The 71124-nt window shown below is 46.8% G+C and overlaps 1 protein-coding gene across 1 annotated transcript; it reads left to right on the forward strand.

The window, feature by feature from the left end:
• The first annotated feature begins 3324 nt into the window (after positions 1 to 3324).
• On the forward strand, positions 3325 to 51474 carry LOC146337900 (uncharacterized). The gene is made up of 11 exons (XM_084816333.1): positions 3325 to 3403; positions 7950 to 7991; positions 10825 to 10926; positions 11017 to 11566; positions 31473 to 31537; positions 36499 to 36537; positions 36890 to 36964; positions 38232 to 38268; positions 42154 to 42203; positions 43156 to 43194; positions 50105 to 51474. Exons 1-10 carry the CDS (start codon positions 3325 to 3327, stop codon positions 43176 to 43178), a joined length of 1062 nt encoding a protein of 353 aa, XP_084672459.1. The 3' UTR covers positions 43179 to 43194; positions 50105 to 51474.
• Positions 51475 to 71124: the final 19650 nt, after the last annotated feature.

Below are 71124 nucleotides of genomic sequence, written 5' to 3' on the forward strand. Positions count from 1 at the left end.
ACATGCCCAGTTCTTTCAGTCTCTCCTCATAGGGCTTTGTTTCCAGTCCCCTGATCATCTTTGTTGCCCTCCTCTGAACCCTCTCCAGTTTGTCTGCATCCTTCTTCAAGTGTGGTGCCCAGAACTGGACACAGTACTCCAAATGAGGCCTAACCAGTGCTGAGTAGAGGGGAACTAGTACTTCCCAGGATTTGGAAGTGATGCTTCGATGAATGCAGCCCAAAATAGCATTTGCCTTTTTTGCAGCCACATCACATGGCTGGCTCTTATTCAGCTTATGATCGACAACAATTCCAAGATCCTTCTCACTTGTTGTGTTGTTGAGCCACGTATCCCCCATCTTGTAACTGTGCATTTGGTTAGCATTACTCTGTATGTCAAAGAGGATACAGAATTCAGTAAATCAGAGAATTTAAGAGGAACAAACCCCTCCACAGAATTACTCCAGAAACCATAGAATCATAGGGAAGGGCTAAAAACTATGCAAAGCACTGAAACCTCACTCCCTTACCTCTGTCTGCTCCCACCTTCTCTGGCTTCTGAAATTTCCCCAGCCTTTGTCAACATATATTGAACCCTAAGGACAGGTGATCACAGAATATTTAGAGGCACTGGTAGCACATCACTGTTTGTGCCATCTTTCTCTTTTCCACATGGCAAAGTCTCTCTCTCTCTCTCTCTGTCTCAATTGCTCTCTCCCTCTCAGTGTGCCAGTGTGCCAGCCGGCCCAAGTAAATGCTTTTGCTGGAGCAAGGAGGCCCTCTGCTGGAGGTGCTTTCTCACCAGGATGGATCTCTGTCAGTTCCTCAGAACAGAACTCATGGCCAGATCTGCACAACTCTACACAGGGATTCCAGGAAGTACTTAAAGGGCCAGCTCTATCATTTAAGCCAGTCTTCCCCAACCTCAGCACCCTCAAGATGTTATGGACTACAACTCCCATTGTTCCCAGCCAGCACGGCCAATAAGGAATGATGGGAGTTGCAGTCCAGCCCTCCTGCGGGGCACCAAGTTGGGGAAGGCTGATACAAGGCTACCACATGCTGTGGCATGGTGCAAAAGGTGTCCGTACACTCCTGAAGGCAGCATACAGGTCTGGGCTCTCCTGTGGCTTCCAGCAAGTTGGGAGGGACTGTAGTTCTGTGCTAGAGCTCATGCTTGGCAGGTTCAACCCGGGTCGCAAATGATGAGATCCTGCACAGCTCCCAGTCACCAGAGTAGGCAAGGCCTGGCTTGGCAGACAAACAGTCTGGCCAGGGGGTGGGCTGGTGGCTCCGATGTCAGTGGGGCATTTCAATGGATGTACCCTCAGTAGAATTTATGTTGGATTTTACCAAATCTCAGCAAGAGGAATTGTGCTGCAGCCCCTGGCAGTGTCTGTACTGTGTGACCTCTGCCCATACATTAGGCTGTTTCACACATGCCTCTTCATATGTGGAGCAAACATTCACATCTTGTGGTGATGTATCCTCTCTTCTGAACAGGGCCATTTCCATGCAAAAGCCGTTCTGTAACCAATTGATTTCTAAATGTACATCATTATGTATAAATTAGCATACATAACATTCATGCAAATGTGTGTCCTCTTTTTTGGCCATTTGCAAGTGGCCACTATATCCTAGTCTGGTGCTCTAACCATCACGCCACACTGGGTCTCAGTGAGAGAGCCTTGTGGTGATTCCAGGCGAGACTTTTATCATGCAATCACCCTGCCCCATTCACAGAATATTATGGTGGGGGCGGAGGTCCGGTCCAGGGTGTGTGTGCGCGTGTGTGCGCGTATGTCCAGATGATGCTCTCTTCCACTTGTAACCCTCCTGTGTTTTCCTGTTGCATCTTTCATTGTTCTTCTTTCCATAGACAAAGGGAGGAAAAGATGAAATGGCTGCACAATGCCTTTTGATTGGAAGCGCTAGGGACCCTCTGTCTGGAAACACTGTTGGACGTGTACTTCTTGTTGTTTTCTCCATGAATTTCTTTTTATTTACTGATTTACAGAAGAAATGTGGAAGAAGTGGCAGCTGCTGGCAAAGATCCCCAAAACAAAATGTCTCCAGATATCTGTGTCCAAACAGTTTTCTGCACCCCAGGCTTAATTTATCTGTTTCCTTTTGCCACATTTCCCATGTTCTGGCAGGTCCTCAGGTTTTATCCAAACTTAAGGGGCTCTGTAGGTAAGATATTTAATTAGTGGAGCTTCATAGAACTCATATCCAAAGCGGCGGCTGGATGTGTAACCCCAACTTGCTGGCTCTGTAGTTTTGGCATCTGAGGACGGGCCAGGATATTTTTCAATAGGCTTTTTGTATATGGGAATTGCTTGTTGAAAAACCTGGCAACTCCTGTGGGTTGATGCCCTCTCTCCATCTCCAGGGAGTCTCCAGCAAGCTTCAACAAGCTCTAATAGTTTCCACTCTCCTTGACACCCTGGCCATTTGGCCCTCTCAACTCCCCTCAACTCCCCCCCCCCACAACAAATGCCAAGCTATAAAGCACAGTGTGGAGCAAAGACCCAGCCGCCAGCTCCCGACTGCACAATGGGCCCAGCTGTTTGGCCAAGAGCCCTAAGAGCTGGGATTCCCGCCCAGGCCTCGGCATTTCCCTCCAAACAGCACAGCTTTGTTCTGTGGAAGCCTTTGGGGATGGAGGGGGGCAGAGCAGAAGACCTGAACTTAAAGAGCAGCTGTTTAAAATAAGAACAGCCCTGGGCAGAAGCACAGAGAGAGAGAGAGAGAGAGAGAGAGAGTAACAGAGGCTGCTGTGGGGTGGGGGGTGAGTTTGGGGTGTGGGTGATTGCCCAGGAAATCTTTACAAGGCAGCAGAGAAGAATCTGAGTCCCTGATGATATATGGGAGAACTTTTCCAGGAGCCCATCTGGGCTGCCCTCAGTGTATTCTAGATGAGGGGTTGGCAACTGGCATCCCTTGTGCCAAATCTGCCCTTTTTGCAATTGTCATCCCCAGAGGAGTATGGATGAGCTGCATTGTTGTCAATGGGACTTGGCAAGAGCCCACTGGGAGTGCAGTGAGGTGCAGCATGAGACCTTAGCCTTCCTCCACACAGTCCCTTCTTAAGTGCCCCTCATCAAAAGCAGTTGCTGACCAGTGAAATAGCTATTTCTTTGGCATGTTTGGCATGCCTGCGTTTGTGGGTAGGTACCGCTTCCCACTCTGCGCCCAGACTGACTACTAGCGCCCACAAGGCTTGCATTGTGAAATTGCTGTCTAAGGGGGTGGAATTGAGAGAGGGAGAGGGAGAGGGAAGATTACAATTTTTTAATGACCTTAGAACATCGCTGAGCTGGTAAGACCTACACACCAAACCATGGGGAATAGCAAAGTAAGACAAACGATCGTTCAGCTCTTCCAGCCACACACAGTGCTAGAGATCCTTCCCTTGCTGGGTACCCTTTAGATGTGCTGGACTACAATGGCCATGCTGGCTGGTGGTGATGGGAGTAGTAGTCCAACACATCTGGAGGGCATCAGGTTGGGTAAAGCTGATCCAAAACTTAAGAACATAAGAAGAACAATGCTGGATCAGGCCAAGGGTCCATCTAGTCCAACATTCTGTTCACACAGTGGCCAACCAGCTACCCACAGGAAACCCACAAGCAGGACATGAGTGCAATAGCACTCTCCCACCCATGTTCCCCAGCAACTGGTGTACATAGGCATACTGCCTCTGATACTGGAGGCAGCATACAGCCATCAGGACTAGTAGCCATTGATAGCCTTCTCCTCCAGGAATTTGTCTGACCCCCTTGTGAAGCCATCCAAACTGGTGGCCATCACTACATCTTGTGGTAGCGAATTCCATAGTTTAACTATGTGCTGTGTGAAGAAGTACTCCCTTTTAAACTGAATCTCCCACCAATCAGTTTAATGGCATGACCCCAGTTCTAGTATTGTGAGAGAGGGAGAAAAATGTCTCCCTATCCACTTTCTCCACACCATGCATAATTCTGTACACCTCTGTCTTATCTCCCCTTACTCACCCTTTCTCCAAGCTAAACAATCCCAGCTGTTGAAACCTTCCCTCATATGGGAGTTGCTCCAGCCCCTTGATTGTTTTAGTTGTCCTTTTCTGCACTTTTTCCAGCTCTACAATAACCTTTTTTAGACGTGGTGACCAGAACTGTACACCGTATTCCAGATGTGGCTGCACCATAGATTTGTATAAGGGCAGTATAATCTTGGCAGCTTTATTCTCAATTCCTTTCCTAATTATGCCTAACATGGAATTTCCCTTTTTCACAGCAGCTGCACACTGGGTTGACATCTTCATTGAGCTGTCCACCACAACCTCAAGATCTCTTTCTTGGGCAGTCACCACTAGTTCAGATCCCATCAGGTTATGCTTGAAGTTGGGACTTCCTTGCACCTGGGGCAAACCAAATCCATCCCCTAGTGGTTAAAATAGAATAATACACGCATTTTTGGCTATTTATTTATTTATTTATTTATTCATTCATTCATTCATTTCATTTCTATACCGCCCAATAGCCAAAGCCCTCTGGGCAGTTCACAAAAATTCTGAGTTATTTTGAACCATTTAAAATTAATAGTACCCTCAAATCTGCCACCGCCACCACCACCACTTGCAGCTTGCTTTATCCTACCTGTTTTAGATAGATTATCAGCTCCTCTGGGCAGGCACCCTGTGTTCTTGTCATCTCTCTGTGTTGTGCCACACTGGCACTATATCCATAACAAAGACAGCCCTGTGGCACCTTACAGACGTATCACTTAGGCCATAATAAATGTGATAGTCTTCAAGGTGCTATAGGACTCTTTGTTGTTTTGGTTGCAGCAGAATAACATGGTTAGTCCACCAGAAACTACATAAATAATGGTCCAAAATTAAATGTATCTTAATGGTAGGGCCTGTCTTGCTTTCAGCACTCAGATACATGGCATACAACAGGGCTGGAAACTGGCAGCCAAGGACCAAATCTGGCCGCCATGATTATTTTTATCTGGCCGCTGTGCTGGGCCAGCATCATGGGCTGGTATTGGCAAGTGCTTGCCAAGGTCCGTGCTCCAATAGGGCTCTGGTGGAGATCCCTGAAACATCCTGGTCCTGCTTCTCCTTGTCCTTGCTCTTGCTACTTCTTCACTTGCCGGTGAAGAGCTGGTGTGTTGTAGTGTCTAGAGTGTTGGACTAGGAGTCAGGAGGCCCGGGTTCTAGTCTCCACTCAGTCGTGAAGCTCACTGGGTGACTTTGGGCCAGTCACAGACTCTCAGCCCAACTTACCTCACAGGGTTGTTGTTGTGAGGATAAAATGGAGAGGGGGAGGATTATGTACACTGCCTTGGGTTCCTTAAGGAGGAAAAAAAGGCGGGATATAAATGTAATGAATAAATTGCCCTTTCTGAGTGAGTCAGCAGTGAGGAGGAGAACTAAAGTGATGCAAATGCTGTAGTGTAAAAGTGATGCACATTGGACCAAACAATCCTAACTTCACATATATGTTAATGGGGTCTGAGCTGGTGGTGACTGATCAGGAAAGGGATCACTGGATTGTGGTGGGTAGCTCAGTAAAATGTCAAGCCAGTGTGCAGTTGCTGTGAAAATGCCAAATTCTGTGTTGGGCATCATAATAGCTTTATACAAGGGACTGGAGCAACTCCCTTACGGGAAAAGGTTACAACACTTGGAGCTCTTTAGCTTATAAAAAGGGTGAGTAACATGAAAGAGGTGTATATACAATTACACATGGTGTGGACAAACTGGAAAGGGAGACATTTTTATTCTTTCTTAACTATTAGGGTTGGATCCAGATTTAGTCAAAATTATTGAAATACATGTGACTTGTTAGTTATGACTTACTTGTCCCATTAGTTCTAGCTGGTCTGCCTGTACATATGACTAGATCTCCATCCAATTTCTAGGTTCCTCTTGAAAGGAGGAAAAATAACTTGGCAAGGACATCCTAATCAATATTTTACATTGATCTTGTGCAAGCCCTCATTTCCCAAAACCTGGAATGTCATTCTGAAGTTGCCAGCTTTTGAACCAGCCTTTGTAGCTTTAGCAGTACTTACATGGAACTTGTGCATGAACATCGAGCAACAAAAATAAATAAGCATATGCTGTATGGCTGCTTAGATCAAGTCTCTCTGCACAATGGGTGAAGAGGAGGCGGTTTCTCCCACAAATTTCACGTCAGAGCAAAACAAACAAATAAACAAACAAACAGTTAGGGTTGCCAACTTTTCTACTGGCCCCACTCTTGTGCCTTAAACTGCATCCCAACCTACAGAAATTTGGCAGGTGATGCTTTTCTCATGAATTCAAGGCCATGCTCTGAAAAGCTCCATTTAATATTAAATTTCTGCATGCTAGGCTTCTAATAATGACACAGAAGCATAGCTTTTTCTTTTCTTTTCAAAAAAGCATTGGCAACTCTAGAAATATCTCCAGCAGTTCTAGTATTTCCATCCCTGAAGAAAACACATCACTGGAAATTCATCTTCCATCTCCAGCACATCTTAGTTTTTGGGCTCCATTGCTGGAAATGGGTTGCCCCCTACTGGGCATTTGCAAAATCATCCAATGGACAATGTGTGAGTGCATACTACACAAAATGAACTAGATTAGATATGATATGTGAGGAACAGGATTAAACCTATTGAATTTTTGTCTGTTATGCAGTTAATAAAAGCACAGAGGCTCTGTCGAGGGAGTGGGATGCGGGAGACCAGCAGCCCTGTTCTGAAGCCACGTCAATTTCCTTTTCCAGGCCCAGTTTTTGTTCCCAGTCTGCCACTACCCAGAGGTTAAAATATTCACCTAATAAGGTTCATAGATTTTTTCCTGCAGAAGTGAATTTGAGCATGTGTCAAAGGGAATGCATGCTCACATTTGATGTGAAAAACTGAAAAGTTTTGGAGTATTTTCTGATAAATGCTTGTTAATAGGTTGGATATTATTGGCCTGATGCACAAGTCATTCTGAAGGTCACTTGTCACATAAGAATTACCCTTTTAACACAACCATCCACTCATGCTGACCAAAAGGGTGGCTAAAGAGCGTCATTAAAGGCACAACCCTTTGCATGTTTAGACAGAGAAAAGGCCTACAACTCCCAGCATGCCCTAGCCTGCACACCTGGCTGGGGCTTGCTGGGAGTTGTAGGACTTTTTTTCCTGTCTAACCATGCATAGGGTTGTGCCCTAAAAGGTTCATCCCCCCCCCCCCCATGTTTCACCATGCTTACGGGTGGAATAATTTTATATGTCTGTGAGTAGGAATTCAGAGTCCATCATTATTCTGGATCAATTAATTAAGAGCATAAGGACCTGAAAGGCACATGGTACAGTTCTACTGGTGAAGCTAACACCATTGGCAGTAAACAGATTTCTGATCTATTGGTAGATCACTGGATGATTGGCAAGAGTTGCTGACTCCCTGTGTCTTGCAGCTGTTTCTAGCTCTGTGGATATCTTTCATTCTTTGTAATATCTGTTGTTTTTGCAGTGCTGGAGGGGGAATGCTGTGGGTTCTAGGACGTTTTCTGTGTAAATATGCATAGGATTATGCCTTAAATTGTGTTTGTGGCTGTTCTTCATTTTTATTGTGTATTTAACTGGATTGTATTGTTTTATTGTGTTTTATTTTATATTTATATATGTTGCTCCCAGAGTTTTGGCTATAGAATGATGTATAAGTCCAATAAACAAATGAAACTCTCGGGGCAGGGAGAATCATAGAATAGTAGGGTTGGAAGGGCCCTATAAGACCATCGAGTCCAACCCTCTGCTCAATGCAGGAAGGGTGGACCAAATCCTGGCACTGGGGTGGGCTGAATCCAGCAGTGGGTGAGGCCAGGAAAAAACAAACAAATAGTGAGTGGGGGCCACCCCTATTCTTTCTCTTTATCTGCTACCCCTTTGTGTCTCTCTTTACCACCCTTACTACTTTCTCTCTCCCCCTTTTCCTCCTAGCCCATCCAGCTGCTGAGAAGGAACAGATCGCTCTTGCCAGAGGTGTGGAGTGATCACTTGCACAGGGCTTTTGAAATTAGGCTGAGGGCTGCAGGATGCCCATCTCTGAACTACAGGAACCAACAAGCAAAAAACAATTCTATCACTTCTCCTTCCCATTCAACCGCTCTGTAGTAACTCAGGTGCAGATTTGTACTTGCATATCTAGGTCATCCCAGCATATGGCTCATAGCATGCAATAGGTCAGGGGTGTTGAACCTCAGGCATATGTGCCAATCCAAACCTTAGGGATTCCCCAGATGGTCACACCCCCTTTCCATGGCCCCACCCCCTTTCCCCCTTATGGTTTGGTGTTTTCTGGCTTTTGTGCAGTTCTTTCCTCATTCTAAAAGGTTGAAATGCCTCTCCTAAGGCTTAGTCACTGACAGTAAGAGATTTAAACTAAAATATGCAGGTCTTTGGGCCCTTTTGCCTTTGGTCCCAGCCTCTGGATCCACTCACCACTGGAATGTGACCCCTAGAGGTTCTCCAAAGCTGAATTCAACCCTTGGACTGAAAGAGATTCCTCACCCCTGCAGAAGGGGTGGTACTAGTACTGCCTCTGGTACTGGTACCTCTGGTACCAGAGGCAGTGAGCGTATGTACACCAGTTGCTGGGGAACATGGGTGGGAGGGTGTTGTTGGGCTCATGCCCTGGCTCTGCCCTACCCTGATATACTATTCTGCAGCTGCCCCCACTTGGTGGACCTCTGGGTCCTTGTAAAAACTAAAGTAGATCCTGCAAGCTTGTTCATACCTGCTTTAAACTGCTTGGGATCCAAGCCATTCTGAGCTTTTGGAGGAATTGCTTGTCCTGAGTATAATAATAGTAAGTCATTAAAGGTGCAATCCTATGCATCTTTAGACAATAAGGTCCTGAATAAGAATAAGGCCATGGCTAGGGAATGCTGAGAGTTTTAGGACCGTTTTCTGTCTAAACATACATAGAATTGCACCCTAAGATATTGCTTAGGTAATGGATCTAGGTGAAATAGGGACATAGACTAGTTAGGTTACCTGGATGTGTTTGTCCCTGGTTATTTTATTATCCTATTGCTCATACGGGGGCTTTGTGTGTGTGTGTATCAATTCAGACTTTGTTCTGTCTAAACATGCATAGAATTTCACCCTAAGGATGTGATCTTCTTTATATTGAGCGAATTAAGCCAAATTGTTGGGTCCTAAACTTAATGTCACTTCTCCTCCTTCAGCTCAGTCCAGTTTGTATGTCTTGTATGAGTGCTATCCCCCTTCCCCAGACTATTTTATTCCCCAAATCTCCCCATTGCAGATCTTTGAGCCACTGTCAACTAAAACAATCAAGGGGCTGGAGCAACTCCCCTATGAAGGAAGGTTACAACAGCTTGTTTAGCTTGGGGAACAAAAGGCACAGAAGGGGAGACAAAAGGTGTACAAAATTATGCATGGTGTGGAGAAAGTGGATAGGGAGACATTTTTCTCCCTCCCTCATAATACTAGAACTGGGGGGCCATCCCATGAAGCTGATTGGTGGGAGATTCAAGACAAATAAAAGGAAGACACACAGCACATAATTAAACTATGGAATTTGCCACCACAAGATGCAGTGATGGCCATCAATTTAGATGGCTTTAAATGGCGGTTAGACAAATTCCTGGAAGAGAAGGCTATCAATGGCTATTAGTCCTGATGGCCACATGCTACCTCCAGTATCAGAGGCAGTATGACTATGCATGCCAGTTGCTGGGGAACATGGGTGGGAGGGTGCTGTTGCACTCATATCCTGCTTGTGGGTTTCCCACGTGCAGCTGGTTGGTTACCGTGTGAACAGAATGCTGGACTACATGGATGCTTGGTCTGATCCAGCGTGGCCCTTCTTATCTTCTTATGTTCTCTATGGGCTTTTATTGTGCAATCTTCTGCCTCATTCACAAAATTTTACAGGCGGTGTGCGTGCGCGCGCAGACAATGTTGCCATCCATTTGTAACCCTCCTGTGTTTTCCCACCGCTGCATCCATCTGACTTCTTACCAGAAAAAAATCTACACCCAAAGTCCATGTTAGGGCAGTACATTTGTTAGGCCAACTTGAAGGTCACAAAATGGTGGGCAAGCTTCCGAGACCTCCAGATCTCTTTGTTGCAAAAAAAGCCAGTTGGGGTGTGTGTGAGATCACTTTTCCTAATGAAACACAATCCTTCTAGGGTACAATCCTATGCATGTTTAGACAGAGGAAGGGCCTACAACTCCCAGCATTCCCCAGCCAGCCTTGGGAGTTGTAGGCCCTTTCTCTGTCTAAACATGCATAGTTTGTAGGCCCTTTCCAATGCTGGGAGTTGTAGGCCCTTTCTCTGTCTAAACATGCATAGGATTGAGCCCTTAATGAAGTTTACACGTTGTTTAGTCCCGCAGGAGAAGGTGTGATCAGTGGAGGCTAGTGCCCCCGATGTCAGCAGGGCAGTGAATCAGCTCTGGGTTTGTCAGAACCAGTCAGAACTCTAATGGAGCTATCCAAGGTGCTTCACAAGGTAGCTCTTTTAGAGTTCTGACTGGTTCTGTCTGATTCACCACCCCACTGACATCGGAGCCACCAGCCTCCACTGGGTGGACTAATTGGTATGGGCGACAGTATTGGCCATGGATGTTGTGGGTTGTAACCCTATAACACTTACCTGGGAGTAAGCCCCATTCAACCAACTAGGACATACTTCTGAGTAGACAGTAGGGTTGCACTGCAAAGTGGCCATCCGCACATTTTTCAGGGTTTAGGGGAGCAACACCGGAGAACTTGCACAGAGAGCAAGGAGTCGTCAGATCCACCTGCTCTCACCGATAACACGACTCCCATCTCTGCTCAGTGGGGAGGGAGGCGGAGCAGGCACCGGGCGGCCAGAAGGGCGGGGACAAGGGGCTGTGCTCGCCGGAGAGGAGCGCAGCGGAGGCTGGCGGCTCCGATTTCGGTGGGGCTGTGCATCCCCTCTGGATCTCAGTCAGAACCAGCCGGAAGGCTAAAGGCGCCATCCTAGATGCCGAACCTATATGAGGGCTAGGGTTCAGCACCCTGGATAGCTCCTTTAGCGTTCCGACTGAAATCCAGAATGGATCTGCGGCCCCGCTGCCGTCGGAGCCACCAGCCTCCGCTGGACGAGCGTCAAAACATGCCTCCGAGCCACATTTTTCAGACGCGCACAAACAACTCCGCGAGGCGGCGCGCTGGGGGAACAGTTCGGATCCTCCCAAGCGGCAGGCGCTCCTCACGACCTGGCTCGCCACACGCGTGTCAGCGCCCGCGGAGGAGCCCTGCGCGCCGCCCTCCCGAGGCGCAACGGCGAGGGCGCTGGTGTCCGCGCTGACGGGGCGGCCGAGCGGCGGCGCCCCTTCCCTCGGGCCGCTGACCCCGGCCGGCCCTCCTGCGCTGCGGGCCCCGCCCAGGCCTCGCCCGTCCTTCCCGGCCCTTCTCCAGCTGCGCTCCCACGCCCGCGCGGGTTCGCGCGGACTCGCCTGCCGCGCCTGCCCGCCGCTGCCCGGGCGTCCCGGCCGAGGCTGGGCGGGGATCGCTGACCACAGGACGGAGCTGCCGCGGGGGGCGCGCACTTCGAGGTGAGCTCCCGGAACCGCGTGGCAGCGGAGGAAGAGTTGCGCGGGAGGGAGGTGGGGGGAGCGCTGGGAGAAAGCAGCCGGGGCCGGGGGTCTGCTTTCGCTCGGTGCGCGGGAGCCGCCGGGACCTCGGAAAGTACTTCGCAGGTGAGTTCGAGGCTTGCTGGCGAATTCCGAAAGGGGCTGCGGGGGTGATCTGGGTTCAGGGTCTTCTTCTGAACGTGGGTGGCCGAACCCGGGAACGTGGGTGGCCGAACTCCGCCATGCCCCCTCTTTCATGAGCTTCCGTCGTGCATTAAAAACGTGGTTGTTCAGGCAGGCATTTGGGGTGGGTTAGGGTATTTTAGAAAATGTTTTTTATTGTAGAATTTTATTGTTTTAAACTGTTTTATTGTATGTTGTACATCGCCCAGAGCGGCTGGGTGACCAGCCAGATGGGCGATTAATAAATTTAATAATAAATAAATAAAATAAATAAAACCAGGGCAGCCCCCTGTCCCCGATTTCACGGACCTGCCCCCATTAGGAAAAGCAAACGCAATTAAAAGACGTTGCCAGAACTGTGCTCTCTCGTCGGCTGGGAGCTTTGCAAAGCGCCGCAGCGGCTTGGCTCGCCGGAAAAAGAGCAATAAACCGTGCAGCAGAGCCGTGATCAGAAGACTTGAATTTTAAGACGGGGGCTATTAGGGCTATTGTCCCTTCTGGCGCTGTTGAGTTTCGCAAAGCTGAGCTGACGGCATTTTGCGAGAAAGCTGAGCTGATTATTGGAGAACCCAATGCGTAGGCGGTGTGAGAGAGGTTCGGGTGTCCTCTTTGCATTTGGTCAGCATAAGGAGGGGGTTGGCTCTCTCGGGAAGGTCATTGGGGTGATTTCGAGACCTGTGGAAGAGATCCGATATTTTGCAGCAACTTCAGAAGGCGGGAGGGCAGCTCGGAAATCTGCCTTGTATGTATGTATGTATGTAAGAAATGTCTTTCCTGCTTTTCCTTATAGAATAATCCCAAACAGAGGTACAGACAAAGCTTGGCAAAGTTTCTGTACCTTGAACAGCTCCGTGACAGGCACAAATCCAACAGGTAAAGTGCCCATCACTCTGTTGATGCCAGGTAAAGACTTCTCCTGTTGAATTTCTGCCTGCTGTGCAGTTGTCAGAAAAAGACAGCTAGGAGCCTAGGTGTGGGTGGTGGTGGTTGGCAACCTTAGGTGGGGAAAGTCCTGGAGTTGTTTCCAGAGGAAGATGGTTAAATGGGAGACTTGTGTGTTAGCAGGGAGGGAGAATGAAAGGCTAAGGTTGACTAGAAACACTTGCTTCTAGAAACACTTGCTTCTAAAGAAACAACGGCCCCCACTTTTTCTACTGCATTATTAGCAACATTCCCAAGAGATGCATTCCAGACTTGGGTTGTTCGTGGGAGTGCTGTGTTAGTTTTTTCATTTGTTGTATAATGTGAAAATGGTGCAGAATTCCTTTATGGAATAAGAACATGAGTAGAGCCATGCTGGATCAGACCAAGGGTCTATCTAGTCCAGCATTCTGTTCTCACAGTGACCAACCAGCTGTCCACGGGAAACCCATAAGCAGGACATGAGTGCAACAGCACCCTCCCACCCATGTTCCCCAGCAACTGGTGTACAGAGGCATGATGGCTTTGATACTGGAGGTAGCACATAGCCACCAGGACTAGTAGCTATCAGTAGCCTTCTCCTCCATGAATTTGTCTAACCCCCTTTTGAAGCCATCCACCCACATTGGCGGCCATCACTACGTTCTGTGATAGCGAATGCCATACTTTGACTCTGCCCTGTGTGAGAAGTCCTTCCTTTTATCTGTCCTGAATCTCTCACCAATCAGCTTCATTGGCGTTCTAGTTCTGGGTTCTAGTATTATGAAAGAGGGAGAAAAATGCCTCCCTGTCCACATTCTTCACATGATGCATAATTTTATACACCCAGTGGGTTGCCATAAGATGGCTACTAGCTTAGATGGCTTTAAAAGGGGAGTAAACAAATTTGTGGAGGGTACTTACCAATGGCTACTAGTCATGATGGCTGTATACTACCTCTGGATCCATAGGCAGTATGCCTGAGTTACAGTTGCTGTGGGAGAGAACTCTTGCCCTCATGTCTTGCTTGTGGGCTCCCCAGACGCATCTCTTAGCCACTGTGGGAAACAGGATGCCGGACTAGTTAGGCCTTGGGTCTAATCCAGCATGGCTGCAATGTCCCCATGGGAAAACCAGAAAGAGTGGACAAACATCCCTGGAAGACTGCCTGTCCTCCGTTACTGATCTTCCCTTAAAACATGCAGTTTTGTGGGGAGTGCTGGAAAGGGCGGGGTGGGGGGTTGCTCTCAGCTCAAGCTCCATCCAGTAATGAGCCCTAGCAAGCAGGACCAGCACTGTGCATGAACTGAGTGTGATCTCTGGATTGCTTCCCAGGATTCTCTGCAACATAGGGCTTCCATGGCAATTGTGTAATGGAAGTCCCTTAGGGGTCCTTTGCCAGACTAACTGGTGTGGGAAGAGATACCCTCAAACTGGAAAGTTTGAAAACTACTGTTTTATACGATCCAGTGTGTAGATCTGGACTGGCTGTGTAGATTTAAGAACAATTTATTTATTTATTTATTTATTTACAATATTTATATATCGCTCCACATCAGAAGATTTTGGAACGGTGAACAGCAAGGATAAAAGAATAAAACACCATGTTAAACTGTTAAAGCATTTAAAAAGAGACAAGTTCCGATAAGGCCAAATTTAATAAACTGCGGCTGGTCACTCAAGCAAGGCCTCTCGAACTAACAATGCCTTCAGGAGGTGCTGGAAGGAACACAATGTTGGCGCCTGCCTGACCTCCAAAGGCAGGGAGTTCCACAGGAACAGAAGAGCCATGTTGGATCAGACCAAGGGTTGTTTGTGGGAGTGCTGTGGTAGCGTTTTTCATTTGTTGCATAATGTGAAAGTGGTGCATAATTACTTGGAATAAGAACACAAGAAGAGCCCTGCTGGATCAGGCCAAGGGTCCATCTAGTCCAGCATTCTGTTCCCACAGCGGCCAACCAGCTGCCCATGGGAAACCCACAAGCAGAACATGAGTGCAATGGCACCTTCCCGTCCACGTTCCCCAGCAACTGGCTTTGGGCAAGCTGCTGTCTCCCTTGCTTAGTTCCTCCACCTGTAAAAGGGGAATAGCAACTTTCTTCACAGGGCTGTTGTTGTGAGGGAGAAATGCGATACAAATGTTAATTCATGTTTTAAAGTGTTGCATGCATGGCAGTGAATCCATCTTTTACCTTAGGATGGCCTCCATAGCCAAATCCAGGCAATCTAGTAGCTTCCTAACCTCTCCAGATTGGAGCAATAAATAGCTTGATCAAGTTTAGTACTTCTCTCCGTGCGTGCGTGTGTGTGTGTGTGTGTGTGTGTGGTGTGTCCGTCTCTGAGTGTGTAACAGTGGAAGCTGGTGGCTCCGATATCAATGGGGCAGTGAATCTGCTCCAGGTTCCAGTCAGAACTCTAAAGGAGCTATGGTTCTGACTGAAACCCGGGGTGGATTCACTGCCCCACTGACATCAGACTCACCAGCCTCCACTGGTGTTTAATATGTAACTGGTTATCTGTTTCCTCTCGGTTACCTGAGGACTGGCTCTTTCTCAGACATTATCGTTGGGCTTTTTTTTTTCTTCACAAGAAGCTGGTGTTTTGTTTTGTTCTTAATAATTCAGTGTTTTCAGTCATATAATCTGAAATACTTCTCTCCAAATGTTTTTTGTAGCGCTTCTGATGTACAAAGTATTCCACAGCCTTTATCCTCACAACTCTGAGTGAGAACACTATGGTTCCCACTTCATAGACTGGAAAAATGAGGCTTAGTGAGAGCAGCTTGCCCTTGGCGGGTCAGTGATGATCTGTGATGGAGAAGGAATTAGAAAGCAGGTCTCTGACTAAATATAGCTTTCAAGTTTCTCTACCCACTAAGCTACATTAGCTGTTGCATTTTTTATTTGCTATTTTTTATTTGCTGTTCCAGGCCATGCCTTCTTTAAATCACATGGAAATAGTCAGTAGCCTTGTCATAAGATGCCACTTCATTGCCCGTGGCCAGTAAATATTGCCTCCAAGTAGCTAGGTAAGTCCTTCAGGATTCATGTGCAGAGTAATTGTTCCACACTCTGCAGGACGCAGCCTGCACCACATTTTTCTCCCAGAGAAAGTTACTCCCCCAACTCTACCCCACCCCAGGATTAAGCCAGTCCTGGGAACTGTTTTCACTGCCAGAATTCAACTCTGCAGCATGTGCAGTGTGTCTGTGCACATGAACAGAGTACATCTATTCCACTACTGAATAAAACATGCCAAAGTGGTGTTTGGCATATTTTAAATCCCATGTTTGTAAACATACGAGAACACGCCCGGTGTTTATTGCAGGAAACACCAGTGCACTCATTAATGTGTGATTAGGGCTCTTTTTAAGTGGGGGAGATGTGTCTGTGCGCTGTGGTTCGCAGGAAATATACTGTGTCAGCGGCCAAGTGAAGCTTGTAATACAGGTGGAAGCTGGAAACAGGTTATGAGCATTAGCACGTCTCTCTTTAAGATATTTACCAGCCTTCTGGAGACACCCTTCCCAGAGAATCTTGCCCGGTGCCAACTTTGTTATCTTTATTTGCCTGGGCTGTTTAGCTGTTGTGTGCATTTTATTTAAAAATCCTACCACCGTGGATTTTTAAGTGGCTTTCGCATCTGCCACTACTGTTAACATTCTGCTGCTTGAATGTGGTGATTCATTTTAAATCAGCCTTTCCCAGCCTGGCACTTTCCAGTTGTGTTGGACAGCAGTTCCCAGCCAGCATGGGCATTGGCCATGCTGGCAGGGAATTTTGGGAGTTGCAGTCCAACACATCTGTAGTGCACCAGGTTGAGGAAGGCTGTCCTAAATGAATAGGGTATATGTGTTAGATGCTCAGGAAAAGCCAGAGCCTTCCAGATGTTTTGGGGACTTCAACTGCCATCACCTTCAGCCAGCATGACCAATGGTCAGGAATGCTGGGGGTTGTGGCGCAAAACATCTGGTGGGCACCAGGTCAGGGACGGCGGCTCTGTAAAAGCCCTTTTGGGGGCTGAAGAACCGGGTACGAGGTGTCAGCATCAGCCGCTGCGTCCCATCTTTGTCGCCAGAGAGTCCAGTCCTGGGCCTTTGCAAATGGTGAACAGGATGTCGTCCTCCTTTAGCTGGTCCTACATATGGACCGTTGCTGCATGCCTTCTTTCTGCAGGGTTTGGTAACTGACATAAACCCCGGTGGACCTGTGGGACTGGATGCCACGGGGGTTGAGTGCAGGGGATATTTATAACTCCAACATCCTGCCAGCCTCAGTATATTTAGATAGTGCTGCCAAACAACATGCCGGGGAGGGGGCTCAGTGAAAGCATTTGCGGCTGAGCTCTTTCTCACTGTGCCCTTGGCTTCCCCAAGAACCTTCCCTTCTCTGTGTGTCTTCATCTCCCCCTCCACCGCCCATTGCCCATCCTCCGCCCAAAAGACATGCAAAAATAAAGTGTAAAAGCTATGGGCTCACAGAGATGAAAGAGTTACAGGGAGGATCTTTCTGGCTTTATCACCTAACATGTCTCTCCTCCTGCAACTCAGCCACCCTCAGCTGTCTTTTCCCTTCAACTGTTTGCCCTTGCTTACCTTTATGCCTGGGACTCCCTCCCAGAATGCCTGTGTGATACCACCTCCGTTCTCTTCCATGAAGACTTTTGGCGCAATCCCTGGGTCCTCCTCACCTCCAACCAAAACAAATCCCCAGTCTATCCATGGGTTTTCCCCTGGATTATCCTCACTTTTTCATTTCCCTCCCTCTGTTTTCTCCCTTGTTGAAATGTAGATTGTAAGCTCCTTTGGGCAGGGATCTATCTGTCTCTTTCTGTTGATGTCAGTACGTAAAGAGCCACAAATATTGGTGGAGTGACAGAACAAAATAATCAGAATTGGATCCCACTTCTGCAGTGCAGCTCAGTTGGTCCTGTGGCCAATTTGGAGGTCTGATAGCCCACCATATCTGTCCCTTTCAGCCCAGTTCAAACTAACGGGCTCATCTGACCCTGTAGATGGAGTAGGCATGTAAATGCTTATGGTAAGCAATGGCCATTATGATAAGCATGTAGATTGCTGGTGTATATGTGTGTCTTCTCTTAAAATTGCAACTGTGGGGAAACATGATCAGGATCATGGGGGAGGAGTTAACCTCCCCCCCCCCCAATGCTGCAGTCCTGACAAAAAAATCACACATAACCAAAGTGCAGTTGGCAGTGCTAGGTTCCCTTCTGAGGCAAAATTGCAGGTGAAGGGGGGCAATTTTTGTGGGGACTGTAGTGCAAGAAGAAAGGGTTAAGCCTCCCCCTCACTGCCCCCCAGTCCCAATTTTAATCCCATCCTCCATCCCAGTGACTGCTATTCTAAAAGTATGCATGTGTGTGTTGCGGCCCTAAGAACCTCCGTGAGGCAAGAACACTTTTTGTCTTTGGGAAGAAAGTTGGCTTGCTTCTCTCTGGTCCCCCACCCTCTAAGTTGGGCCTACCATCCCTGCTAATATGTCAAGAATGAGTGACACAGATGTGTGTGGACAAGCCAGCCGGTTAAAGAAATTGAGGAGTAAGTACCTTTTGTGGAACTCTTTGCAAGTTCCTTATTTTGTGTGCGTGTGTGTGTGTGTGCGCGCACATGGGGGTGTCACAGACCAATGTAAGCCCATTTGTCCCCCCCTCCAAACTCTCCCCCACGGTGTTGACTGCATTGTATGGCACCTTCACGTCCTCGGCACGAGCTACTGTCCCCCTCCCATGTTTGTCCCAGAGCCAAAACAGACTAATTTAGCTCCCTTAATCTCTCTCTGCCATGTGCAAGGCTTTTGCCTTGATAAAAAGTTTGTCCCCTTCCCTGAACTCCCTCCAGCTATCTGTTAAGTTTCCCCAGAAATGTCAGAGAGGTCCGGCGGGGCGAGCTCTTGAGGGTAGGTGCACTGGGAGGATTTGGGGTGGGGAGTGGGGAAAGCTGCCAAGATGGCCCAACAGGCGTTGCTCTTGGGCAGGACAGTGCCCGAGAGGGTGAGTCTCTGGACAAAATAAGATAACATCACTGCATGCCAAAACGTAGCACAATTGGCAGAAGTCTGCGGAATAATGCACAGCTGCAGTAGCAGGGGGGGAGGGGGCTGTACTGGAAATTGGAGCCATCCACAGAGGGGTGGTGTAAGGCAGGGTTGGACCGGAGGTAGGCTTGGATCTACTGGTAGATCCCTGGGTCGTTTGCAACAGATGGGCAAGGATTTCTGACTCCCAATTGCTTAAGAATAGCGGCAACAAATGACTCCCTCCCGCTTCCTCCCCGCCCAGTAAACTTAACTGCTGAAATGAAGAAAACTTGGGAGTAACAAGGAGTGGGTTTTTGCATACAAGGACTGTGAGCTCCATTCAGTTCTGGTATTCAAAACAAATTCCGGGGCTCAGAATTCTTTTAATGCTATGTGTGTGTCTTTTGCGCCAGGCTTCAGTTGGTGGATCTCAGGGGTCTGTCTAAGAAAGAAAAAAAAAAGTAGATCTCACAAGCCTGAAGTCTCGCCCGCCCTTCCACCCCCCAGTGTAAGGTGAATGGAGGGTACAACAGAGGGGTGAGTAGTTTGGGTAAGAACCCTTGGGAAGTTCAGAATTTAAAAGCTAACTGTGTGCATGAGTGGGTGGGATAATGGATACGTTCCCTCTGTTACATTCATTAGTTATATCTTGCCTGCTCTCCACAGAGCTTAGGAGAGTGCATGTAGGATTTCCCCCATCTATTTTTTCCTTGTACCAACCGTGTGACATAGCTTAGACATTTTGAAAGAGAGCGTGTGGAACACAGGATTATAGGAAGCTGCCTTGCACTGGGCCAGTTTGCGCAATCAATCAGCCCACCATGGCTTATTTAAGCCAGCATGGGCTGCAGTGTGGATAGGTGGCCATTTTGAATTTTCAAGCTGTGACCGCAGCTAGTTGTATCATCCAAACCTGACTGGGGTGGGTGGGGGTGGGGGTGTAGTGCAAGGCTTAATCAAACAATGCCTGTTTTAGGGTTATGCAAGGGTTGTTTACGTTCCATGTGATACGTTCCATGGGGTTTTCTTGGCAAGAATACTGGAGTGGGTTGCCATTTCCTTCTCCAGTGGACCACATTTTGTCAGAACTCTCTGCCATGACCTGTCCGTCTTGGGTGGCCCTGCACTCTTACGAGTCCCCTGGACTGCAAGGAGGTCAAATCAGTCCATCCTAAAGGAAATCAACCCTGAGTGCTCATTGGAAGGACAGATAATGAAGCTGAAGCTCCAATATTTTGGCCACCTAATGCGAAGAGAAAACTCCCTGGAAAAGACCCTGATGCTGGGAAAGACTGAAGGCAAAAGGAGAAGAGGACGGCAGAGGATGAGATGGCTAGATAGCATCACGGATGCAATGAATATGAACTTGAGCACGCTCCGGGAGAGAGCGCAAGACAGGAAGGCCTGGCGTGCTATGGTCCATGGGGTCACGAAGAGTCGGACACGACTGAACGACTGAACAACAACAACAACAACAAAGGGTTGTTTAACCCTCACACAGCCCATTCCCGTCAGGTTCGGATGACATGACAAGCTGCGGTTGTGGCTTGAATATTCAAAATCCGCCTGCCACATGCCACAACCCAGCGTGGCTTTTTTAAGTCATGGTGATCATCCAAACCAGGTCACAGTGTCAGACCATTGGTCCATCTAGCCCAGTATTGTTGACAGTGAAGGGAATTGGCTCTCCAGGGTGTCAGGCAGTATTCTTTCCTAGCCCTTCCTGGAGAAGCTGGGGATTCAACCTGGGGCTCTCTACATGCAAAGTGTGTGCTCCACCACTGAGCTGTGTCCCCTTCCTGTGTGTGAGAGAGAGACTGGCCAGCTGGCACAAGGCCACCCGTAGAGCTTAATGGATGAGTGGTGATTTGAACCCAGATCTTCCCAGACCTTGTTTAACACTCCAACTGCTACACTAAACTGGCATTCTATACTCTCTGGTTCCCTTTCTTCTTCTCCTCCTCCTCTGAGTCCTGTGCTAGGATGGGCAGAGGATTGGTGTGGAGACAGAAATGGGATTGGGGCGGACCCAAATAAGCTAATCCTTGGGTGATTGTCAGCCAGGCATTTTGGTGCAAGTGGTTATTGGCAGGGCTGTGCATTCTACAAAATACTACCACTATATGGTTCCGGCCCAGCCTACCTTAAGGAGCGCCTCCAGCAGCACCAGACAGGCCGCTTAACAAGATCAGCCTCGGATGGCCTTCTCTCTGTCCCATCAGCCAGGACAGCTAGACTGGTGGGGATGAGGGAGAGGGCCTTTTCTGTGGTGGCCCCCACTCTGTGGAACTCCCTCCCTAGGGAACTCCGCCATGCCCCCTCTTTAATGAGCTTCTGTCATGCATTACAAATGTGGTTGTTCAGGCAGGCATTTGGGGTGGGTTAGGGTATTTTAGAAAATGTTTTTATTGTAGAATTTTATTGTTTTAAACTGTTTTATTGTACTCTGTACATTGCCCAGAGTGGCTGGGTGACCAGCCAGATGGGCGATTAATAAATTTAATAATAAATAAATAAAAATAAATACTACTACTACTACTACTGAATAATAATAATAATAATAATAATAATAATAATAATTCTGTCCCAAGGTAGTCTAAATTGGCCTTCCCCAACCTGGTGTCCTCCAAATGTGCTGGACTACAACTCCCATGTCTGACTGGGGGATTCTGGGAGTCGTAGTCCAGCCCATTTGGAGAGCACCACGTTGAGGAAGGCTGGTCTAAATTGTGCCCCGAGAAAAACTGAAGATGGCCACTTGTCTGAATTATGCAAAGGTGCCTTATTCTACTTTGCGTAGCTATATAGTCATGGTGACAGGCAAAGACTTCACTGTCTGAAGATTTTGCCCTGTGGCTTTTTAGGTTTGGAGAACATAATGGTGCCACCTGTTTTAATTCTTCCTGCAAAGTGTGCAGGAGAGGGGCCATGCCTCAGTGCCCATGCTTTGCACGCAGAAGGTCCCAGGTTTAGTCCCCGGCACCTCCAGCTAAAGATCAAGTAGCAAGTGAAACCCTGGAGAGATGGAGCCAGTCAAGGGCAGAGAATAGCGAGCTAGATGGGAAAACAGTCTGACCAGAACATAGAAGGGAGCTTCCTATGTTCCTATGCAGCATGAGGCTGGTGCACTTATGCTGCATAGGAACAGCAGTGGACCAGACTGAGCTATAAATCAAGAAATCCCTGATCTCAGCTTGGCCAAGAATTCACTCATTGGTTTTCAGGAAGCCACAATCTCAGCCTCAGCTTTCCTTTCCCCATCTGCAATATGGGGTAATAGTTTTGACTTCCTTATAAGGATTCCAACAAGATCATGTAAGAGAAGTATTTGAAGTCTTGAAAATAAGGTTAAGAGCTTTTCTACACAAGGCATTTACTGGGTGCATGTCATTCCCTACTCTCAGTTGTTTACAGGTTCTTTAGACAATGCTGTGACCCTCCAGTTTTGCTTCTGTTTTTAATCAGCACTTTCAGCAAGTGTTTTTTTAGAGAAGGGAAAATGCAATATTATTTAAAGAGCGTGAAAGAAAATGCTTTTCTCACTTGCATATTGGCACTTTTCTGCTGTATCACAGTGCCACCTACAGGTGATGTAGCAGAAAAGCAAGAAGGGAAATGCTCTTCGTGTAGCGCTCAGAGCTCAATTCTGTGATGAAACCAAAAATAGATAAAGCAGATGAACAGCCTTGCGTACAAAAGCTCTAAACTGTTGTATTATTTATTGTGCATTTAAAACTCTACACCCTGAACCTGAGCATGTTTGCTTGGACAGAAGCCCAGGCAATTTCAATGAGATTTGTTTCTAGAAATACATTCGTGGGATTGCATCCTCCCCCACCCCCCACCCCTCCAGAGGAATGTACCGTCTCGCCTGTGCCTTGTTTGGGGTAGAAAACCCGTACTGCTGGTCCTTTCTGGATGTTCTCAAATAGAGAGGGAATCTTTCCAAACTCAGTGACGAAACCCCTTTGAAAATGGGAAGGGATTGTCAAAGTATGTTTACGTTAGCTTGTGCATGGGACATATCTGAAGTTTCACCCCCTGCCCCCCAATGCAGAGTCAAGGACTTCTGGAATTATGTTACCTTAAGCACGCCATTTTAAAACTGAATTAGGACTGGCTACTTCTATTCCTTAACAAAAAGCAGCCACCGCCCCGTACCCCTCAATCCATATCAGGACCATGTTGCAGGGTCTAACCCTTTCCCCTCTCTGCCCCACGTTCCCATCAGAAATGCTCTTCCAAAGGTACTCTTTCTCTCCAAAGCTACTGTTCATTGCAAATAGCATTTGGGGGTAGGGGAAGGGGGATTTTTCACCAGAAAATGGGATATGGGATATGAAAAGGTGCAGGGGGCCAAGTGGGGAAGAGAGAGGCAAAAGGGAGGTAAGCGTGGCAAGCAGGAAAGTTTTGTATTTCACACTCACGTAGCTATTTTGCTGTTAAAAATCTGATCCCCCTACTCTACTCTTTGTACGTATTTGGGACATGTCTGGGTTTAAACAGATCATTCACTAGTGTGGCTAAGTTTCAGAGCCAAACTAAATATCATCTTCAGCACAAGATTTACAAACACAGTTAGGGTCTGCCATTTATTTTTCTGAACAAACATCCATGGGGAAGGGGGGGCAAAGGTGGGTTGACCAAGGAGGGCTAACACCAGCCACCTGAATGGGTGGCCGGTGCTGCAGGAAGACGAGGGCAACGCCGGGCATGCAGGCACAGAGCGGGGCCAGCAGCAGGGTGGGAAAAGGGTCAGGAAGCTGAGGGGCTGGCTGGGGACGGTCGAGGTGGGAGGCATGGTGGCTGCTCAGGAAGGCAGAGAAGCCGAGAGCTGAGGAGGAGAATGGGGGCGCGGAGAGGAGGTTGCAGAGCTCCCTTGGGCTCCCTCTCTCACCCCCTTTGTCTGGCTGGCTCTGTGTGGTAGGCAAGAGGCAGCCACCAGCCGCCTGCACTCCCTTCCTCTGCTCCCTCCTCCTCCCACCACATCTGCTCCTGCAAACTGTGACCCAGCTGGGAGCTGGCTCCAATAAAAGGGCGGGAGTGAAGCCCCAGCACAACCCGCCAGCACTACACCACTGAAATGAAGTAATACACATTGCCATCTAAAGAGCCACTGCCCTGGTAATACATGAAGTCCAGAGTCTTAAATGTCTTAATTGCACTACAGTCCCACATGGGCATGTGGCCATGATGTCTCATCTAACCCTGCCAGCATATTTTGGAGGGCTGTTAGAAGACAGCCCTCTATTTGATGGGCTTTTCAGTCAAAGTCTGGTTTAAAGGCAAGGAACCTAAGGAAGGAGAGCAGGAAGAGGCCTTGAAGGTGTCCCAGCAGTAGCAGACTGAGAGCATTTCTACACCAGCCGAATATCCCACAACTTTACTGGGGCTCTCTGCTCCTGTTTTAAATGCAGGATCATGACGGGCTCTTTACACGTGCTTCCCTTCCCCTGCCCTCTTTCCCCCCTTATCTGTGTGTCCTATATGTTTCATTATACAGCCACTAGATGGTGCTGTGCTTTAGCTCCTTGTATTGTGGGATTTCCTCTTTTCACAAGGAAACTCAACACACTGTAATTTGGTAGCGCATTATCTCCGATCTTTAAAAAAACGGGATAAAGGGAATTTAGCGCAGGAGACGCCCTGGAGGTTGATGACATCATGTAAAGAACCCACAAACTTCCATGAGTAACCAATCTCAATAGCAGAATAAAAGCCGCATGTGGAGAAGCCCTAAGTGAGCAGGCGCTCAGCAGGCATCCCTGCTCAGTCTTCTCCACTACGGTGAGATACATCTTATTTCTATTTAAATTATAGCAATTATTTCTAAATTTGCACCTATACATATACATTTACTTATGCAAATCTAATGGAAATTGGCATCCTCTTTGGTTTTTGGTGTATATGTTGCATTTCCTCTTTTTTGGCAATGCGTAAATGGCCACCCTAGATCCAGGTGGACCCAACCAATGTTAACTCGGTGTTGGATCCACCACTGGGTTCAAACTAGCTACATTCCCCCTGTTTGTCACTCTCTTACTCTGGAGCTCAGTGCTGGAATGAAGGGATGGTCCAGGCCATTTGGCTGCTTGAGACAGAAGACCTCAGCGGTACCTCCCACCATGGCAAAAAGATAATAATCTTAATGAGCGGTGGGCAATTGGCAGACCACAGGCTACGTTTGACCCGCTGCTCTGTTTTTTTTCCGTTTTTTGGCAGCCCCTCTGCTCCCATCGGAGAAGGGGTGTTGGGTGTCTGGGAGCAAAGTCGGAGAGCAGGATGGATTAATTGAGAATGTGTTGCCCCATGACAGACCCAAAACCTGCTGCTGGAGGCGAGTGGCTTCACCCTGCTGGAATGAGCCCCGGCAGCCAAGCAACCTCCCTGCCAGGAATGTGTTTCCTGCTGGGATTGGGGTGCAGTTGCTGAGCAGCAGGAAAAGGCTGGCGTTGCTTGCAGTGACAGCCGCAGACGGCGGGGATTAAGGAACAAAAAGTAAATAAATTAGAAACAATTCCAGCTGCTGGCAGGCCACTGTAAATTCAGCAGTCTCCAGGGGTGCATTGTCCAGCCAATCCATAGAATCATAGAATAGTAGGGTTTGAAGGGGCCTATAAGACCAACAAGTCCAACTCCCTGCTCAGTGCAGGAATCGAAGTCAAACAACCCTGACAGATGGCTGTCCAGCTTCATCTTAAATGACTCCAGTGTGGGAGAGCCCACCACCTCCCTAGGTAATTGGTTCCATTGTCTTACTTACTTACTTATTTATTTATTGTATTTATATCCCACCTTTTTTTCCTGTTGCAAGGAACCCAAGGTGGCTTACATGATCCTCCTCCTCTCCATTTTATCCTCACAACAACCCTGTGAGGTAGGTTGGGCTGAGCTTCCTGTAACTTCAGCCCCTTATTCCATGTCCTGCACTGTGGGATGATCGAGAAGAGATCCTGGCCTTCCTCTCTGTGACAACCTTTCAAGTACTTGAAGAGCGCTATCCTATCTCCCCTCAGTCTTCTCTTCTCAAGGCTAAACATGCCCAGTTCTTTCAGTCTCTCCTCATAGGGCTTTGTTTCCAGTCCCCTGGTCATCTTCGTTGCCCTCCTCCGAACCCCTCTCCAGTTTGCATCCATCTTAAAATGTGGGCCCAGAACTGGACACAGTACTCCAGATGAGGCCAAACTAGTGCTGAGTAGAGGGGAACTAGTACTTCACGTGATTTGGAAGCTATACTTCTATTAATGCAGCCCAAAAGAGCATTTCCTTTTTTTGCAGCCACATCACATTGTTGGCTCATATTCAGCTTGTGATCTACAACATTTCCAAGATCCTTCTCGCTTGTAGTGTTGTTGAGCCACGTATTGCCCATCTTGTAAGTGTGCATTTGGTTTCTTTTCCCTAGATGCAGAACTTGGCATTTATCCCTATTAAATGTCATTCTGTTGTTTTCTGCCCAGCGCTCCAGTCTATCCAGATCACTTTGAATTTTGTTTCTGTCTTCCAGGATATTAGCTATCCCACCCAATTTTGTGTCATCTGTTGGGTGTAAGGATGGATTTATTATGCTACTGTGCATTGGATCACTAAATATGATGTGGGTGGATGCCTGGGCAGACCCAAGCTTCTCCTGTAAATCCCAGAAGCCTTCAGCATTATGCTGGCCCCTGCCAGAACTGGTTTCCTGGGATGATTGCTACATCTTGCTCTTGTGGACTGGTTCCAGGGCCATTTCTTTTTTGGGGGGTGGGAGGTGAACAGGGTGGCTGCCTTGTTCACCAAATTCCGGGGACACCAAAACTACGCTCCTTCCCAAAGGCGGCAGCAATGCTCCAACCCCAAGTCCCATAATTCCTGACCATTGGCCATGTTGTCTGGGGCTTATGGGAGTTACAGTACAAAACATCTGGAAGGTACCAGCTTGCTTATCCGTACCTGGTCTCATGATCACACAGATAAGGGAAACCTCATGCTCCCAGATTACCTCCAGCAGCAAATCCTGCCATGGAAGAGGTTGCAAAAGGTTCCTCCGTGGCACCAAGACCCATTGCTGCTGCTCTTGGGAGATAGGGCAGTGGCTTATGAGACTGAAGTGTAAACCAGGGAATCCTCAGTTCTATTCATCTTCCTTCTGCAGTGAACTCACTAGGTGGGTGTCCCTCATCTGCTCCATCTGCAATATTTGGGTAATGTTATTAATACTAATCTATTTTACAGGGCTGTGGTCAGGATTATGGAGGTAATGTAGATGAAGTGCTTTGAGCTCTCAAAATGAGCAGTGGAGAATGATGATGGTGGCTGTGATTGATTGCCTGGGTCCATATAACCCCATATCCAGAGATGGTCAGAAATGGACAAAACAACAAAGGGAATACATTGTTTCCGATCCAGCTGCAAGTTACCATTAGATAGTCTTGAACTTGATTTGGGAAAAATATTTTAAAAATGCCCTAGTATAATCCAGAGATGGGCGGGAGGTAGATCAGGATCTACAGGTAGATCAGGATATACGGGTAGATTTCTGGGTGATTTGCAGCGGATCTCCAAGGGTTTCTGTCTCCCAATTTTTTAGCAACAGCAACAAAAAATCACCTCCCACACCTTCTAAATTCAGCTGCTGGGATGGAGGAAAACTTAGGAGGAAAACCAGGAGCGGATTTTTGTGTGACTGAATGATGAGCTCGGTTCTGGTACTGAATACAAATTCCTGGGCTGAGCATGTGCTTAGGGCACCTTGCTTGTTGATTCTAAGACTCTGGCCCTGCCTCAGCCATTATTTTGCAGCTGGCTCTGGTTGGAAGATCTCAGGGTTGTAGCCTGAAATCTACTGGATTCTAGTATATGCCTCTGATTCCATCTGTATGGTGGGGAAAGGGGTGGGTGACTGAGATCCATTCCAGAGTTTGGAAGGAAAAGGAGTGCCGTGTTTCTTCTTCCACCCAGCTTTGGGAGGGAAGTGATACCTAATGTTTAGATCGGGGAGGCCCAGGGCTCTGGATGTGTTGGATGGGTACATTTTGCACAAAGAGGTCTCTGGCTTGGTGTTTGCAGCGGAAAGTGTTAGAGCATGGCCTTTCTGGCAGAGCATGAGCCAAAGGACAGGAGTTTTCCTGTTTCCTTTCCTGGTGGTTAGTGATAGCAGCCAAGCTTCCAAGCCAGAGGGAGGTTTATTAAAAGGATCTACTTGTCTGGAAACTGCAGGACTGGGGTAAGAAGAAAGGAAGCAGAGAATTGCATACCTGCTGGGCCTAGCAGGCCTCCCTGGTTTGTGCTCAAAGGAGGCAATTAGGTTTGCCTTCCAGCATTACTGCAAAATAGACAAAGCGTGTGGTGTATGTTTTTGAACCAGTGCGTATTGATGTCTGAGTCTGCAGGCTGTCTGCATTTGCCTGCTGAAGAGTTCTGTGTAACTTGAGAAGCCTGGTGATTGTGACAGTAACCAGGCTTCAATAAATCCACTTGCCAGCATAGTAACCTGCCAAAGGTCATGTAAGGTATCTGTGGCAGTTGTAGTTCTCTGTTAGGCAACTGATTAAGACAACTGTGTCAAAACACGTTTGGCTTATTTTGTTATAGATATTAGAAAACCAGGCCTATTAGAGCGGTGTTTTTTGCATGTTGTTATACATTGCTGTTTTTGAAATTAACAATCCTGTTTAGCAGGGGTGGGCAACATACAGCCTCTGCCCTTCTGCACCACTGAAATTTGCGGTGGCAGCGAAAAAGCCCAGCGCTTTGCCACAATTTCAGCAGCAAACCACTAAATAGGGTTAAAAATGACAAATTTAGCTTGAAACAAGCTAAATTTGCCCTTATTATTCCTATATCTGGTTTATTGCTGAAATTCAGTAGCCAACCACCTGTTTGTTTGTTTTTTTGCAGCTGCTAAATTTGGCGGCACGCTGGCAGGGGAGGGTCTGGGGGGAGGGTCGAAAGTGGCCCCTGGAATCCCTGAAGTTGCCCACCCCTGCTGTACAAAGCTCATTTTTTCTTCCTTGACTTTGTTTTTGGATGCATGATTTTTGTTAAGGAACATTCTGTGTTTTGTTGTTGTTGCTTTTGGCCCTCAAATCCAGCTAGACTGTCTGGACTGTAGACCAACTGAAAGTCCGATCTGTCCAAAGTGCTGCCAGCTTTTGCAACAAAGAGTGACTGAGCAATCCTGGCCCCCATAGAATGCTGGCTGAGGGGCATTAGGATGGGTACAAAAGCCATTGATGGAGAGGGTCTACATGAGTGGGGTGGCATGTTTGACTTGGAGACTCCCAGAATGTCTGCAGAAAGCGCTGCGGGCATCGGAAAACTGCAGCCAGTCTTTCCACTAGTGGTAGGAGCCAAATTTGGGCATTATGGGGGGCATGGTGGCCTTTGACCCAAAGCCCCCTCATTCCTCTGGCATGGCCCTGGATTGGATCCTGTATCTGTGTTAGTCATTTGAGCCATGGGAACCAATGGGAGGGAAATCTTTAAACATTAAAGATCTGTTGTGGCAATAATAGGCAGGGGGTGGGGGAACAGCCTCCACATCTCCCACCATGACCTGGCCAGCTGGGCTTTGGAAGTGGCGGATCTGCCAAAGGAAGTATGGCGGGTGGCTACCAGGAAGGGGGCCTTTTCTGCGGTGGCACTCTGGCTGTGGAATGAGCTCCCTAGAGAGGTTCGCCTGGAGCCTACGTGGTACTCCTTCCAGTGCCAGGTGAAGACCTTTTTATTCTCCCAGTATTTTAGCATTTTAGCTTCCCAGTGTTTTAGCTTTGGTGTTTTAAATCTGTATTTTACTTATGCATTGCTGCTAGGTTTTATTCTGGTCGTACTGTTATATTGTAGTTTTAAGCTTTTGTACTTTATATTGTTTTATGCTGCACTTTGAGGTTTTAATTTTTGTGAAGCTCCCAGAGTGCTTCAGCTATTGGGCAGTATAGAAACAAACAAACAAACAAACAAACAAACAAACAAACAAAATCTGTATGCTTCTAGCAGTATTGCACTACTTTTACAATGCCAGTTTCATTACTATGTGCTCCTAGGAGTTTGAACACTTTTGTGCATGAAAGTGGAGGAGAGATTCAGCTCTTAACATGATCACTCCCTCTAATAGTGAACTCAGGTGGTGAGTGCCAGCAAAAATGGGGCCACTGAGAAATAAGGGGGAGAAATTGGCAAGGAGAGGGACTGAATGGAGTATCCTGGAGGAGGCCACAGTTGGCTGGTTGGCTGACAGGAACCCCAACCTGAACAGGAGCATTTCTTTAGGCAAACTCGCTGCAACATTTTGTTGCAGCGGGTCTCCTTTGTTTTCCTTAACAGCTCTCTTGACAATTTGAGCTCAGGGGCACTTTCAAGCTCAGATGGTGAATCTTTGCTGCTTTTCAGTAAAATAAAAAATAAATAAATTGCACACTGGTCCCTATGAACTGGCTCAGAGTAGTGTGGGTCCTTTCTCTTTTGGGAGGCTGCTGATCTTTATTGTGTGGCGGGAAAGGGGCAGGCAGAAAGGAACCCTGAAATGTCCCTGCGCACCCTGGAGACAGGTTATCATCTGTAAACATTGCAGAGCAATTTTTAGGACTGCCAAAGGCCCGTCGCCATAGAAACAGGCCTTTGCCCTCCCCGCCCCAGGGAGGCCAGCCAGGCCATTTCAGGATGTGAAATAATGGGTCCAGGACCAGCTGTTCCAGGAGCTGTTTCCTCCCTCCCACCCCAACTGATTTCCATTTCCACTTGACTGTATGGACACCTCCCTTGCCCCCTCTGCAGGATTCCTTCCTTTCCAGCTACTCTGGCACCTACACTACCCGCCTGCCGCCATGTCTCACCCACATTTTTCACATCTGCTACAGAGCACCTTGCTTTGTGAGGGGGTATTCCTTAATTTTGGAACGTTTCTCCTTGGCACAGCTCCATTCTTGACTGGTTTCCTGCTCCTCCTGGATTTACTATTCCACCCTTACAGGTGGCCCAGAAATAATCTTAGATAGTTTAAGAGAGATCCTGTTCACTCTTCTGTTGTTAAGAGTTGCCAGCTTGGTGTCCTTGTGGGGCTCCAGTGTGCTTAATAGTGGACATGAGGGGCAGAAACTCAGCAGCTGCTTTCTTCCAACATGAGAGCAATGGAATGAATTGGGAAAGTTGACCTGTTGAATTTCTGTTGACTGCGTCAGACCAGTAGAGTTGTAAAAGGCACAGGACTCCTGCCAGGCAGAAAGGTGGCAACCCTATTGCACACTGTAGTTGAGAATGAGGGTGGGAGGTGGGAAAGAGAGTGCCTTGAAGAAGTACAAATCCAAAAAGGTGCTATTTGCAGTAAGTTGTGTGTGTGTGTGTGTGTGTGTGTGTGTGATTTTTGGTGGGGGAATAGGGCAGGGAGGAAAGGGTTATTCTACCCCCCTCTCCATTCCCCCATTCAAAATCCAGATAGGGGGTCGTTCACTGGCCGGTGCTAAGCATACTTTTAATGAAGTGTGCTTAACCTAATAGGTAGTTTGATGCCAGCTTCTTCCCCAGGCCTCGCCCCCCATCGCAGCTATGAAAAAAGCTCTTATCTCTGATCAGCTGGTGGTCAGAGATAAGAGCTTTTCCCTACACTGGAGAGTGGGCAGGCTTGGGGAGAAGCTGCTGAGTGATTCAGTCCTGCTTACTCCTGTGGCCAACGGCTACCTGTGGCCAGTGATGGGGCCTTGAGAGATGAGAGGTGTTTTTTTTTTAAAGACAGCATCCTCCACTTTGTCCCCATCAAGAATCTGACTTTACTTTCTATTATGTTTCCTCAGGATGGCCATGTACATGTGGCTCCTTCTGCCGCTCTGTGGGATCATGATAGGACCCACAGTTTCAGGTAAGGTTGGAGGATGGGTGGGAGAAAGAGGAGGGGAAGGAGAAGAAGAAAACAATATGGAGCATTTTTGCTGGTATTTGGCCAGCTTAACAATAGTAGTCGCTAGCAGTTTATTGTACTCTGTGCTTTAAAAAGAAAAGAATGTCTGTGTATTCACTTCCTCTGCTTCTTCTAGCCTGGAACTAGGCTGGGAGCTATGTAAAGATCTGAAGCCTCATTCCGACTTCTGGAGGACTTGTTCAGCCCCCTTCTGGCTTCTGAATGTTCTGCAGGCATTGCTGAGATGTTTGATGCTAATCTCCGCAAACGCAGGGGCAAAAGGCTGCAGCCTAAGAATCTCACAATACCAAACAGTAAATCCTGTTCTTGTGTATGTAGAACCCATGTTGGTCAGCGATGGAGCTTAAAAATCCCCCATCATAGGAAGACGCCAGCCAAATTTCTCCACCTGACCTGGGATTTGTCTTTCTGACTTGAACTGCACCTCTCCAGGGACTCTGATAGAGACCCTTTTCTAGGCCTCCCTACTGGAGGTCCTTTTAATCAGAGGTGCTGGGGACTAAAAGCACGTGTTCTTCCACTGAGCTGTGGGCCCTTCCCTCGATCGGATCCTCCATTCCCAGAAGACTCTCTCCTACCCCCCATCCAGGGACATGCTTTCCTAGTATGACTGATAAAACTGGGTTGAGTATTTTAATAGTTGCATTCCTAAATGTGTGTTGAATGCATAAAAAGTAAGATGCTTCATAACCGCTATTACAGAGAGCTTTGGCTATTGGGCAGTATAGAAATGAAATAAATGAATAAAACCACTCATATACCTTTTGGGGCTGAAGAGTCATACTGTTCTGTTCTGCTTGACTAGAGATGTGTGAATCCACCCCCGTCTGGGTTCTCCAGGCACCCGCCCAGCCCCTGCCCTGCCCACTGGTCCCTGCACCGTGCTCGAGTCCCTCCCATGCTTGGCGAGCAGCCTGCATTCACCCTGGCAGCCTCGTTGAGCTCTGCGGCCACCTTTTTTTGGAGGGGAAAAAAAGGCCATTGCAGAAATGCACATATTTGTGTATGCACGAAATTGTGCATTTGGCGAATGCTCTTTTATTTTTCAAAAAAATGGCAACCGCAGGGCTTGACGAGGCCACCAGGGTGAGTGCAGGCAGGGGGCAAGCAGATGCAGGGGCTTGGCGAGCAGGGCTCGAGGGTGCGGGCAGGGGGAGTCCTGCTGGATTCCCAGATGGAATCGGGTGCCCGCCATCCCTATGCTTAACTGCTTCTCTTAAATTAATTTGCACTCGATCTTTTGCGTACCTCAATTAACTTAAGGAGGAGCGAGCCTCTTAAAAGGAGGTCTGCTTTGATCTGGCAGCTTAGCGAGAAGAGAGGAGCTGTTGGTTGTAGTGCTCAAATTATGGTGGTGGGGGGGAGGGCTCTCCAAAATGAAATCCACAAATGCAACCCCTGACTCACCCAGCTTCCTTGCTTTGTGTGTTTGTTTGTTTAATTACATTACTAATCCACCCCGGAACTAATGTTCTAGCCAAGCATGAACCCCCATAGCCTCTGAAAACAATAGCTGAGGTCCAGACTAGAGGAAACACCATCTACACAATTGGCAATTGTGTGAATGGCTTTTTAAAAATAACAGGTGAGGGTTGGCTTTAACCCTTTCCCTCCTGCTGTTGCCCCAATCTGGATCAAGGTACTAATGTCTGCTCTTTGCACTGAGCTGGTGGGGGAGATTCCATTAGTGTGAATGGCTGCATTTTTCCCAGATGCAAATAGCAGGAGCAATCAAGACTGTGGTAGGGGGCAAAAGGTTAAAGCCCCCCTGCCCCCACACCAGTTTCTCGCCATTCCCCCACCCATGTCTGCAAGTTGCTTTAAAAAAGTCATTTGCACCATTGCTAGTTGTGTGAATGGTGTCTTGTCTAGTTTGAACCTGAGAGGGGCTGCTACAAAAAGTAAAGAGACTGGTATATCTCTGAATGTTACATACCGGAAGCTAGCAACAGAGGACAGTAATCACCCATCCTGCCCTGCTTTTGAACTTCCCCCTCTCATCTAACTGGCTGCTCTCAGCAGATGCACAAACAGGCTGAGGTTTGATGAAAAATTGTTCTGACCTCAGAGAAGACTGAGGGGAGATAGGATAGCGCTCTTCAAGTACTTGAAAGGTTGTCACAGAGAGGAAGGCCAAGATCTTTTCTCAATCATCCATCCCAGAGTGCAGGACATGGAATAATGGGCTCAATTCACAGGAAGCCAGCTGAACATCAGGAAAAACCTCCTGACTGTTAGAGCAATACGACAGTGGAACCAACTATCTAAGGAGGCAGTGGGCTCTCCCACACTGGAGGCATTCAAGATGGAGCTGGACATCCATCTGTCAGGGATGCTTTGACTTAGATTCCTGCATTGAGCAGGAGGTTGGACTCGGTGGTCTTACAGGCCCCTTCCAACCCTACTATTCTATGACCTTATATGGCCATTTGTGACTTCTAACTCCATCTAATCCCTAAGGGATTCTATGGACACACTTCAAACAACCCCCTAAGCCAGGGCTGGAGTGGGCAGAAGGTAGGTTGCGATCTACCGATAGATCTTTGGATGATTTGCAGTAAATAGAAAAGGTTTCTGCCTGCCAAGTGCCTAACAACAGGAACAACTAAAGTTTCTCCCCTCTAAATTAGATTGCTGACAAAGAACACTGAGTTGTGTGTGCGGGGGACGGGGGGTGGATAGGGATGTCGGATAAATTCATTTGGGGGGATGGAGTTTGATGGGTTTTCCTAGGTTCAGTCCCCTGGACTTCTTCTGGTCCCCACTGCAGCACCTGACTCCATCTGCAGTGAATCAGGCCAGTTCACATATTTTCCAGGCCTGTTGTGCTTTTTTATTTTTTTGCAGGTTCAACAATTCACACAAATTTCTGCACGATTTGCATAAATTGCACAGAAATTTGGCCAGTTTGCTCAGAAATGTTCAGTTGCTCAGAAATTTGTGCAAAATGTGGAACCTGTGGGGGGAAACACATAAAAAAAAATGTTCCCAGAGTTCGGGGAAAAGCCCACAACTTGGCTTGCAAACATAAATGGAGTCATGTGTGCCGCTGAGCTCTGGTGAGTCAAAAAAAAGAACCAGATTTCCTAGCGATGGATATCTCAGGTGTGGGTGGGAACCTGGAGTGGATTTTTCTGTGAAAGGACTTGAGAGTTTTGTTCTGGGACTGAACGGATCACAAATTCCTGGCCTGAGCACCCTGTCCCTTAATTCTTAGCCTATGTCCACCTGCCTGAGCCACTATTTTGCACCTGATTACTATTGGAAACAAAATAGAGCTGCTAGGCTACTAACTGGGACTGGTCAATGGCATCATGTGAGGTCAGTGCTTTGTCAGCTGCACTGGCTCCTGGTCTGTTTCCAAGTCCAATTCAAAGTGTTGGTTTTTATCTTTAAAGCTCTAAATGGATGGGGAGAGAGTACCTAAAGGAACGTCTTGTCCCACATGTACCAGCTTGGACCTTAGGTCATCTTCAAAGGCCTTCAGGGTGCCTCCGCTGACGGAAGTTAGGCAGGTGTCTACAAGAGACAGGGCTTTCTTGGTTGTGTCTCCCTACTTATGGAATGCCTTCCCCAGCAGGCCCACCTGGTGTCTACACTGTTATCTTTTTGGCTCCTGGCAAAGACCTTTCTATTCCTCCAGGGATTTTAGAGTTTAGATCTGATGGCTGTTTTTTTTAATATTCTGACTGTTGTGTTGTGTTCTCTTAGCTTTTGTAACCTGCCTAGAGAATGTTTGCTGTTCAGTGGATTAAAAATATAGTAAATATAAGAGTCTTGTCTTACGATTGAAACAGTGGGCAAAAGTTGGGTCAGCCAGAACTAAGTATCACAGCAATCAGGACAACAATTCACAACATAGGATCCAGCAAAAGCAACACAAGATTTAGTGAACACTAAACATAAGCTGCTGATTTCAATAAGATTTCTTGATTCTTCCTAGCAAATAAATAAATAAATAAATAAATCTGTTGCCCAATGTTCCTTACTCAACAGCAGCGGGGAGAGAAATTTGTTTCTGACTGATATGTGGGTGGAATATTTGAAAAGGCCATGTACAAGATCCTCTGTTTGTAAATATAGTAGTACCCTGCTCAGAATTGATGGCTTACAAGAAAAAAATTAAGCACAACAATAAACATAAAATAATAGAATCCATCTGGTCACAGAGTGGACTATATTTCAGCATTAAATCCTTATAAAAATTAACACATTTGAAAGTCCTGGGCAAATAAAGAGTCTTTGCCTGGTTCTGAGAAGAAACTGGGCTCATTTTCAGGTAAGGCTCTCTCTGGAGAAAGTTCCAGAGTCAGCATGCCACAACCAAAAAGGCCCTGTCTCCATTCACCACAAGTTGGCCAGCTGCAAAAGAGGAACAGGGCTCCTACACTTTTAGTAATTGCACAGAAGAGGGAGTTTCAGCAGGTTTAACTTGTCATGCCTTCACCTCTAAAAGCCTGGATGGAGTGGAGGGACCAAGGAAAGGCAAAGAAGATCTTAATAGTGGGTGGGCTCACATGGGAGGAGGTGTGTTCCTTAAGGTACATTAGTCCCAAGCTGTTTAGGCCAGCTTTCCCCAACCTGGGGCTCTCCCAATATGTTGGACTCCAACTCCCATAATTCCTAGCCGGCATTGCTGGAGTCTAGCACATCTGGGAAGCCCTTGGTTGGGGCAACTGGTTTGGGTGCTTAACAGTTCAAAACCTGTCCTGGTTAGGAGACAAGCAACCATAACACCTGGTTAGGAGACAAGCAACCGTAACATTTCTCACAAATTCTGTTGTTTTATCAAGATCAATGATAAAGCAAAGTAGTTGCACTTAAGTGACTGATTTGGGAGGGAGAGTAAAGGGTATCCCCGTCATTCATCACCCCTGTCCATATGTGCATGTCTCTTTCAGAACCTCCCAAGGACCAGCCACATGATCCCTTCAACTACGGTGAGTTAATTATTACTAACGACCTTCCTGGGGCTAGGGAACTGATTGCAAAGACAGAAAGCCCTAGAAGAGCTTGAGGAGTTAGGAACATTGAATATCCTGAATTTCTTGTTGTTGTTTTTAAATATTAAAACCCGTGCAGATGACTCTGAAGTTGAACACAGCAGTGATTCTGGGGAGAGGTGTTTAACCTTACCCCCCCATGCTGTTTCCCTGAATTTAAAGACCCCAGTGGCTATGCTGGCAGGGGATGGTGGGAGTTGTAGCCCCTTACATGACAAGGCTCCCTCATTCCAAATCAGTGTTATGTTCCCAGCCTGACCAACTCCGCTGCTTTCTTCTTCCTTCTCAGATTATCAGTCGCTGAGAATTGGGGGGCTGGTTTTTGCTGTCATCCTGTTCCTGCTTGGCATTCTCATTGTGCTCAGTAAGTAACCCCCCACTCCCCGCCCCAAAGCTTGCTGATGTAGTAGCTGCCTTATACCGAGTGGGAGTCAAAGTGTGTGTGAGGCGGCATAAGGTTTGTCCCTAACAGGTGCCGTTAATAAAATGCAGCTGCAGATATACAATCTGTGCAGGTGTGGGGTGAAAAGGCTTTGTCACCTTCTTTCTTCTCCATTTCTTTTTCTGCCGAAAACTGCACAGCCCTGGCTGCTTCCCCTCTCCCAACAGGTACCTGCATCTTTTCTCTTGTGGAATGAAAAGGAGCTGGGGGTGATGTTTCTCATAGAGGAAAAACCCGACATGGAACGAGTTGAGAACATTCCCCTAAACCTCCCTCCTTATGCAGGCATACTTTTTCTTTTTTTTAACCAAGTCAGATTATTCGGCATCTAGCCGTATTGGCTCTCTGTCTCCAGCAGAGATTTTTCCATCACCTGCTACCTGACCATTTAACTGAAGATGTCAGGGGTTGAATCTGGGACCTTCCCCATGTCACACTGAGCTTTCTTCTGCCACCTTTGGTCTTCTGCTGCAGATTATTGTGTATATCAGTAGTGAACTTGGCTGCTGAGTGTCACCAGGATAGTAGCCAAAACGGGACCACCGAGAAATGAGAGGGCGGTGTCTGCATGTGCAGGGAAATGCTGAGGTTTGCAAAAGTATAGAAAAACTTAAGGGGAAAAAAACCCTTAGGAATAGGCCTCCCCCCACCCCAGAAAAGGCAAAAGAGAACTGAGTATGTTCAGTAGCCACAGAATGCTGAGTGTCATGGTGGTGGTAATGTTGGGAGGGGGGCAGAGGCAGAATGGAAAACCAGGAGAGGGCTGGAATGGTGTATCCTGGAAGTGGACAGGGCTAGCTGGCTGGCTGGGATCTTGAACTTGAGCTGTGGCATTTGGTTTCAGGTCCCACTTATAGTCTCTGAGCCTCGTATGTACTTTGGCACTCAGATCATCAGCCCAATAATGCCTCCTTTGGCTGGCCACGGCTCTAAGGTCTGTCTTGGCTGCCCTAGTCCTGCAACCTGGAGACCTTAAATGCCAGGGATTCAACCTGGGGACCACTTCCGTGCGCTCTGCCACTGAGCTGTGGGCCTTCTTGAATGTGGGCTGCTTTCTATTTCAACCACTAGTCATCACCACCCTTCCAGAAATGGGCTGGGAGCACCAGAGTCCTAACTCTTAGCCTGCCCCCCTGTTCTAATTCTTGTGTGCAGCTTGCTGTACTTGGCATTTCTCTTTCTTTCCCAGGTCGACGTTGCCGTTGCAAGTTCAACCAGCAACAAAGGTAATGGCTTTCCCATGAAAAGCTTAATTGAGTGGGTAGTCAGCAGTGGAGGTTGTATTATGTATGGAGGCTATATTATGCAGGCTATAGAGGCTATATTATGTATGACATATGCAGATGGCTGACCTAGGAAGGAGAGAGAGAGAGAGAGAGAAGCCCCAGGTAGGCATTCAAAGAATGGGTGTGAACATAAAGTGTGGCCCCCAGTGTCCCCCTCCCTGCCTGCTGTACCCCAGTTGCCAAGAGGATTCTAAGTGTGTTCCCGCTCAACATGGAAAGGTTGGGGATGGGCCAGTTCAGTAACTGATGATTTAATTATATTTTTAACTTTTGTATATTTCTATTTATAGGTTTTAACTGTACAGGTTTTTAATGTTGTAAAGCAGCCTTTGGGAAAAATATGGGATATAAATATATTATTATTATTATTATTAATAATACATGTGGGGGCATTGGGGGCAGTTCTTTCATGATTGGCCGTGCTGGCTGAGGATGATGGGATCTGTAGTCCAACACATCCGGAGGGCGCCAGGTCGAGGGAGGACATTTTATGCCCATATGTGTTCTCTGAACGTGTGTGTTGGGCTAAGTATGCCCAAATTGTGAGTGTAACTTGCCGTGTATTTTGGGATTTGGTCGCTGTTCCTTGATTGCATTGGAAACAATAAAAATGTGCTCTTTTCTTTCTCTTTCTCCTGTTTTCATTTTCTTGTTATCTTCCTGCTAGGGAAGGTACACTTAATATAGGGATTTATTTCCTAATCAGTATATCTGCTGATAATTGCTTTCCTCCTGGAGGTACCAGGAATTGGAAGCAGGGAGAGATTAGAAGGTTAATTTGTAAGCATTTTGTAAATGTTTATTCTGCAAATTATGTTTTAATTTTGAAATTATATATGGATGATGTTTTAATGTTGAAATTATATATGGATGATGTTTTAATTTTGAAATTACGTATACGAACAACACTTGGGAGTTGTAATATTGTGAATGTAGGAAGGTTGCAAGTCTTTTCCTAGCTGATCCAGGCCTTATTCAGCATATCCTCAACAGGCTTAACTGCCACGTTCTGGACTGAGGTGGCAGGACTCTACAGGAGTCTACATGTGACAAGCTAGAAACAGGGGCCGGCCCTTCCATTAGCCATGGTGAGGCATGTGGCTCAGGCAGAGGATTGGGAGGGGGGTTGCTGCAGCAGGAAAGCGGCCAGTGGGGCTCTCCGGAGCACCTGCCCCATGTCTTGCTCTGAGGACTCTTTCCTCAGAGTGATGAATTGTGGGCAATGTGGCTTGAAACCACTGGCACTGCTTTGCCATGATGGCGGCAAATACTGTTTTATAGAATCATAGAATAGTAGGGTTGGAAGGGGCCTACAAGGCCATCAAGTCCAACCCTTCTCAGTGCAGGAATCCAAGTCAGAGCATCCCTACAGATGGCTGTCCAGCCTTGTCTTGAATGCCTCCAGTGTGGGAGAGCCCACCACCTCCCTAGGTAATTGGTTCCATTCCCAGCCACCTCCAGGGCACCAGATTGGGGCAGGCTAGACTAAAGCAATGTTCAACATGGACCATGTTTTCAACTGAAGAAGGGACGATGGCCTGGCAAGATTGGTTGTGCCCACTGACTCATTGCCCTGCAACCTGCAACACAGACAAAGGCCTGTCTGAACTCCTTCTTCCCTGGTGTGGACAACTGTGGAGGCTCTGGCAGTTTTCTCCCTGGGTCTGGGCTCACATGCAGCTGCCTGGATCTGGGTTTGTGTGCAGGAACCAGCAGCTGAGGTGGTTTAGTTCTTCCAAAGCCTTTGTTGTTGATCCCACACTGCGGGCAAGCAGGGGTGTTGGGTATTAAGGAACCCTTTGCCTCGGTCATGAAGTATGTCGTGCAGTAGGTGTCTGAAGTATATTAAAAGGGGAGAGCCCAGCCATAGCCTCTGTTGTGGTCTTGGTGTTGTGCAGGGTGGTCAGATGCTAAAATCAGACAGGACTGCTGCACCTTTAATAGTTGTGCAGAAGAGGGCATTTCAGCAGGTGTCACTTGTTGTGCAAGTTACTTACCCTTGTTGAAATTCCCTCTTCTCCATAGCTATTAAAAGGTGCAGGAGCCCTTTCATGTCTTCTTTTGTATCTGGCCCACCCTATTTAATGGGAAAAAATGTTTATATGCAGACCTGTAAGCGTGTGTATGGACTTGAGCACGCTCCGGGAGAGAGCGCAGGACAGGAAGGCCTGGCGTGCTCTGGTCCGTGGGGTCACGAAGAGCCGGACACGACTGAACGACTGGACAACAACAACAAGCGTGTGTGTGTGAGAGAGAGAATGTGGAGGAATCCCTTGAACTTGATGGCTATGCCGGAAACCAGATGCGAAGCTTCTGAGAGCTAGATTGAGCCCTCAGGCTTCCATAGGAACCTAGGCAGCTGCCTTATACTAAGTCAGACCCTTGGTCCATCTAGCCCAGAACTGTTGGCACTGAGTAGCAGTAATGGCTCTCCAGGGATTCAGGCAGGATTCTTGCCTCGCCCTACCTGGAGAAGCCGGGGATTGAACCTGGGACCTTCTGCATACAAAGCAGGTGCCCTACTACTGAGCTACGCTCCTCCAATTGCCCAATTGTCCTCCCAGTTGTCTGTCCATAGGCTTAGAGCAAGGGTGTTGAACCTCAAGCCAGTGGGCCAAATCTGGCCCTCCAGGATTCTCAGACCACCACAGCCCTTTCCTCTGATTGCCAATTGCTTGGTGATTTGCTGGCTTTTGCGCAGTTTGTATCCCCCTTCTAAAAGGTTGAAATGCCTCCCCTAAAGCTTAGTTACTGCCAGTAAGAGCTCGATGCTAAAATAAGCTATTTGCCCCCCCCCCGCTTTGCCCTCAGCCCTGCCCACCGCTGGAATGTGGCTCCCGAGAGCTTCTCTGAAATTTAATTCAGCCCTTGGGCTGAAAGAGGTTCCCCACCCCTGGCTTAGAGGCACAAAGACATCCCATATGGCTTTGCAAAGAGGTGTTACACATGGCACCTGCAACAAAATGTCGCAGCATGGAGTGTTCCCATTCCAGGTTCCAGCCTGCCAGCCATGCCTTTTTCCAGGATACTCCATTCCACAGCCCCCCGAACACACATACACATGATTTCCCCGCCTTGACAGTCAGTCGGCATTCCATACCGACTGAGCATGGTTGGGCTGCATTGGACTGTTTGGGGGATTTCCCCCTCCTTAGTCCCCCCCAAAAAAAATATTTTTGTACCTCTGCAAACCTTGGGGTTTCTCCAAGCCTGCTGCAGCCTTCCTCTTACATGTGGATGGCGCCATGTTGTTTGTTTGTTTATTTATTTATTTACAACTTTTGTATACTTCTCCACATCTAAAACAGATTCTGAAGCAGTGAACATAAGAGGTTTTGACTACATATGGATCCACATTTGGAGAATGGCTTTGCTATTAGTATATGGCAGAACGCCACTAGTGATCCCAAGCTCCCATCTTCCTTATGTTTAGTTATTCAGTTTTGCGACATGGCTCTGGGTACAGCAGGGGGGAAGGCGAAGATCCCTTCCCACTTCAGCATCTTCACTGCTGTTTCCCTGCCACTACATCCTCCCATATTGACTCCCATCATTTTAATTGATAATCAATTGTGCTTTTGAGGAGTTATTGCTTGTATGTGTCAGCAGGGGGAGCTATGGCTTTGCTCTTGTACCAAATTCTCTGGTTTATTATAGGGAGTAGTAAGCTATACTACTTACATGGGGCGCCCAAAATAAGGGTAAAGTTAGTTATTGAGGTCAGTTCTTTGCCTAACCTAGTCTTGCTTATAAAGAAAAATTGTTGAGGGATATCAACAAAGGTAGGAATTTGGGAAGCTCGTGACTATTTTGTTTTGTTCCCAGGACGGGTGAACCTGACGAAGAGGAAGGGACCCTGCGCAGCTCCATCCGGCGTAAGATTCAGCTTGTTCCAGTCATCCTTCTTCCCAGTCCCCTGTTGGGACCTCACTTTTCCTCAAAACTTGAGGACTAGAAACTTTTTTAAAAAAGAGAGAGAGAGAGAAGTGGAACATTCGTCTAAATCAGATTGCAGGTTCTGCATGCTAGGGTCCCTAAACTGTTTGGGCCAGTAGGCACATTTGGAATTTTGAGAGGGTGTCGTGGGCGCTCTCATTAACTGGCTGCCGTGCTGGGCACGGCCGGTCGCAAAATGTTCATTTCCCTGAAAGCACACTGGTGAGACTAAAAGTAACTTGCCCAAGAACCTGAGCTCCAAAACACGCTTAGGAACTCAAATAAAGATGACGCTAGTGGACAGCACTTTACTTTGCAGCATGCGAGTCTCCTGGTTTTAAAAAAAGAAGCGCAATTAAAACAAAAGCTTGAATAAAACAAAAATCAGATGGGTTAGAGAGCCTGATGAGTGCACACAGAGGTATCTTCAGGCACGTTGGTGCCTATGGGCACCACACTGGAGACCTCATAGGGCGTTGAGGTTGGGGCGACACAAGGAAAAGAGAGATTTCTTAAATGCCCTTGAAAAGGCTGGGAAATCCGTGTGAAGCATTTCCTCTTCTGTCAGGTTGAGGCCTATGACGGCTCAAATTGTAAGGAGAATATATGAGACAAGATATGGTGCTCCTGCTCAGACAATACAAATGTCCGCTGTGGGAATTATTAGTGTTCAGCATAATGATGGGACAGTAATGTGTCTGCTGTCTGCTAGATCTTGCACTCTGGGCCGAGATGGGCTTTGGGGCTGTTTTGATCTGTCACGTAACAGACATTGGAGGGGACAAACTGTCCCAGCCTGGGGTGTATTAGCCAAAGGACAGAATTCATCTTTCCAGGGAAACAACCCTTTCCTTTTTTTAAAAAAACTATGTCTTTCTGAATCCTCACTAGGTTTATCCACCAGGATGAGATAGAAGAAGCCTAAAACTGGTGAGTCACTTCTGAAAGGCACCGAGGTGGCGGGTTCGTTTGATCATAGAATCATAGAATCATAGAATAGTAGGGTTGGAAGGGGCCTACAAGGCCATCGAGTCCAACCCCCTGCTCAATGCAGGAATCCAAGTCAGAGCATCCCTGACAAATGGCTGTCCAGCCTCGTCTTGAAGGCCTCCAGTGTGGGAGAGCCCACCACCTCCCCAGGTAATTGGTTCCATTGCCGTATTGCTCTGACACTCAGGAAGTTTTTCCTGATGTTCAGTCGGAATCTGGCTTCCTGTAACTTGAGCCCATTATTCCGTGTCCTGCACTCTGGGATGATCAAGAAGAGATCCTGGCCTTCTTCTCTGTGACAACCTTTCAAGTACTTGAAGAGCGCTATCATATCTCCCCTCAGTCTTCTCTTCTCAAGGCTAAACATGCCCAGTTCTTTCAGTCTCTCTTCATAGGGCTTTGTTTCCAGTCCCCTGATCATCTTTGTTGCCCTCCTTTGAACCCTCTCCAGCTTGTCTGCATCCTTCTTAAAGTGTGGTGCCCAGAACTGGACACAGTACTCCAGATGAGGCCTAACCAGTGCTGAGTAGAGGGGAACTAGTACTTCCCGGGATTTGGAAGCGATGCTTCTATGAATGCAGCCCAAAATAGCATTTGCCTTTTTTGCAGCCACATCACATTGTTGGCTCATATTCAGCTTGTGATCGACGACAATTCCAAGATCCTTCTCGCTCGTAGTGTGGTTGAGCCACGTATCCCCCATCTTGTAACTGTGCATTTGGTTTCTTTTTCCTAGGTGCAGAACTTGGCATTTGTCCCTATTAAATGCCATTCTGTTGTTTTCTGCCCAGCACTCCAGTCTATCCAGATCACTTTGAATTTTGTTTCTGTCTTCCAAAGTATTAGCTATCCCTCCCAATTTTGTGTCATCTGCAAATTTGATCAGCATTCCCTGCACCTCCTCCTCCAAGTCATTAATAAAAATATTGAAGAGCACTGGGCCCAGGACTGAGCCCTGCGGTACCCCACTCGTTACCTCTCCCCAGCTTGAGAAGGTCCCATTGATAAGCACTCTTTGAGTCCGATTCTGTAGCCAACTGTGGATCCACTGGATCGTTGTTTCATCTAGCCCACTTCGAGCTAGTTTGCTCATCAGGATATCATGGGGCACTTTGTCGAAAGCTTTGCTGAAGTCGAGGTATATGATGTCTACAGCATTCCCACGGTCTACAAGGGAGGTGACTTGATCAAAAAATGAGATCAGATTTGTCTGGCAGGACTTGTTTTTGACAAATCCATGTTGGCTTCGAGTAATCACTGCATTGTTGTCAAGGTGCTTCCAGATGGATTGCTTTATGATCTGCTCCAGAATTTTCCCAGGGATTGATGTCAGACTGACTGGTCTGTAGTTCCCAGGTTCCTCCTTTTTACCCTTTTTGAAGATAGGGACAACGTTAGCCCTCCTCCAGTCATCTGGCACTTCCCCGGTCCTCCATGATTTCTCAAAGAGAATAGACAGCGGTTCTGAGAGCTCTTCTGCCAGTTCCTTTATGACTCTAGGATGCAGTTCATCTGGCCCTGGAGATTTGAACTCATTCAAAGTAATGAGGTGTTCCTTGACCATATGCCTGTCGATCTCAAGCTGCAATCCTGCCCCTTCAGCCTGTACTTCGCCTTTGCCAGGGGGGTCATAGACCCTCTTTTGGGAGAAGACTGAGCCAAAGTAGGAATTGAGCACCTCTGCCTTTTCTATGTCCTCTGTTATCATTTTGCCATCCTTATTTAATAGCTGAACAACCATTTCTTTCCTCTGCCTTTTACTATGCACGTAGCTGAAGAAAGCCTTTTTGTTGTTTTTAGCATCCCTCGCTAACCTCACCTCGTTCTCCGCTTTAGCCTTCCTGACGCCATCCCTGCAATTCTGTGCTACCTGCCTGTACTCTTCCTTTGTTACTTGGCCTTCTTTCCACTTCCTATATGTGTCCTTTTTTGTTTTCAGGTCATCCCTAAGCTTTTTGTGAAGCCACATTGGCTTCTTCTGTTGTCTTCCACCTTTTCTTCTTGTTGGAATTGTTTGTGATTGTGCCTTGAGAATTTCCTTTTTTAAAAGTTCCCACCCATCTTGGACTCCTTTTCTCGCTAGCATTGCTTGCCATGGGACCTTACTGATCATTGTTCTGAGTTTATTAAAATCAGCTTTCCTAAAATCCAGGGTACGCGTTTGAGTACACTCGGCTTTTGCTTCCCTTAGAACCAAGAACTCAAGTACAACATGGTCGCTTTCCCCCAGAGTTCCTGTAACTGCTACTTTATCCACTAAGTCATCTCTGTTGGTTAGGATCAAGTCAAGGATAGCCGATCCTCTAGTTCCTTCCTCTACTTTCTGTAGGAGGAAGTTATCCGCCACACAAGTCAGGAATTTCCTGGAGGGGCCATGTTTTGCAGAATTTGTCTCCCAACAAATATCGGGGAAATTGAAGTCCCCCATTACTACTACATCATGCTTCCTTAAAACATTGGCTATTTGCTTTTCAAAAGTTTCATCCTTGGCTTCTCCTTGATTGGGTGGCCGGTAGTAGACTCCGACCACCAGGTTCCTTTTATTCTTTGCTCCATTTATTTCAACCCAGATGCTCTCGATGGGGCTACCAAGCTCCTCCTCCTGTATTTCTGTGCAGAGATATGTATTTTTCACATACAGTGCAACCCCGCCTCCCTTTCTGTTCCTCCTGTTCTTTTTGAACAAGTTATATCCTTCAACTGCTGTATTCCAGTCATGAGAGTCATCCCACCAAGTCTCAGTTATACCTATCAAGTCATAATTTCCCTCCTGTATTAAGAGTTCAAGTTCGTTCTGTTTGTTTCCCATACTCTGGGCATTAGTATATAGACATCGAAGACTATGTGCTTCATAGTCTGGCTTTCTTCCTACATGTGTCTGAAGACTATTATTGGGCGCTATCAGCGCTGTTCTCTCCATTGCAGTGCATGCGCCTACGTCCATTGTTACCCCCAACATTACATCTCCCTTCCCCGTAGGATTCAGTTTAAAGCCCTTCTGATGAAGTTCTTCATGCTGTGGCCAAACACGTTCTTCCCAGCCTTTGTGAGGTGCAACCCATCCCTAGCCAACAGCCCATCTTCCAGGAAGTATAGCCCGTGGTCCCAGAATCCAAATCTCTCTTGTTGGCACCACCTTCGTAGCCAGTCATTCACCCGGAGTATTTTTCGTTCCCTTTCTATCCCTCTTCTAACTACTGGAAGGATGGATGAGAAAACTATCTGGGCCCCAAAGTTCTTGAGTTTCCTTCCCAAAGCTTCAAAGTCTGACGTGATCTCTTCGTAGCTCCGCTTGGCGGTATCATTTGTTCCCACATGGATGAGAAGAAAGGGATACCTGTCAGTGGGCTTTATGAGTGCAGGCAACCTTTCAGTCACGTCTCTAATCTGTCCTCCCGGGAGACAACATACCTGGCGAGTCCATGGGTCTTCGCGACATACTTGGGTCTCGATCCCACGCAGCAAGGAGTCTCCCACTACTACCACTCTTCTCTTCTTCTTCTTGTAGGCCTGGGTTTCATCGCCTCTGTTTGACTGACCTTTAGCCTCTTGCTCACTCTCATGCAGGTTCCCCTGTGATTCTTCCTCTGCAGGCTGTCCTCCAGTCTCATCTGCAAGTACCTGGAATCGGTTCCACAGCTCCACCGCTTCCACTGGTGCAGAGTGGCGTCTAGTTCTTCTTCTCCTAACTGTCACCGTTTTCCAAGGAGTATCCTCTACTCCATTTTTCTTCACCTCAGCATTTCCCACTGCCTCATCTTGCTGTTGCTCTTCAAGCTTCTGGTCTGCCCTTTGCTGCTGTAGTTCCCCCATTCTGTTCAAGAACTCTTCGTGTTCTCTTATTCCCCGGAGGGTTGACAGTCGCCGCTCCAGTCCACTTACTTTTTCCTCCAGCAGCGTGATCAACTTGCACTTGTTGCAGGTGTAGGCCATGTTGTTCTCAGGCAAGAAAACAAACATTGCACACACCTTGCAGGTCACCACCACTGGAGAGTCTTGTCCTTCCATTGCCTCTTTTCCCTTTTTGTGTCTAGCTTTGTGATTGTTCTAGACTAGCCTGTGCCTGCTCCTCTACTCAGTAGAGGTTAAAAGCAGAGTCCCACTGGTGTGGAAGTGTGTGTTACAAGACAAATAAATGGAAAAAAGTTAGTAAAGAAAAATAAAAAAAAAATGTTAGGGGCCTCCCCCTTGACCTCCCCTGCCGAACTCCCCTGGCCAACTCCTGTTTGCTCCCCCTGACCGCTCGCTCTGTTCGCTCGCTCTCTGGGAGCTTGCCTGCTTCTGTAGTCCCTGGACCAGCTGGAGCAGCTTGCTCTGCTCTGCTCTGCTCAGCTGGGAGGCGGGAAACAGACTGAAGCTTCCCGCCCAGTCAGCTGCTGGGAGTACTCAGGCCACACCCCTCCAATTCAGTTGGAGCTCTCAGAAGCTCCTGGTGAGCTCACAGCCAGTCAGAAGGATAAAGGGCAGCGCCCTGGGCTTCCTGCAACCCACTTACCTCTTAGCCTCTGTCTCCTTTGTCTCCTTTGTCTCTTCAACCACTGCAACTCCCCTGGCCAACTCCTGTTTGCTCCCCCTGTTCGCTCGCTCTGTTCGCTCGCTCTCTGGGAGCTTGCCTGCTTCTGTAGTCCCTGGACCAGCTGGAGCAGCTTGCTCTGCTCTGCTCTGCTCTGCTCAGCTGGGAGGCGGGAAACAGACAGTTTGGACTAACTTCAACTGGACTCTCATCCCTAAGGTGCTTTCGAATTAAAATGGTGACTCCCAGCCAGCCAGTGCTGATTGGAGCACCAAGAAAATTAAAATCAAAGGGGAGCAGGGCAGGGCAGGGCAGGGCAGGTGGCATTGGGGTGGTGGAGGTCTTCTGGGGTCTCTTTTGAGATTCCCAGCTGTATAGGGCTTTAAAGTTAACAGTGGGACAGCTAGAGCTAGACCTTGGGGACAATTTCCAGAGCTCTTCAGCCCAGCCCAGTCCATAGAGTGGTAGGTGATGAGGACAGCAGAAGCATCAGAGCAGTGGAAGCAAACACCATTTGATACCTCTATTCATGATTATTTATTTATTTAATTTCTATACCGCCCAATAGCCGAAGCTCTCTGGGCAGTTCACAAAAACTCTCTGGGCGGTTCACAAAAAGGGATGCTGGAGAAATCTGCAACAGAACCAAATGAGTTCAGATTTTTATGAGTCTGCTTGTTCTGCAGTGGAAAGGCTTTTCCCCTTTTGGGTGGATTCCATGGACCTGCGGACCATTTTTCAACCTTTAGGTATTTTGTGCAAATTTAGTAATAGAAAAATACGATTTTTTTTTTTTAATGGCTGAAAATAATGCATTTCCCCCATAGGCTAAAGGGTGAAAATGTGCCTTTTCATGTGTGTGCGTGTGCGCGTGCACATTTTGAGGGATCCACAAAGTTTTGCAAGTGCAAATTTGTGTAAATTCAGAAATGGAAAAAAAATCCGATTCTGTCGATGAGCAGATGTCAGAACAAAAGGCCACCTGACAATCCACGAAATGCAGACGGAATGGATTTTACACAGTCCGTACATCCCTAGTCATGACAGTGCTATGATCTAAGTGAGTTTAAAATGCAAAACTGCACATGCTTCAGAGCATTTTTTTTTTTTTAATCAGGGCTGTCAAACAGTGGTGTTCTAACATATCAGGAATGTAGAAGCAATGGTAAAGCATGGGATGGTGATTGTGTGGGGGAGAAGAGAAATGTCAGTGTGGTTCACAACTTGAAGAAATGCATATGGCCACCTGAATGCCCCCACCCCCCAGGAACATTCTATCTAGGGCCTAAAATCAGTGGGGAGGCTCTTTCGCCCAAGGGCTGAATCCATTGTCAGGAAACTCTTGGGGCTGCATTCCAGTGGTGGGCAGGACCAGAGGAAAAACAGGGCAGGGCCAAGGGAGGGGCAGGGTCATAATACCAAGCATACCAGCAGATTTTAGCTGAAAGCGCTTACTACCAGTAGCTAAACCTTAGCAGAGGCATTGCAACCTTTTAGAGTTGAGCGGGGAGGGATTGCACAAAATCTGGGAACCACCAAATGATTGGTGCGTGGGGCTAGGGTAAGGGAGTGTATAACCACCTGGGAAACCCTGGAGAGCTGGATTTCCCAACCCTGGTCTAAAATTACCTAACTCCACCACTGAAAGTAAACAATAGCACATTTAAATTGTGCCTGGAAACGGACTGGCAGCCAGGTATTAAGTTTTCAAAGAGTCCCGGGAGGAAAGTAGCAGAAAAGCATCTCTCAGAGCAAGAAGGCAGTGGGAACCATGATATGTTGTTCTGTTGGTGGAATTGTACCTGCCCAGACCCTAAGATCATCTTCAAGAGTCCTTCTGTGGGGGCCCCTGCCAAAGGAAGTGAAGCAGGTGGCTACCAAGAAGAGGGCCTTTTCTGCTGTGGCACCCCGAGTTTTTGGAATGAGGTTCCACAGAGAAAGGCTTACCTGGCACCTATGTTGTGCTCTTTCCAGCGCAGGTGAAGCCCTTTTTATTTTCCCAGGCATTTTAGTATTTTAGCTCCATTGCTTTTAATCTGCTGTTCTATTTTAAATCTCTGCATTGTTGCTAGGCTTTATTCTGGGTTGTGCTTTTATACAGTAGTTTTAAACGTTTATATCTTATGTTGTATTTTAGTTTCTGTTTTGTAGTTTTCATTGTTGTGAACTGCCCAGAGAGCTTCTGGCTATTGGGCGGTATAGAAATTTAACAACTAAATAATAAATAAATATCAATTGGGATCTCATCATAGTTTGTTTTGGGCATCAGTCTTCTATCTTACTTTATTTTTTAACTTTCTCCTACATGCCTCACTTCTTCTTCTTTTTTCCTCCTAGGCTGCTCCCAACATGCCGTTCCCCTTGGATCCAGAGTGTTCCCTTCCCTGCTCTGCATAGCCCTAGATCTCCCAGCAAGGTTCCTAACCCTTGCACTGAACCCAGATGTCTCTGTGGCGATCCCAGCCCAGCTGAGCCCCCACCAACTTGGAAGCCCCCCACCCCACCCTTGACTTGCTGCTTGGATGCCATTTTCCTTTGGAGAGGGAGAGAGAGGGAGTTGTCACCCAGTCTTTTTTGTCTGGCTTAGTTCTAGTACTAGTGCTTAGCTATGGAGAAGGCTACACCTGCATTCTCAAAAGTGTTATGTTCATACTGTAACAATAAGCCTTCCCAAGAAATGCAGGGAGGGTGGAGTATACTCTTCAGGCCTGTCTAGGCATATAGGTAGGCTAAAGGCGGATAACTCCATCCTGGCTTGGGGCATGACAAAAAAAAAGGAAGTGGTGAGAGGCCTGTATCCCCCTGGTTCCTGTTCCTGAGGAAGGGACCTAAGAAACTAGAAGCTCATCCAAAGTAGAGTGGCATTTAATTGGACTTCGGGGGCATGTAGCGAACATCTCTTGTACTGGCTGAGAAGGGGAGGGAAGTGTTTTGCCTCCAGTCCTGGACCGTTAATGGTCCACACCCAAACTACTCTTGGGGGCGGGGATGGGAAGCCTGCCTCCCTCATGGAAACCAGCCTTTCCCTTTCTTAACTGTAGATGTAAGTAAATGAATATGTAAACAAGCATTTATGGGACTTACAGTTGGGTTGGGTAATGAACCTAAATGGGTGAGTGAGTGACATGAGTTGGCTTTGGAGCAGGATTGGGGCAGGGAGTGTTTAGGGGTGGGAGAGAAATTTGTTCCATTCTTATTTGAATTCTGACTTTCCTAATTTTGCACATTTGAACCACTATGCAAAGTGAAACTCAGATAGCCTTGAAATTCACACTTCTCCGAATTTGCAATGGAAGTTCTTCAGTCAAAAAAATGCATATGAAGTTGCATGTGTTCCAAAATAATGTTCCAGAATGCATTATATTAGGAAAATGGCTTGCAAAAATGTATATGTTAGGCAAAAATGGATATAAAAATACATTTATTAGGAGAAATGTGCACAAAAATGTGTATGGATTTTCATGCAGAGTTACCAAAAAAATGCTCAGAGTTCGGGGCAAACTGAATGTAACACTATAGAAGTTCTCAAAAGTTCAAGACAATCCAAACTTAAAATTGGAAAAATGAGAAACTGAGAGAAACCAACTTTGACAGAACTATCCATCCCTAGTGGTATTGCGTCTAAAGAGCCAAGTCCTTTCTCAGAGAGTCTCCCTGCCTTGAGGTGGTAAGTGAGGTTGTGGGTGTTATTATATTATTATTATTATTATTATTATTATTATTATTTTATTATATTTATTTATATCCCGCCTTTTTCCCAATACTGGGACTCAAGGCAGGTGTTGTCCTTCCTCTTCCATTGTTCCCCTTGTCTACCCATGGGGCAAGGATGCTATGAGTGTCTTTCCTCTTCCATTGGCCCCCTTGTCCACCCATTGGGCAAGGATGCTATGGGTGTCTTTCCTCTTCCATTGGTCCCCTTGTCCACCGATGGGGCAAGGATGCTATGAGTGTCCTTCCTCTTCCATTGGCCCCCTTGTCCACCGATGGGGCAAGGATGCTATGAGTGTCTTTCCTCTTCCATTGGCCCCCTTGTCTACCCATGGGGCAAGGATGCTATGAGTGTCCTTCCTCTTCCATTGGCCCCCTTGTCCACCCATTGGGCAAGGATGCTATGGGTGTCTTTCCTCTTCCATTGGTCCCCTTGTCCACCGATGGGGCAAGGATGCTATGAGTGTCCTTCCTCTTCCATTGGCCCCCTTGTCCACCGATGGGGCAAGGATGCTATGAGTGTCTTTCCTCTTTTATTGGTCCCCTTGTCTACCCATGGGGCAAGGATGCTATGAGTGTCCTTCCTCTTCCATTGGCCCCCTTGTCTACCCATGGGGCAAGGATGCTATGAGTGTCATTCCTCTTCCATTGGCCCCCTTGTCCACCCATGGAGCAAGGATGCTATGAGTGTTCTGGCTGGCCACTGTAGGTGTGGGAGAAGGTAGGAGGATGACTCGCATGATGGAACTTAGCAGGAGCTGCAGAAACTGCACTCCTGGCTCAAGCCATTTCGAGGGGCAGACAGGATTTCTGAGTAAGGATCCGTCACCCCTAATTGCTGCCTCATTGGCTCCTTTGTACAAACAAAGACCCCCAGTTGGGCTCTAGTCATGTGTAGTAACAGGTACCTCTGGATGGGAAGAGGGGCACAGGAAGCTGCCCTTAGTCCATGTCAGATTACTTGTCCATCTAGCCCAATATTACCTATCCTGGCTGGTAATCACTCTGCAGGGTCTCAGGGAGAAGTTTTTCTCAGCACCTTCTTCATGCTCCTATTAAGGTGCCAGGGATTGAACAGGGACCTTCTGCATGCCAAAAATGTGATCTGCCACTGAGCTGAGGTTCCTCCATGAGGAGTCCCCAGGTGAACATCACAATGTGGAATGGGATCAGAGCTGTGTGCGGATGTCCTCTTGAAATTCTCCACCTTACTTGTAAGCAGAGAAATTTGGGAGAAAATTTCACTGAATTTCTTCAGGGAGAGGAGAAATTCTTAGCAGTTTCTCTCTGGTAGGGCTCCCTGTCGGCAGGGCTTGTAGCATAGCTTTTCTTTTTTCCTAAGGGGTTTGGGGGGTTTCATGCTGCAACAGCATCAGCTGTCTTGGCAGGCTGGCCCCCCAGTTTGCATCCACTGCAATGCAAGTGGGTGCAGTGTTGTGTCCACCTCCGGGGATGAGGTGGAGTTAGGGCTCTGCCAAAATCTGCCCTCCAATTTCCTGAAAGCTTTCTCCCCCCACCCGCCCCATGAAAGAGGCTTCCATTGTTCTGCCTCGTTCAGGATGTTTTATCATTTATGTTTGCGGTGTTTTTGAGCTTACCTAATCACAGCTAGCCTCCCAGGTGGCCTGCACATCCTGGTTTGAAAAAAGACCCATGGGAGGAATTACCTCATGGTGCTTTAAACTGGGCTTTGATTGAAGTGTGGGAAGCTGAGGAGGCTACAGGCTGCCAGAGAGATGATTGTACAATGAAAGACAGGCCCTGTACTCAGTCCTCGGCCAAATTTCTCTGAAATTTCTTCACCATTGAATTTCTTTTCGAAAGCTATTTGTCTTCTATCAAATTGAATGAGAATGGTCAAAAAAATGTGGGAGAAATTTTTGGCACAGCACTAGTAGGGATACATACCACTATGTATGTGGAAAGTGGTGCCTGTTGTCTATAGATCTCCCTTGCCGGGTCAGGGCAAATGTCCCTTTTCTGTCTCTACCAGGCTGGGGCAACTGTAGCTTCCTCTGAGCTGTGCTGAAAGGGCTGGATCTGGTCTACTTAAGCATGTACCAAAGAGCAGCTTCATAAAGGAGAATTGGAGGATGTCATGCCATAGGGTGATTTCTCTGGAAGGTGACGATAAATAATGCAGCCTTAACTGTGAATCTCCCGAGCCATCATTTTGCAATTCCCCCAGGGCCAATTTGTTGTCTTTAGTAGCTGGAGCCAGGGATGTGGTGAGAAACATTCATTTTGTACATGCCTGCTGGTCTCCAGCCCTGCCAAATGCACAACAACACATTCTTAGAAAATGGATGAACTGTGAGATTGCATTATCATCCAGATGCTACCGATGAGAAGGCATTGTGCAGCTATTCCGTCTTTTTCTGCAGTAAGGAAAAGAGATGGAAGAAGCAATGGGAAAACGTGGGAGAGCTGAGTGGAAGATGGTAATGTCTGGACCCCCTGTAAAATTCTGTGAATGAGGCAGAGAGATGGTGTGATTCAAGCCTAAGTCTGGAAGTAGGACATGGTGGAGAAATCTGCAACAGACTCAAATGAGTTTGGATTTCTATGAATCTGATTCATGGATTCTGAAGTGTATTGGCTATTTCTAAGTTGTGCAGATTCCATGGACTTGCAGACTGTTTTTTTTAATTGGGGTGGGGGGTGGGGATTTGCACACATTTGCCATTGCACTAATGCACATTAGCACAAGTGCATACTTGCGCTAATGCTCATTGACACAAAAGCGCACTTCCGCTAACATGCACATGTGCGGGTGGAATGAACTTCTTCAACCTCCCTAAAAAAAGAAAATCCAGTTCTGTCAATGAATGGATGATGGAATGAATGATGCCTGACAGTCTGTGAAACACAGATGGAATGGATTTAACAAAATCTGTACATCCCTATCTGGAAGCACCGTCCGCTTCTAGACCTGGGGATGGGTAACTTGTGGCCCTCCAGTTTTTTGGCCTACAACTCCCATCTGTCCTAACCAGCATAGCCAATGGTAAGGGATGATGGGAGTTGTAGGCCAAAAAACTGGAGGGCCACAAGTTGCTCCTTCCCTGTTCTAGACCTTTAAAAAGGTATATATATTTTAATATATATATATATATATTAAGGAAAGGGGAAGGCAAATAGTGACTTCAAAAACCTAGAAGGCCTGGCTAACCAAAGACAGCAGTGAGATGAAAGAAATGGGTGTATTTTCTGGGAACCAATTCCACTATTTTACCACCTTTACTTCTGTCAAAATCATTTGTCTCTTTCTAGCCTTAGTTGTATGAGGCAGTGTAGAAAGAGCTTTAGCAGAATTCTCTCAGATGGAGCAATTTGGTTTCTCTCCAGCAGAGGGCAGTACTAATGTTCACAGCTGTTAAAGTTAAGTCCAGCTGTGCCAGACCCATGATCAGCCAAAGCTAGTACCCGGTGTTCTTATAGTCCTGCTGGTCCCAGCCTCCATCTAGAAAAAATCTCCCATCAAGTCTTCTTCTCGTGGTTTTGCTGAAGCCTTTGTGTGTTTCTGGTCCTCATGAGCCTAGCAAGTGTCTTGTACAATATTAAAATGCTGCTTTCTCCAACCACTGTGAGATGCCAGGTTTTGCTCTGAGTGTGGGTGTGTGAGCACAGATGCAAGGACATGATCTTTTAAGTGATTCTAAGCACCACCATTCCTTGCAAGCTCATCCTAGTTGCCTGGCTGAGGGTCACCATGCAATTCCCTTGCCCTCATGGAATAGCAGCTGTATCTAAGTGGTATGGAGAGGGTGTGTGTAGGTGTAGCTTCGCTACCAATACATGACGTTTGTGCTCATGTGCTTCCCTTATGTCAGTGGTGGTGAACATATGCCTGTCCAGATGTTGGTGGACTGCAACTCCCATCAGCCCTAGCCAGTATAGACAATAGTGAGGGGACGATGGGGGTTGCAGTCCAACAACAACTGCAGGGCCACATGTTCCCCATCCCTGCTCCACATTCTTGCCTGATAATTTAAACATTACATTTGAGGCCTCCCTTTGTGTGAAGAAAGTATCCATATAGAGGGTTGTGTGTACAAGACACAACTATAGTTCTCACATATATGCATCACCTTCTCACAGGTATTTGCAAGCCAGTCACCACAAGGCTTATGAAATGCTTGGTGAGGAGCATTCACAACCAATTAGGGTATTTCTGGATGCCATGTTATCCCTCCCAACCAATTAGCATATTTCTGGATGTCAAGTTCTCCTGTGCTTGTAATGGTTTTATGAATGAGTCCGGCACACTGGACTGCCACCTGCCAGATGTCAAGCTGGTGCTGCTAGCCCAAATGCTGCACAGGGGAAGTAGGGTAATGGCAATGGTCACACAAAAAGAGCTGAAAAGGAGGGTATTGTAAACCTAAAAAACAAAAACAAAAAATAAACTTCAATCCAAGGAAAGTTCAATTAATTAGAAAGAAAGAAAAATGTGTGGGCACTGAAAATGTGAAAACTTAATAGATTATTTAAAAGTGATTCTATGAAGTCTATAAATTGATCTTGTTTTTACATAATCAGCCTCAGGCGTCATCATTTTTCTTTGCATTAAATTAAGTAACTCTTTCTTGAAACTGAACATTCACCCCCAACCAGTGGAGAATGTCAAAGTTAATGAATAGAGGAGAGAATTCATAACGTTCTACACTTGTGTTTGTTAGCATAAAGCAGTATTTTCCATCCTGCTGACTTCCAATTGTATTGCAGTCCAATACAGCCCCCATCATGGTGGCCAGTGGCTGATGTTGGCCGGGGGCAGTGGGCATTGTAGTCCAACACATCTAAAGGACACCTTGGGGAAGGCTGCCTTAAAAATGGTGTGGGGATTCAGCAGGGCTGTTGAACTTCAGAGGGAGAATTACATTGTACCAGGTTTGGTTATATTATTTATTCATTCATTCATTCATTTATTCATTTATTTATTCGTTGCATTTATATCCCACCTTTTTTCCTCTTGCAAGGAACCCAAGGCGGCTTACATTATCCTCCTTCTCTCCTAACAACAACAACCCTGTGAGGTAGGTTGGGCTGAGAGTCTGTGACTGGCCCAAAGTCACCCAGTGAGCTTCCATGGCTGAGTGAGGACTAGAACCCAGCTCCCAGCCCTGCACTCTCACCACTACACTACACTGGCTTTCAGCACTCAAGGGAGCCATCCTATTACACTGTGTTTTATATCTTTCCTGGGCACCTTGAAAATATCCAAACATCAGTTGAGACTAGAGAGGTTCTCTCAAGCAGCTCTTGCAGATGACACTAGGGGACAACAGCTGTGCACATGATCTGTCCGATTACACATTGTTTCAACAGTGCTTCTCGGAATATTATTTCCACGAGCATCTGGTTGGATTGGCTGTACAAGTGACCAAGCCCAGATGTGAAGTCACCATGCTAATGAGTTCCCCTTTTCCCTACATATGCTTTCCTTCTATATACTGCTGGGCTCATCTCTCAAGCTTCATAACTCAACGGTCCATGGCATCCATGCAACATTAATGCTGCCACTCAAAAGATAGTTATGGCTGGAGCAGGTGTGATTTTCGTTTCATTGCACTGAGGCTGATAGAGGAGTTGTGGACAAGAACTTTAAAATGAGCAATTGGTTAAGGTTCTGCAATGTTGCAAAAAGAATTGACTTGTACAATTTAACTGTGTCCATCTGTAATTGTAAGTGGGTGTAGTGTAAGTTAAGAGGAAGTCCTCAGCTGAGATCATATCTTCATTGTGGTTTTCCTTGGTATCCTATCCTTCAATCATCTCAGTTGTGCTTCTCTGTAAAATCAGGATAATAATACCTTCCTCACAAGGTTGTTGCTGAGATGGTGCAAACCAAAATACTACTTACACACACACACACACACACACACACACACACACACACCAGGCACTTGCAATTGTATTTCTATTGTTAATTTACAAGCCTGATGTACTTTAGAGCTGAAACGCATTTTGAGAGGAACATTTTCAAGCCACTTCTCCTAAATTGAATTTGTCTGCCAGTATTCGAATTTATTTTCCAATTTGACTTCCCTCCCCAACCCCTTCTGTATTTATGAGTGCTGTCGGGTTTAGGAGCTTTGGGGGAGAGCAGATGTCAAAATAATAGATTTGGTAAATTGATGCTTATTAGTATAATTGCTTTATACGTTAATAAGGTTTTACACAGGTACAGATCAGATCACTTTGGTGGGTGGGTGTTTTAATAGCATTTATTTATTTACTTAACTTACTTACTTATTTACTTACTTACTTACAAACTGATATACTTCTGCATACTTATGGAGACTTCCAAGTATATAGAAATTACTTCCTTAGTTTTGGATGGCCCCCATTTAGTTTCGAATGTCATAGGCACTTAACCACTCAGATTTGCTATTCAAGGGAACAAAAGTGGGACCTGCAACAAAATGTTGCAGTATATCCTTTGTCCTGTTCAGGGTGCTCGACAGCCATACCCTCTAAGCAGGGCATTCCACTCTTTTGCTTCACCCCATTCCATTTTCCCCCCTTTTCCAGCTGTCACCCAACATTTCCATGGCTAATGAACATGCTCAGTCTTCACTGGGCAATTTGTATTTTAGAGAGCAGGGATTAATAACATAAGAGCCATGCTGGATCAGACCAAGGGTCCATCTAGCCCAGGATTCTGTTCACACAATAGGCAACCACCTGTGAATGGGAAACCCACAAGCAAGACGTGAGTGCAACAGCACCCTCCCACCCATGTTCTCCAGCAACTAGTGCACATAGGCATGCTGCCTCTGATACTTGAGACAACACAGAGCCATCAGGACTAGTAGCCATTGATAGCCTTCTCCTCCAGGAATTTGTGTAACCCCCTTTTAAAGCCATCCAAATTGGTGGCCATCACTACATGGTGTGGTAGCGAAGTCCATAGTTTGGCTATGGAATTGCCCTCTTTGGCTTTTTAAAAAAGTTTTTTTTTTTAACTTCTGCAAACTTTGGAACTTCCCTAAGCTTGCTTTGATAACTCCCTCTTCTTCCTCCGTGGCCCCATTGTGGTTACAATCCTGCCAGCGCTCACCACCCGAGTTTGTTGTTAGAAGGATGTGCGCAGCGAGTTTTGTTAAAAAGAACTCCCCCCCCCCCCGAATTATATAGGGTTGTTTCAGAACTGTCTAGAGCTGAGCTGAATTTTTGTGAGCTTCACAACTGCGTATTTGGTAAGGTGAATGTTTCATCTAACCGGCGTGCAGATTATATGAGAAATCAAACTGTTTTGCTCTTTCTCACATTTCACTTTGCTTCATCTGGCCCTGTAGGGCTGGCTCAGGCTTTGCACAGTTCCCTGAAGCCTTAAATAAACAGCCCCGCTGGGGCTTCCTCTACACCTTTCTTTAAGCAGTGCTTTGTGTCCATGACTTGAATGGAAAATAGCCAAAATATCAAGGGAATTGCAGGTTGCCGCCTTGAGTTTCCATTTCCTGGGGGCTTAAATTTCTCAATACTGAGTGGCAACTTCCAGAGAGGTAGCTATGGTAGTCCGCAGCAGCAAAAACAAGAAAGAGGCTTTTGGTACCATAAAGCCAAACTGATTAGTGTGGCATAAGCTTTCATGTACTAGAGTCGTCTATCAAATGCATGAAGTATCCTCAATTGGCAGATGTGTATATGCACATGTACACACACAGTGGAGGCTGGTGGCCCCGATGTCAGTGGGGTGGTAAATCCACTCTGAGTTTCAGTCAGAACCAGTCAGAACTCTAAAGGACCAAGAGTTCTGACTGGTACTGACTGAAACCTGGAGGAAATTCACCACCCCACTGACATTGGAGCCACCAGCCTCCACTGCACACACACACATGCACACATGGGGGGGCAGGGGTAGCTGTGGTGGGGGGGAGAGGATTGTAAAAAGTGGAATCAATTAGCAATGAAGTGCAGTAAGTTAAGTCCATGACAATTCTATAATTGATTAATAAAGCTTAAGTTAGCAACAGTGATAATTGCCCTTGTGCTTATCTTAATCTTTACAGAGAATTGTTATAGATGTAATTTTTGCAGCTTATTGCTGATTAACCCCACTTTTTCCATCTCCCCCCCCCCCATTTATGCCAAGAATGGGGAAGCCTTCTAGAGGCTGCATGCCCACAGTGGGTGGGGCTAGAGCCAAAGGTGGACAGGGCTTAACCATCCCCTGCTCATGTGTTGCAACCCCCTGCCCCCAACCCCAAATCGCCCCTACATTGCAATTAGGGTTCCAAAAAAGCCTTCAGTTAGGTCTGATGGGAGGGGGGGGGGTTGGATCTCTACACCTCCAGTTTATTGCGCATTCATGGTTGCTCACTCACTGAATTGTGCGGGTCCATTACATGATGTCATCATTGTCCAGTCATTATTCCACTATTTCCTCCCACCTATCCCGTGTTTTCCTTAAATGGAAAAAAAAATTGGGTATTTTTCCAGATATGCGCAAACGGAGCGCCACGTCCTCCCCGTGTCTTTCTGCCCTAGCGTGAATGAAGCACTGAGTGTGGTTGTTGGGGGCATGGCCATGATGTCGAAGGTGGTGATGAAGGTCTGATGGGTGTTCAGCCTTCCTGCTCCTGTGTCATTTTGGCTCCTTGCCATTTTCAGCCTGCCTGTTCAGAACAGAGCAGCAGAGCAGCTGTGAGGGGGGTGGCAGAGCAGAGGAGCAGCAGAGGGGCTGAGCAGCAGGGACTGGCCAAAAGCATGGAAGAGGGAGGCGGGGCTGGAGAGATCGGTGGGGGGCTGTCTGCGTGTCAGTCCCCATCCAGCAGTAATGTGCAAGGGGAGGGAAAGGGGCAGGAACCCAGAAGCAAGCATTACTGAACCTGGAGCGTGTGGAATGCTATGGGTACAGCCATCTACAGAGAAGGAAACGCGTGTAAAGGGAATCAGTTGTGATCCTGCATTTAAAATGGAAGTGGAAACCCCCTTTTAAATGCAGGATTTTAGGCTGGTGTAGAAATCCTTTAAGTGGTGCAGGGAGTCGGGGCGGGGGGGCTGACCTCATATTGGTCTGGGAGGCCCTGCACGCTCTCTGGTTCTACACCCTGTTCTATATCCACACAACTGAGGATAAGACTTTAGGCATCTGGTGAAGGAGATCCCAGTCCATGATGATCTATGTCATGATAGATCTCTCGGTGTATAAGGTGCCACAAGACTCTTGGTTGGCTTTAGTCCCTCTCTCGAATTATTTCTGTGCCTGCAAAGACAGCCGTCTTAACACCCCATCTGAAGGTTGACTCTGGACAGAACTCTCATTCAGATCGGATACCCTGCCTGTCCTAGATCCGAGCTAATACCCTTTGACAGAATTAATTTAATCAGCGTAATATTGGACTCGGCTAGCTTGTACCAGTCCCTTTATTTCCATCGATAGCATCTCACCAGTAACCTTATGTGAAGGTGACCTCTGTGCACTTCCTCTCCTGTCGGTCATCACATAGCTTCTGGGAACAATATGGGGTCTGTAAATTCAGTCTTACTGTTAAGCCAGAAAGGTCATTATGCCGTCCACTCATCCCTTCCTGGCCTTGCTGTTGATTTGGAGCAACAAAGAAGTGCCTGGATACCCACAAAACAGGGCTGCAACATTTACAGTGCACTCTTCTACAGGAATTGCAGATGGCAAGTGCCTTCTTAAGAGGCATTCCTTCCTGCATGAGTAAAGAGAATGCCTCTTCTAAGATGATGCCTGCTGTGATATGTGTGTGCGTCATCTAAAAATAAAGGAAGTCTGGGTTTCTTTCTTTTTTAATTAGAACAATTGTGTGTGTGTTTTTCCTTTGCAAATATACATTGGATTAATCTGTTAACCAAAGCTCATATGAATAACTGATTACAATTTATTAAATTGGGTGCAGCAGTCCCAAACACATACAAAAAGTGTGACATTGCAAATCCAAACACAATTCAAAATGGTATAAGTGGATGCAAGAAATGGGTCTAAAGAGTCTCCTTCAGGAAATGAATGGTATACAGCTCCTGAAGCTTGCAAAAGGAGGTCCCCCCCATACTTCAAATTAGATTTTTTAAAGGATTTTTTAAAACAAAATGATACTCCATTATATTGTATGTGACCACAATATAAATAGGCATTTGAAAATGACATCACAATTACTGACCATCTTGTCATATTGCTGAAGAGAGCTGGTAACTCAACAAAGCCCCCCACCCGTTATTGTTATGAATGGTGGTAAACTGCATCTGTGTGGAATGATAAATATGGGTCGAATACCCCCCCCCCCATTATTGGTCCAGTCCTGGGAAAAGCCCATCCTTATTGGGACTTGACTCTAAATTTGCATGTGGATTTAGGGTGGCCAGTTATGAATTGCCAAAAAAGAGGAAATGCATCCCTCCCCCCAAAAGGACAAAAATAGAGTGCCAATTTGCATAAAATTTGCATATGCTAATTTATATGAATAGATGCAGATGTAAAAATCATCATTATAATTTAAATAGAAATACATTACAGCTCAATATAGTGTGGAAGACTGTGACCAGGTGTCCTGTGTGCCTTGCTCAGCCTGCTGTCTAGATGCTGTTGATGGGCAACTTTAAGGTCCAGCTCTTCCTTCTTATGTTTTTTTTTTTTAATCTTTAAACTGAAATTGGACTGGACAGCCCTTTAAACAGAAGATGTCTTCAAAACAGAGAACTGACCTCTGTAAAAGAGGACACCCACTCCCCCAGTGCCCAAGCTTCTTTGTGGGACACAGAAATCAAATATATATTTCATGTCTTATGCTGTGATAAGAATACATTCATACTGCTCAGGTTTAGGGAAAAGTCACCTGATAAGGGTCTGCATATATGTCGGAAAGGACGCTCAAATGTGCACGATCTCATTTTCTTTGCACTGTTTCCTTTTGCTGTTTGGGTTCGGTGAATGCTGTTGCCTTCGTGCTGGTGGTGCTGTGCAGGCCTCCCGGTTCTTGAGCTAGGAATAGCTCTCCTGCAGCCATTGGAACGTATCGATTCCTAATGAAGCTATGTGGCTTTTACGCTGTAATTCATATTTGGCCATTTGGAGATGGTTCCCCAAGGACCACTGTATAAGCAATCAGTCACCCTTTGTTTAATGCATTTCCACATGGCCATTCAAACCTAAAGAAGCAGCCTAGATAAACGCTGTGTGGGAGTTTTGCACAGGGCAGGCAGCAGAGAATGGAACAGGTCCCTGAGTTGCCTCCATTGATTTCAGGAGAATCAAAGAGGGGAAAGCAGGTAGACATGCCTCGGATAATTTGTTGGCCTGGATTATTTCCAGACTGCTCTGGTACCAACAAGGTTCAACCAGCTAGCCTTGTCCTGGTGGTAGCTAAACTCACTGAGTCAGAGGTCAGTGGCCGAGCACAGCCTTTGCACGCAGAAGGTTGCAGATTCCGTCCCTGGGCATCTCCACTTATTTATTCAATACAAAGCCATTGCTGCCTTTTTCTTTTGCCACCTTCTGGCCCACAGTGGATGAGCCAGTAGGTAAGCAGCAGGGGTAAAGAGCAGAAACTGCTGCCTCTGGCTTACTCATTTGACAAGTGTTCAGCTAGCAACAGTGACAGTGAGGAAGAGACGTCCCCCTGCCCCACGTACAGAGAGCATCTTGCCTGAGGATGCCCCCACCTGGAGGTGATACTGGCCATAAGGACTAGAAACTTCTGTTTTTTAATTAAAACCTGATAATGACAGGAAGTTGAATTCGCTACCTAGTATCCCATTCTGTGTTCCCATGGAATGGTGGCATAAATGCAGCCCAGATTTTTTAAGTATTAGAGAAGTCTTTCTAACTGTTAAGTGCAGTTCTGCAACAGAATATGCTATCCAGGAAGGTTTTGACACAAAGAGAGGCTCGGACAGACATCTTCTGCTAGGGTTAGTGTGTCCTGACTCCTGCCTTTAGGGAGTCAGATTGGAAATCTTACTGGGCTTCATCCAGGCAGCTCTGTCATGCCTGTGACTTTGCAATCCTCTGTTTGTCTTTTTATGAAGTTTGGCAGCAGGCAAACTTGAGCAGAAGAATGATTCAGTCAGCACTGTGTACTTGGCCTTGGGCAATATCCCTCAATAAAATGTTAATTAGTTCTTGCATCAAACAAAATATTTCCCCCTAAATCAGCAACTGGCTTTATTATGAGACAGTAAACCTATAAATGGGCAGGGCTGAGAGCCATGTGTGACACCATTTTATGTGGCACATGGAGTCTTGTTAGAATCCTGAAAATGCCAACATATGCACATGGGGCTGGATCCAGATTTAGTCACACCTAGAACAGTCCCATCGAAAACAATGGGACTTGGGTTAGTCATTGCTAACTTAAGTTCCATTGATTGAAATGGGTCTGCTCTGACTAAATCTGGATCCAACCCATAGTTTCACAAATATCTTAAGAACATTATGGTGCAAAATGTAAAAGTTCAACAACAACAGGAGCAAATATCTTAGATTGTAAGGTCCTCGGGGCAGGGATCTGTCTTCTAGTTGTTTGTTACTCTGTAAAGCACTATGCGTGTAGATGGTCCTGTATAAATAATACATGCAAATAATACACAGCAAGTAAAAAGTGATGAATTGGTGTTCAACGCCTGTGAATTAGGAACCTACATCTCAGAATTGGTGAAGCTACAGTGAATGCAGGCTGGGTGTGTGTGTGGAAGCAGGCTCTGCTCCCTTTGACTTATGTGCCTTTCTTAGAGTAGGCAACAACATAGGGAACCTGGCACCCTCCAGACATTTTAGACTACACCTTCCATAATCCCTGACCATTGCCCATGCTGGCTGGGGCCAGTAGTCCAAAACATCTGGAGGGCACCAGGTTGCCTACACCTGTCTTAGAACATCTGTAGAGAGCCCCTGTATGTGTAGCTGTAAGTGGTATGTGGGCCTCCCTCCATTTCATGTGTGTTCATCCCACACAGGATGAACGGCTGAAAAGGGCTCAAGTGTTCCGCATGTGTGCAGAATTTGAGAATGGGAATTAGAAGGGATGAGAATAAGAATTACAGATTGAAGAAGAAATGCCATATGACTGCCAACTTTATTCATACATATATATGTACTCTACTCTTCAGCTGGAATGGATCCCAGAGCAACTGAAAGATCAATAATAATAATAAAAAAAGCCAGTCCCTGCCCTCAGGCTTACAATCAAAAATACACGACACAAGAGGAAAAAGGGATGGAGAGGGAAAAGTGGGGGAAGAATTAAAACTCAGCCACTAATTCTTAATGTTGGAAGGTTCTTATAATGATCTGCTGTATTGCTGTAATTGCTGTAACCCAGCCGGTGCTGCTGTTCTTATTATGACCAGCTGAAATAGAAAAAAAATCAAAGTGAGGAGGAAGTGAAAATTGCAGCTCCCTCTGCTGAGCCCATGGAGGGGCCCTGCTTCCTGCCTCTCCCTCTTCTACAGCTGGATGGAATGGCTGTTGGATGACAATTGTGGGGAGAGGCAACGCCCGATGATCAGGGCCGGCCTTAGGGGTGGGTGAGCTGGGCGGTCGCCCAGGCAGCCAAGCTGAGGGGGGCACCGAGCTGAGCTCAATGGCTATGTGTGTGGTTTTTTTTAAAGTACTGTCTGGAGTGAGTACTTTAAAAAGGATGCCAAAAAGCAAGTGCCTGTAACCTTTCTTTCAAGGTTCTACAGGTTGTTTGAATACTAACTACAAAATTGAGCTTCCTTCAGTTAGGTTCAGGGAGCAATCCTGTGGCCACTAGTCAGTGGCTAGATAGCCAAAGGATATGTGGGTTTCCGGGAACCAACCTCAGAGCCCGCACTCTGAGGTCAGTTCCCGGAGAACCAACCTTCCCCCCTTCCCATGCTGCCTTGCAGGCAGCTGGGAATGGCCCCGCACTCCGCGCTTGAAAGAGGAGTGTGGAGCGGTGAAAAACAGGGCATTATGGGGTGGGGAAGGTGGAAATGCTGGTATGACACATCTCATGTGTCATCTGGCCTCCCCCCCCCCCGCTAAGCCTTCCCACAGCTAGACAGCTGAAATCGGCTCGATAGGCGGTCGCCTCTGAGTTCAGAGGCGGCCGCCTATCCCCCTAGGACTGTGCCCTTAAAGTGTGTTTCTTTTTCAGTTTCCACTTTGATGTCATTTGCTCTAGGCAAAAATGTGCAGAACACAGCTTTACCTTGAGGCAACCTTACCGAGCACTTAGCACTTCAAATACTGTAAACACTATAGGAACTCTATAACTAAGAATAATAAAATAAACCCGTACGCTGTAAGAGGTCAGCTGGATACCTGTTTTATTTATAATTTTTAAAAATTATTTTAAAAGATAAAATAATGGATATTCTAAAATAAAGAATGCTTACCGAAAGATAGGATCTGCTACAAAACAAAACAGAAATATAAATAAAACTGGTGATAGTTTGGCTGTGTTGAATAGCGCATGGCTACTGCTCAGAACGTAGCTTTTTGAACTTTGGCTTGTGCAAACTGTAGTGCAGTGGCTGAGAGATCAAGGTTTTGAGCAGTGTCATTCTTGATGGGCATCACACCTACACCAGGCCCCATAAATCCTCTGGGTGGCCCTGCAAAACGGGGTGGGGGGCACCAAAGACACTATTTATTCTAGGGTTGATGGTGGCCCTGCTTTCCTTCCTTGCCTTCACTTCAGCCTCTTTTGGAGTCCATCTGTGCAGACAGTTTATCTGTAGGCTGTACTGAACATCAGAAATACTGGCAAAATGCCCATCATTAAAATGGCCACAGACAAGGGGCTTGAGATTAGCAGGCCCATAGATGGCAAGAACCCCCAGGAAACACAGTACGTCTTGGTGTCTTCTGCACATGGAAAGATACTACTACCCCATGGGCTCCTAGGCTCCCTTTCAGTGGAAGAGATTACCTCCAGTGACAAGTGCAGGAGGAGGTTTTGCTCCCATTAGAACATAACCACAGCGGTCTTTCTAAGAGCTGTTCTCCACAGCTGGGTCTGGGAATGAGGTGGCCAGATGCTGAGGTGGTAGAATGGACCATACCACTTCAAACGACAGGTGGAAAAAGCTTCTTGATCAACCTTTTGACTTTTGTGCTAGTTGTGTGGAGTTCTTTTTAAAAAAACAAAACAAAACAAAGGAGAACATTCAAAAATGTGATTTTTTTCCACCACCAGACACACATTTGCAGTCTGATGTGGTACAGTCCAGTCTATAACCTGATTCATCTGAGGGCCAAAATAGACATGACTTATCTAGCAGCTATGTCTTTTCTTTTTCAGTTTTGTTCTAGAGTAAAGTGCACGGGGGTGATCAGGACTGGGACCCTGGCATGTGGCCGGGGGTGTGTGTGTTAAGATCCATAGTGGCTCCCTGTGCCAACTCCAGGGTAAAGATAATAAAAACAGATGTCACTACTAGGTACTGATTTGGATCCTGGATGTAGAGACCGAGGTGATGGAATTCTGAACTATACCACTACAGATGCTGGGGGAAGTTATATTTTTGAATGCTTCCTCACACAGAATCACAGAATCATAGGTTTGGAAGGGGCCTACAACACCATCAAGTCCAACCCCCTGCTCAATGCAGGAAGCCTGATTCCCAGGCAGTCTCCCATCCAAATACTAACCAGGGCTGACCCTGCTTAGCTTCCAAGCCCAGTACAACTGAAACACTCCCAGGCAGTAGTGCAGCCAGGGGTGGACCTTGGGCTCAAGATCCACCCCACAACACACACACAGACCACTGAGGGAGCTGTTGCTAATCAGGGCAGCAGATGCAAACTCCATTTTATTCCTGTAGTCATGATGATGTGATGATTTAAGTGAGTTTAAAAAGCAAAACTGCAAATGCTCAGAGTCTTTTTTCCTGATCATGGTTTGCAAACACAGTTGTTCTTGTTCTAACTATTAGGAATGTTAGTTGTAAAGCATGCAATGGAAGTTGTGGTGGGGGGAGAAGAGAAATATGAAGTTGTGTGCTTCACAACTGAAGTAATACACATGACCGGCTAAATGTGTGTGTGTGTGTGTGGGGGGGGATAAAGTCAAAAATTACCTGGCTGCACCAGCACCACTGCTCCAAGCCTGTAGTAAATAGGGATGTCAGAGAATTCTGCCATGGATCTTGGTGAGGCCGAATGCACCCCTGAAATCCATGGTGGAATGAAGCCCCCCACCCCCACCCCACGAAATGGGCCCAGAACGGAGCACCTACCTGCTGCCGTACGCACTGCATTGATAGGCTACGTAAATACTTACGTAGCCTATCACGGTTAATGCAGGGATGCCATTTGCGTCCCGCGTTCCCCCCCCCTTTTTTTTTTGCCATGATAGCCTACGTAAATATTTACGTAACCTATCAGGGCAAAAAAAGAGAACACAAATGGCGGCCGCTGTAGCCGCCGCCATTTGCGTTCACTGGTTGTTGTTTTTTGCCGTGATAGGCTACGGAAATATTTATGTAGCCTATCACGGCAAAATACAGGGACGCAAATGGCGGCGGCTATGGCTGCCGCCATTTGCGTCCCTGCAGGCTGCCCAGCGGCCAAATGTCTGGCTACGGGCAGCCCCGTCCGGCGGCTCTGCGGAATCTCCGTGGTGTGGAGCCGGCTGGAGAGAATTTAGGGGGGAGGGATGGAGCGCCTCCCCCCCACCGCGAATGTCACCCTTCGAAAAGGTAAGTGACTTTCGTACATCCCTACTAGTAAATTAGCATGCCAGGCTACACTAAACCTTTCTTTCAGACATCTTTCTGATGTCATCATTTATTACAGTAAAGGAGCTGTTTTACGTATTCAAACATATGACACCCACTTGCAGTCTGAAATTGGATGGTCCAGAATTCTACCAGTTCCTTCTACTACTGGGTAAAGTGTAGATTGGCTCTAACTCCACTTTCAGTCTTCCACTGGTGGCATGGAACATCACAAATAGGGTATGATGGAAAAACTGTCCCCTGTTGCTAACCTCCAGTACCTGGTAATCAGGGTGTACACGTTCTGAACCTACAAGTTTTATTTACACTTATGCTGAAGGAACTGCACTGGCTCCCTATATGTGTTCCTTGGAGGAAACAGGAAAGGTGGAATATAAATATAATAAACAAACACACAAATAAATAAGGCTGTGCTGGGTCAGAGCAAATGTCCACCTAATCCAAAATTCTATCTCATCTCCATCAGTGACTAACTAGATGCCTCTGGGAATATCATAAACAGAGTACAAAAGTAATAGCTAGCTAGCCCTTTCCCTCAGCATCATTGCCTGTCAGGCCAGGTGTAGGGTTTTGGTACTTGTTTACAAAGCCCTAAGAACTCAGGAACAGGGTACTTAAGAAACACCATAGGGATGTTGGAGAAATCTGCAGATGGTTCAAATGAGTTCAGATTTCTATGGATCTGGCTTGCGGATTCCACAACAGACCAGGGTTTTCCAAGTCTCAGGGACTCAAGACTTGTGGACCATTTTTTAAACTTGGGGGGGGGGGTTGCACAAATGTCTTTAGTATTGTAGCACGCACTTCCTGGCACTCTCTGCCACTACAAATTAGGTGCCAACCCTCCTGGTTCTTCGGTGCCTCCTTTTCCAACAGGCATGCATAGGAAGACAATCTTGTCCTCTATAGGAAGACTTGTTTTTGTACATCACTTCGGAATTTCTTAAATGTAAGTGATACATAAATATGGTTAAACAAACAAACAAACACACAAATTTCTGAGCCTCGAGGGCCGGATCTTCATCTGTTGGCTAATCCCTGTTACAAAAGAATTTATTTTCTGGCCCATCACGTAACTGTCATATGACAGTTTTGTTCTGTAAGCTAATTATGCACTGTGTAAAGAAGTCCATTCTTTCTCTGCCAGTCAAGCCTGGTCACTGAGGTCATCGGAGGACTTGCTTCTGGTGGTTCCACATGGACCTATGGCCCAACTGCAGTCCACCAGGAGAAGAGCCTTCAGCATGGTGGCCCCCTTTCTTTGGAATTCCCTGCCTTTGCAGGCCAGGCAGGCACCAATGCTGCATTGTTTCTGGCGCCTCCAGAAAAGAAAACAGCACTCTTCCAGGAGGCATTCCTTTATTTATTTATTTATTTATTTCATTTCTATACCGCCCAATAGCCAAAACTCTCTGGGCGGTTCACAAAAACTAAAACCAAACAACACACAATAAAACAATTTAAAATATATAGAACATTAAAACCACATTGACCAGTCATGGTTTTTATGGGCATTGCGTTTTTAAAAAAGTGTCATTTTAACTGGTGTTTTAACCCTTTAATGCTCTCACTGTTTTATCCTTTATGTTCACTGCTCCAGAATCTGTTGTAGAGATGAAGTGCTATATAAAGATTGTAAATAAATGAGAAAAAAAAGAAAGAAAAAAAAGAAAGACACATGACCATCTACAGAGGGAGAGCCCCCGGTGGAGGCTGCTGGCTCTGATGTCAGTGAGGCAGTGAATCTGCTCCGGGTTTCAGTCAGAACCAGTCAGAACTCTAAAGGAGCTCTCCAAGAGTTCTGACTGGTTCTGACTGAAACCCGGAGCAGATTCATCATCATGGTGAACACTCATGACGAGTAAGATTGTCTTCCAAGAGTAGAGTCTTAGCAGTGGGTCTGCAGGTGGCTGTGAAGGCCAATTCTGGTCTGGATCCACACAGCCTCCCACAGCGAGGACATAGGCTTCCAGGTGGAAGGCGATCACAGTGAGGGTTTGCTTGACATGCCTTCCGTTGAGCTCGTTTCTCCCTTTCTCCCTGTACTCGTGCTTCTTCAAAGTCCATAGCGCCTTTAATATAGGCTGACCTCCAGTTGGAACGCTCATGGGTTAGAGCTTCCCGGTCCTCATTTTTCTAGACTAGCTTTGAGAACATCTTTAAATCTCTTTTGCTGTCCACCAATATTCCATTTTCCATTCATAAGTTGGGGATAAAGTAGCTGCTTTGGGAGACGATGATCAGGCATTCGAACAACATGGCCGGTCCAGCGAAGTTGATGTTGGAGAATCGTTGTTTCAACGCTGGTGGTCTTTGCTTCTTCCAGTACGCTGACATTAGTCCGACTGTCTTCCCAAGTAATTTGCAGAATTTTTCGGAGGCAGCGTTGATGGAATCTTTCGAGAAGTTGAAAGTGGCGTTTATAGATGGTCCATGTTTCGCAGGCGTACAGCAAGGTTGGTAGTACAATGGCTTTGTAAACGAGCATTTTAGTCTTCCTGCAAATGTCCCGATCCTCCAACGCTCTACGCTTCATTCAGGAGAATGCTACACTCACACTCAGGTGATGCTGAATTTCAGCGTCGATGTCAGCTTTTGTGGAGAGCCACCAGCCTCCACTGGAAGCCCCATAACAAACTGTTAAGTCTAGAGTCTGAAATTTCCTAGGTGCACCACTGATGAAACCACTGATTGGACCAGGGGTGCAGAGAACCCCCAGCCGTCCAAGGTTCCACAGATGGCCACACCCTGTTTCTCCCCCCCCCACCCATTGTTGAGTGGTTTCCTGGCTTTTGTGCATCCCTCCCTCCATTCTAAAAGGTTGAAAATGCCTCCCCTAAGACCTGGTTACTGGCAGGAAGAGCTTTAAGCTAAGATGTGTGATTTTGGCTCCTCCCCTTTTGTCTTTAACCCCACCCACCACTGGAATTCAGCCTGCTTCTGGGAAGAGTCCACAAACATGGCAA

This window comes from Heloderma suspectum, chromosome 10, assembly GCF_057233095.1.
Source record: "Heloderma suspectum isolate Gila_16-S chromosome 10, 16-S_ref, whole genome shotgun sequence".
NCBI classification, from domain to species: Eukaryota; Metazoa; Chordata; class Lepidosauria; order Squamata; family Helodermatidae; genus Heloderma; species Heloderma suspectum.

Excerpts from the sequence above, each read along its gene's own strand:
- LOC146337900 (XM_084816333.1), top strand. The coding sequence starts at position 3,325 with ATGGGGAATAGCAAAGTAAGACAAACGATCGTTCAGCTCTTCCAGCCA. Across the intron at positions 3,404-7,949 it reads AGAGATCCTTCCCTTGCTGG|CCCATCCAGCTGCTGAGAAG; the intron begins GTACCCTTTAGA and ends TTTTCCTCCTAG. Across the intron at positions 42,204-43,155 it reads CCTGCGCAGCTCCATCCGGC|GTTTATCCACCAGGATGAGA; the intron begins GTAAGATTCAGC and ends AATCCTCACTAG.